The 72,089-nt window shown below is 39.8% G+C and overlaps 1 long non-coding RNA gene across 1 annotated transcript; it reads right to left on the bottom strand.

Moving 5' to 3' along the window:
* Positions 1-29,092: 29,092 nt before the first annotated feature.
* LOC117017612 (uncharacterized) lies at positions 29,093-56,456 on the bottom strand. The gene is made up of 4 exons (XR_004422101.1): positions 56,405-56,456; positions 50,763-50,903; positions 42,079-42,364; positions 29,093-29,369 (listed from the first exon to the last, which is right to left on the bottom strand). It is a non-coding gene; the product is annotated as an uncharacterized LOC117017612 (long non-coding RNA).
* Positions 56,457-72,089: the final 15,633 nt, after the last annotated feature.

Raw genomic sequence — 72,089 nt, 5'->3', positions numbered from 1 at the left:
TGAAGGACATGATACAAAATGATTTAACTGGTTACATGTGTGGTGAGATTCTGGGGAAGAGGGAATAACGAAGAGGCAACTGAGAAGGGGTGAAATAGAACTTTTAGTTTTTGCTCTCTATAAGTGTGTGTTATTTTAAAAATTTTAAGTGAGCTTGTATAACATTTAAAAAATAGTTTCATTGAGTGTAATTTACTTAGAGTAAAATGCATATACATGTATCATAAGTGTATATTTTGGTGAATTTTGTGACTACTGCACACCAATGTAACCAATGCCCCAACTTCACCACCAGCCACCCAAAGGCAATCATTGTTCTAATTGGATGCCAGAACAAAGTCCAACACTATCAAAAGGAATATAACACAATACAGGACTCAATTTCAGTGTAACATCAAATAAAAAGTTGTCAGGCATGTAAAAATATAGAAATACTTGACCCATAACCAGATAAAGGTCAATAAAAAGATGCAGAATCACGAATAACAGCAAGGGGGAAATATGAACATGAAGAGGAATAGAAAAAGGGGGGGGTCTTTAAAAAAATATTGAAATGGGACTTCTAGAAGTGAAAATTATATTACATGAAACAATTATATATATATACAGGCTAGATTAACAGCTGATTCAATGCTGTAGAAGAACAGATCAGTGATCTCAAAGACACAATTATAGAAAATATCCAAAATAAACCATAGAGAAAAAAAGACTGACAAAACTAAAAATAATATATAGGGCCTGTGGAACAATATCAAAGCAGTCTACATGTATAATTAGAGTTCCAAAAAATGAGAGAAATAATAGCTAATAATACATGAAGAAATAATAGCTAAAAGTGTATCCAAATTTAACGAAGATTCTAAACAGAAGTCAGTAAAATCTCAATAGAACCCTAACAGAAAAAATATAAAGAAAAGCACATCATAATCAAATTGCTAAAAACCAGAGATGAAAAGAAATCTTAAAAGCAACCAGAGATAAAAGGTATATTCCATACAGACCTATAAAATAAGCACGACATAAGACTTTCTATGGCAAAATATGAAAACCAAAAGAAAATGGAGCAGCACCTTAAAATGCTGAAAGAAATTATTATGAAAGAATTGTATTTCCAGGAGAATGCTCCTTCAAAACTAAAGAAAAATGGAGAGAAAATTAGAAATGGAAAAAATCCTTTACACAAATAAAAGCAGAAGAGATCTATCAGCTTCACACCTGCACTGCAAGAAATATTAAAGAAAACTTTTCACACTCTAATTAAAAATCAGAGATTGTCAGGTTGGATTTCAAAAAGCAATACATACATATATTTTTCCTTCAAGAACCCCTCTTTATATATAAAAATAGATAAAAGTAAAAACTACGAGGATGGGAAAAAATACCAGGCAAAAACTAATTAAAATAAATCTGGAGTGGCTATAATTAATATCAGACAAAGTTCACTTCAGAGCAAGGAATATTATCTAGCACAAAGAAGAACATAATGATTTCTTAACAAAAATGGGGCCAATTCATTTTGAGGGCTTAACAATTGTATATTTATATACCTAATGATACCTAACAACTTCAAAATAAATGAAACAAAAACTGATAGAACCAAAAGGAGAAATAGACAAATCCACAGTGATAGAAATTTTAAAATCCTTTTGTCAGTAATTGTTATACAAATAAACAGAAAATAAGTAAAGACATAGAACACTTTAACAAAACAATCAGCCAACTTGACCTAATTGAGAGTTATACAAGTATACTGGCAAGATACAAATTCTTTTCAAATGCACACAAAACATTCACACAAAAAAAGACCATATTCTGGGTCATAAAATAAGTTTCAGTAAATTTAAGGGAATTTAAATCATATAAAGTATGTTCTCTGATTATAACAGAATTAAAATATAAACCAATACCAGAAAAATTTCTGGAAAATCGCCAAACATTTAGAAAAGAAATAACACATGATTCCAAACAATCACAGGAGAAATTACAATATAGTTTGAACCAAAACCAAAATAAAAATATAACATCACAATGTGTAGGATGCAGCCAAAGCCGTACTTATAGTGAAATTTATAACTTTAAATGCTTGTATTTGAAAAAGAAATGTCTCAAATCAACGATTTAAGTTCCCACCTTAAGAAACTACAAAAGAAAGGGTAAATGAAGCACAAAGCCTACATGAAAATTATAGTATTTCAATAAGTCTGATAAAAATTATCTTATTCTTTGTCTATTTTGGTCTGTTCATCTTAAATCGTTCTTTGCTGTTGCTTTTCTTTTCTTCATAGCTATCATTTTTGTTACAAATAAAAGCCTACTGAGGAAAGCATATAATTATAAACAAGAGCATGCATAATTTTTTCCTGAATTTTATGGTACAAATTGTGGCAGTGAAGAACCATATATTAAGCCCTTACCATCTGCCAGTCCTTGTAAGTATGTTGTTTCGTTTAACACCAAGGCTACAGTGGATCCTTAGGGGATTTTGATGGCATAATTTATGATCACCAGACTGCCGTTTAAGCATTCATCTCCTGCAGAATTATTGGATTTAGTTTATTTTCTCTGTAATGTGTGAATATTTGTTTTCATCACACAAGAAACCATTATGGAAAAGCTTCTCATAACTCTTGGGTTGTATGAGATCAACTTGTTTTAATGAGTTATGAGATCAAGCAGAATCAGCTTAGAAAATAGCAAACATGTCTAGAGCAGGAGTGGAATTTATGTCAGTCTATTACTTCCCACAAAACTCAAACTCAGCTACTACACTATATCACAACAAGTGAAAAGAGGGGAGATGAAAGGTGTGAAAATCAAAGACAAAAGACTCTTGCCCCCGCTGTTGTCAGGAGTCAACACTTCTTCCTGTCTGTCCTAATGTGTCTCCTCACCTCATGCTTATTTATGTTTATCCATGGTAAACTTTCTGACTTTGGAACTCCAGTTTCTCCTTCTTTGGTTCTGTTTGGGGCATTGCTGACTAGTTTCAATAGTAACCTCCAACTAGAAATCAGGTTGGGTGCTCAACCCAATATTAATAAATGTCACATTAATACAGAGGAACTGTTTGTTTACTGATGAGCTGATCAGAAGATGTCACTAAAGCCAGGGCTCTTTTTCTGAATTAAAGCTAGGTTTAAGAATTAACGTTTCAAAGGTCTATTGTGAATTATGGGTTTGTAATTTCATCTTGAAGGCTATTCGAGAGGGTCATGCTTCCCTGCTTGTGGTTTATGACTTCAACCCAGGCCCTCGATGGAATTATAACCCCATAGTCAGAGAGACTGCTATTTATCATCTGTTTATTTTACAACTGAGCATCTAGTATATTTTGGTTTTATGCTTATGGAGAACACAAGAAGGGAGGAGGAAGCGGATGAAGAAGAGGAGATAAAATAGTTGAATCAAAGCAACAGCCAGGTCAACCCAACTCTAAAAACTTGAGACTAAAACTGAAAGTCAGACAAGAGTCCAGACTATTATCTCCATGTTAACAAACCCCTAGAAGTATCTTCTTTTCTTTACTGTGGAAATAAAATGTCTAAATGATAGTTTTGTCTTTTCACAGCTGAGCATGGCTGCAACAGAACTCAGAGTGTAGCACTGAGGGGAGGCCATAATTCTATTCCTCCCTTGCTTTTGTCCACTCTGCGCCAATAACAAGCTTTCTGGCAGGAGACTTTGAACAGCTGGGTCAGAAATCAGGCAGGGTCATTGCACACTCAGCCCTTGGGTTTCACCCACTGGTCTCTGCAGTGTGCTGGGCAGGATGCTTCTTGATCTCTCTATGCTGTCACCAGGCGCTGCAGCACAGTTGGCATGGAGCCTTTGCAAACATTCTAATTTGATGCATAATTAATATAACAGTGATTCAAGGCATAGAGGCTTCTGGGACTAATTAATGACCTGAATCTCCATGGTAGCCTACATTCCATTCTTATCAGTGCTGGGAAGAACTGCACTCTTAAAAATAATCGGTCTCCCATTTATTACTGTGACACAGCCAAAAGGCAAAGATCATCTTTCCATCCAGTGTGCAAAAATTCCATCAGTGTGCAATCACTTCCCACAGGGACTGAACTTCCCTGGAAGAATCTCACTGAATTAGTCCCTCATGAACTTTTAGGTTTCCATATGGGCACGGGGAGATCTTATTGCAGGTGAAGAAATAAAGATAGTCAGCAAGGGCTCACTGACTATCCACAGAATGGACAGCATTGTTCTGGGGTTTGGAGCTGGTTTGAAGGAAAATGAAAGCCTCAGCTCTCTTTCCAAAGACCTTGCAATACAATAATGAAACACATAACGATGAAAATGAATGGCTTGTGTACTCTTGTCCCTAATGTGGTCCCCCTGTGTGTCTGAGGATGCATGCCTCCAGTATCCTAGTCACACACAGAGGACCTGCTCAAAGTCAGAGTAAGTTCACCCCAAGAACAGAGGTGGCAGTGCTATTCTGATCTGTCTTCCCCTCCAACTCCTCTTGCTGTTCAACCCCCATCAAAAAACACTTTGCTTCCAGCTTGCTCAGGACTAGCATGATCTAGACTAGAGTCAGCAAACTGTAGATATGGATCACGAGCCCAATCGAGTCATTTAATCCACGGCTGCCTGCATGCCACAATGACAGAGTTGAATAGTTGTGACAAGAACCACGTGATCCACGACTCCTAAAATATCTACAATTCGGCCCTTCACAGAAGAGGTTTACTGACCTCTGGTCTAGATGATCAAAAACCACCCAGCAGGTTGGTGACGTAGGATTCCATCTGAGTTTTCTAGACTTTCTTTTGGAGGAGTGGGCTACAGACCACCCTGTGAGCAACCCCTTTAACAAAATGCATGATATCTATCCTCCGCTCCTGATCACACAGTGACTAAGTGCCTATTGATCACCGTCCCAGGCAGGCTCCTTCATACTTCTCACACTTTTATTAATTTAATAAACACTTAGGTGGTACTTACTGTATGCCTGGCACTACTCTAAGTAGTATACTTAAATAAACTCATTTCATCCTTATAATCAGCCCATTGGGTACATATTACCTTATTTCACAGATGAGGAAACTAAGGTGAAGAGAGGTTAAGTTGCCCAGGGTTACATAGCTAGTAAATAACAGAGCAAGGATTTGAACCCAGACAGCCTTGCTCTTCTGTCTGTGCCTTTAACTACATCAATAAAACTTTTCTACACGGTATCCCTGGGGAATATAGGGGGAGTACCCTGATTAGCTAGTTACCTGCACTAGGGGAATTCTCTTAGAGTTTTAAATTTAAAATACATGTGAATGTTGCACTACTATATTTATCCTATGTCTTCCAGTACCCACTAGCACAATACCTGTACCCCTAGGATATGGGCACTCACATTTCCAGAGGCATAGGCGTAGTTGTTTTTGCATTAGGCAAACCTTTACTACACCTGATTTTGCCATTGTAACACTCATTTATTTGATCAAGTCTAATGGTCTTAAAAAACATTTTTATTTTTTATCAAAATATACTTTTTCAGAGAGAATTGGGTGCAGAATATATAACAAAAGTCATCAGCCAAGGAAGCCTCTGAGTCTCTTCATTGGAATACTCAGGGTCCTTAAAAAACGTTGTAGTCATCCACCCTTCTAAAGCAACGCAGACCAAGCCTGCTCCCTTTCCTACCTGACAGTCCTTCAAATGTGCTAAGATCATGATCACATTTCCTCTTACATCTCTTATCCAGAAAAAAGCTGGTTTCTATGATCATTCCTCATGGGAAGAGCTTTCACTTTCTCCTGTCCACCCTAATTAAAATAGATGCCCAGAGCTAGACAGAACATTTCAGGATTAGGACTGTCCACAGAGACTTTAGTGGGAAACATTCACTTCTCAGGTCTGGATATTCTATGAAAGGGTTTGTGGAGGACTGTATTTCCAAAGATGGACGCAACAATAACTCTTATCCCATTTATTCTTCTGGAAACTTGCCACCCTCCCATTAAATGGTGGAGTCTAATTTTTCTTTGCTTGAATCTGGATAGGCTTGTGCCTCATCTGTAACCAACAGAATGTCAAGGAAGTGACATTGCATGTCTTCAGAGTCCTAGACAATGATGCAGTTTTCACCTTGTGAGGAGGAACGCTGCACTAAAGCGCTTAGCCACCTTGCAAATGATCTGACTGCCCTGAGGCCTCCATGCTATGAGGAAGCACAAACTAGTCCACACAGAAAAACCACACAGAGAGGCCTTGAGCCTATATGCAGAGAGAGAGATGCCTGGCCAGCCTTCAGCTTCTCTAATCACTCCCCTTCCACTGCTCCAGTTTCGGCTACCATCTGATTACAACCATATCAAATGTTCCAAGACAGAATCACCCAGCCACCCCCTTCCCAAATTCCTGACCCACAGAAACCATGAAATAATAAAATTATTGTTGTTTTTAGCCATTCAATTTTGGGATGATTAGTTGTGCAGCAGTAGATATCCACAGCAGCGTCTTAGCATTGATCCTTATTCTGAAGGGCGCAAGGTCTGAAGTCATCTGCTCAGAGAACTCTGGTACTATTGATCTCTTTTTTGTTTGGAGAATTAGACTCCCATTTCACCTACAAAGAGACTTCACAAGTGGTCATAGAAAGACACTTGAGCCCAACACTTGAGACAAAATAAATTCAGTCGTTTATACTTTAAAAATATTTTTTAGAGGGGCCGGCCCGGTGGCTCAGGCGGTTAGAGCTCCATGCTCCTAACTCCGAAGGCTGCCAGTTGGATTCCCACATGGGCCAGTGGGCTCTCAACCACAAGGCTGCCAGTTCAACTCCTTGAGTCTCTCAAGGGATGGTGGGCAGTGCCCCCTGCAACTAAAATTGAACACAGCACCTTGAGCTGAGCTGCCGCTGAGCTACCGGATGGCTCATTTGGTTGGAGCACATCCTCTCAACCACAAAGGTTGCCAGTTCGATTCCTCGACTCCCGCAAGGGATGGTGGGCTGTGGTCCCTGCAACTAGCAACGGCAACTGGACCTGGAGCTGAGCTGCGCCCTCCACAACTAAGACTGAAAGGACAAGTTGAAGCTGAATGGCACCCTCCACAACTAAGATTGAAAGGACAACAACTTGACTGGAGAAAAGTCCTGGAAGTACACACTGTTCCCCAATAAAGTCCTGTTCCGCTTCCCCAATAAAATAAAATAAAAATAAATAAATAAATAATTTTAAAAATATATTTTTTAGTATTTTTCAAATGTACTTTTGCACTAGTACATTTTTCTTAAAGATATGTATTACTATGGATTAAACTGTTTTACTTCAAATCCATATATTAAAGTCCTAACCCCCAATGCAACTATCTGGAGATAGCGTCTTTAAGAGGTAATTAAGGTTAAATAAGATTGTAATCCAATAGGACTCTGGCCTTATGAGAAGAGGAAGATCTCTCTCTGTCTCTCTGTCTCTCTGTCTCTCTGTCTCTCTGTCTCTCTGTCTCTGTCTCTCTCTCTCTCTCTCTCTCTCTCTCCCATGTGAGGACACAGTGAGCAGGTGGCCCTCTGCAAGCCAGGAGGAAAGCTTCTGCCAGAATCCTACCATGCTGTGCCCCTGATTTAGACTTCTAGCCCCCAGAATTGTGAGAAATAAATGTCTGCTGTTTAAGCCACTTAGTCTAAGACACTTTGTTATTGTAGTCTGAGCATATATAAGTTGTGATCAAACAATACAGTGAATGGTGAAATAAAAAAAAATATTACAGTAAAAGACACATTGCCATTAATCCCCCTCAGAACACTCCCCCTCACTTTGAACACACTTATCGCATCGCTCTTGCCACCTTCTGAAGCAGTTCTGGAAGTCCTCTTTTGTGAGTGTACATAATTGTACTGTCATGGGTCCCTCAATGTCCTGAATTAATTCAAAATGTTTCCCTTTCATGGTCATTTTGACTTTGGGGAAGAGCCAGAAGTCACATGGTACCAGATCCGGTGAATAAGGTGGATGAGGACACACCATAATGTTTTTATTTGACAGAAATTACCGTACCAGAAGCGATGTGTGACGTGGACTCTTTCTGTGATCACAAAATACTATGAATGGTCCTGCTGAGTGCCATCCAACAGAAAAGCAGGGATCTTCAGTAAGGGAAGTGGCACATGGAAACTTAGTAACAGTGTGTGGCAAGTTTCAACTTGTTTAGTGCCGTCAGTTGGGTGTAAGTTATGGTTGAGAAAAGGTGTGTATTAAAGTGTGCCATAAATCATCCTCCATCATGACAACGCTTTGTCACACATCGCTTCTAGTATACAGCAATTTCTGTGAAATAAAAACGTTATGGTATGTCCTCATCCACCTTATTCACCAGATATGGCACCATGCAACTTCTGGCTCTTCCCCAAAGTCAAAAATATTCAGGACATCAAGCCAGACACAAAAACACAACTAAAGACAGTCACAAAAGAGGACTGCCAGAACTGCTTCAGAAAGCAGCAAGAACAATGGGATAAGTGTTTTCAAAGTAAGGGGGAGTATTTTGAAGGGAATTAATGGCAATGTGTCTTTTACTGTAATATATTTTTTTATTGCAACATTCACTGTATTGTTTGATCACACTATATATATTATACATAATATGTATATATATTTAATATGCATAATATACATATACACACACTATGTATACATATATATGTATATGTATATTCACTGTATTGTTTGATCACACTATATATATAATATATGTATATTAATGTATATAATATGTATATATAATGTATATAATATGTATATTAAGCATATATACATATTATATATTATATATATAGTGTGATAAAACAATACAGTGAATATACATATACATATATGTATATATATATATATAGTGTGTGTGTGTGTATGTACATATACCAGGAGTGTCAAAACAATGTTCACATTTTTTTCATATAAATTTTATTGGGGAACAGTGTGTTTCTCCAGGACCCATCAGCTCCAAGTCACTGTTCTTCAATTTAGCTGTGGAGGGCACAGCTCAGCTCCAAGTCCAGTTGACGTTTTCAATCTTTAGTTGCAGCGGGTGCAGCCCACTATCCCATGTGGGAATTGAACCAGCAACCTTGAAAGCTAGCGCTCTAACCAACTGAGCCATCTGGCCACCGCTGTATACACATTTTAATAGATGTTATCTATGTATTATTTTTCGAAGTTGAATTGAATTATGGTAGCAACGTGTAGTATGATGTTGGCTCAAAAAATGGCATTAATCAAATGCATGCTAACATCACCATGTGAGAGACAGGACAGTCAAAAAAAATGTCAGAAGCATGGTTGTTGATGGAGGAGTGCAAGACCATTTTGAAGTGATATTTAAAATTCAAGAACATTGTGGAAGTACAACAACAATGGAGGTGTGAGTATGTAACAGAATCTCCAACATGCCTAACAATTGCACACATTTGTGATAAGTTTGAGACGCATAGTACTGTGTGAAGAAATTGAAACAACATGCACAGCGATACTTTGGTCAATGTTGCCCACACAGTAATTTGCTGTAATCAGAAGTGTCTGGATGCTGATGGTAACAACTTTGAGTACCTCTTGTAATTGCAGAAGTCAAACGTGACTTGTATTCATTTTTTTATCAGTATATATTGAATATTACAATTTTAATACAGTTTTTTTCTTTCTTAAAATGTATATACATTTTTGGCACCCTCTGCATGTGTGTGTGTATGTATATAATACATATATATATAAGCAATAAAGATAATTTGAACCTTAAATGAATTAATTTGCAAGCATGCCCACTTTAGTCTCCAAAAATCCTGAAAAACAAAAGATTATACCAACATCAGTCATATGCACTAGCCATGCCATTTAGGTTTTTCCTGCATATATTTAGATGTTTTGAGGAAAATAATTGCTTTATTGTAAAATCAAATGTAGTAAAACTAGCTATATCATAATTTAAACTGATTGTAAATATAATCCTAGAAGATTAGATGGGACCTTAAAGTTCATTCAGCTAAACCTACCAATCAGGGACTGTTTTATAGCATTTTGTAAAGCTGGTAATGTCCAGGCTGGTATGGTAATGTCCAGCCTGGATCTTCATGACTACACAAATTTTCAATATTCTATATATTATTGTCACTCAGTGTCAGTAAGGATGCAGTGAAATGGTCACTCTGATACACTTTTATAGATTTGTAAATTGATACAACCTTTTTAGAAGAGGATCTTAATTAAGTTTCTCAAGGGTATTAAAAAGGTTTATTCCCTTCAATCTACGCTCAAGTAATAACCTAACATGCAGAGAAAGCTTCCTATGCTATGATATTTATTGTGACAATATTTGTCATATGGAAACATTAGAAATACTATAAATGTGCAATAGTAGGAAAATAGTTAAGTAAATTATTATTCATGAATTATCCTACAAAGCATAACTATGTAGATGTGTAAAAAGAGATTATAAGAAAATATATGTGTTAATGAATGAACTGAATAATAACTACAATCTCCTGAATATTCCATTATCTACAGTATCATAGTTATATCTGGCAAAACAATGACCCAAATTTGCTTTGGAAAATATGATCACTGGAGACACATGTGGTTCTGAAGTCATGAAATCATGAAGTCTGAAATCATCTAACAATAACCCATTTCATTGTTACAGGGCTCTAATCATTAAAGAAATCTGCCTTCTTATAATTTCTATCCATTTTTACCACATCTGGCAAATGGGGTGACCAGGACAAAATCTTTATAAGCCATGACAAATGTGTAAGATATTATAACCTTATAATTCTCAAATAATAAAAGGCAGCCATCATGTCCTGATCACTGCCATAGTTATACGAAATTATTTTTTTTTTAATATTTTCTATTTTGGCACTTTAGGTGTGAGATTTCTATTTGCTCTTCTCCAAACCTGGTTTCTTCATCTAGAATGTGAATTTGTGGTTTAGAACTTGAAACACTGCCCATTCTTACTATGTGAGTATAAAATATCCTTCCTCATAATTGAAGGCAAATGATTATTTTCTCCCTTTTCTTTCAGGGTGTTTTTCTGGATTTTGTCTTCTGCTGTTGACTCATATTTTTCCTTGAGTTATGACAGGTGAAAGCCAAATGCATATATTGCCAAGTTAAAGTGTGGTCAGAATCAGTCAGGGTCAGGAGGTAGGGAAGGCTTGTTTTTGGGGAACACAACAATGTCATGGGACTATTATCAGAATGATTCACATATATTTAGTGTGGAAGCTGGAGTTGAAGGGAATCTGAAGGGATAGGATGCAAGGTTGTTTGCTTATCCTGGGGACTTTGGACTTGGTCAGTGTTGGATATCTGTGATGGTCTTTGACATGACTCAATGACATGTACACTTTGTGTATTGAAGCTCTCAGAACTTTATGGGGTATATACTTTCAAAGTTATATGTTAGAAAATTTCTGATTATTCATCCTGGTGAATGTAAAGTGGGACCAATGTAAAGGCATACATTTTGGTGAAATAATCTTTTGATTAAGTATAATGAAGGAGTACTGGTTAAATGACAGTTCACGTAAAAAAAAAGCTGAAAGTTTTAGTTGGCCAAGTTTTGAGGGAAATTCTATGGTAAATGTAACTCTTCTATATCTTGATAGGAGCTGGATTACACAGGTGTACAAAATTTGTCAGCAAATGTATGAGGTCTGACAAATAAGTTGGCAAACTCATCCTATTAATAGAAAAAGTGCTATATACCTCATTGTTGAATATCACTATGGTCACTTTCAAAGTACTCCCCTTGGGAAGCTGTGCACCGATGCCAGCGCCTAGTCCACCCTTCAAAGCAATTTTGGAACTCTTTCTGGAGTTCCATCAGAGTTTCTGGAGGCCATCAGAGTTGTTGTCATGTTACACTTGATGACCTGAAGGTCGTCAATATGTCTTTCTTTCAATATTTCCTTTATCTTTGGGTAAAGAAAGAAGTCATCGGGGTGCCAGATTAGGTGAGTAGGGAGGGTGTTCCAATGCAGTTATTTGTTTACTGGCTAAAAACTCCCTCACAGACAGTGCTGTGTGAGCTGGTGCATTGTTGTGATGCAAGAGCCATAAATTGTTGGCGAAAGTTCAGGTCATCTAACTTTTTCATGCAGCCTTTTCAGCACTTCCAAATAGTAAACTTGGTTAACTGTTTGTCTACTTGGTATAAATTCATAATGAATAATCGCTCTGATATCAAAAAGGGTTATTGTGTTTCCCCTAAAATAAGACCTAGCCAGACAATCAATTCTAATGCATCTTTTGGAGCAAAAATTAATATAACACCCAGTCTTATTTTACTATAATGTAAGACCAGGTCTTATGTAATATAATATAACATAAGACCAGGTCTTATATAATATAATATAAGACCTAGTCTTATATTAATTTTTGCTCCAAAAGACACATTAGAGCTGATTCTCTGGCTAGGTCTTATTTTCAGGGAAACACGGTAGCAATATTGTCGTAACAGTTTCACAAACTTAATTGTCCGACCTCATATAATTAAGACTGTGAATTCATTTTACATCAAAAGAAATACTGCAAGAAAATATTAAACTCCAGTCAACATGCATGCTAAAGTATTTAGAAGGAATTATACTTATATCTGAAATTTACAAAAAATAAGATGGATTGATGGTGGAAACAGGACTGGATACACATGTGATAAAACAAATATGCTAAAATGTTAGTGGTAGAATCTAGGTGATGGTTCTATGCAGTGGTGAGCCTGAGCTGGCTCACAAGAGTTAATTTTGCTCAAATATTCCTCAAGTCACATTGGTAGCTTGAAATTGGCCATAGTGGGAATATCTACACCACAAAAATCAGCAGACCACACAAATGAGAGCTTTTTAATTTTTCCCCTGGAGAGACAGCTTACCAACATACCACTGGGGATGTGGGTTCTTTATTGTAAACTTCTTTCAACTTTGTGGTGTGTTTTAAATTTTTTCATAATAAAATATTGGCAAAACAATATGACCCAGTGTGTTTTCACTGATGAAAAAAATAGATAGTTAGTTTTTAGATGTGTGCTTCCGAGTAGGATTTAGTAGGTAGGGGCAAAGTATTATTCCCATTGCAACATCTAGGGAAAATAAAGACATATCACAAAATCATATTTTAAAAAAATGGTGTGGAGAACCACAGAGGCAAAGAAGACTAGAAGAACAAAAATTCCAGAAGGGAAGAGTATGTGCAATGTGAGTTGAGGTTGTTGGAAATTTTCTTCCCCGGTGGCATTTGCTGAGGCCCTGAAGACTGGACGTACCATATGCAGAGGGGAAGAGAGATCAGGGGAGCTTGTCATAGCCCTACATCCTGGTATAACAGAGTAGAATATAGATGAGTCCCAGATGCATGTGCTGTGGCTTTCCCTACAGAACAGTTATTGCATGCAGGGTGGCACAGGACTCAAGGAAGACTGAAATCACTCATAGCTTCAATGTTCTTAGGAGATTGTCACACTAATGGGAGGAGCTTGCAACCATATCCAATTGGCTCCCCTTCAGATCTTTGGAAGATTTTGAATCTGTGTGATGTAGAGGCCAAAGAGCTAAACTTTCAGATTAGAGGTGACAGCAAAACATCATTTCAATCTAAACCCCAGAAGAACTTTTCCCAGAAAGGGGCTGGGCCAGGAAGGTGGAATCAAACCTCCCTCAGTCTCACATTTCATAGGAGACAGTCTTACTAGAGGAAGGCGCCTGAAACAAACATGCACCAGGTCTCACCCCTGATACATTTTAAACCAGAGAGAATTGAGTCTAACTGCAACCTATCATGGTCCAGTTTACTTTCTCATGGCATCGAAGCGGTCCATACCTTACACTATCTATCCAGCTGAGGAATGGGCAAAGCTTTTCTAGGAGAAAATAACATTAACTTCAGTCTCTATGGCTCTTTTATACATAACTCCTGGCAAACAACCATAAGTAATGAGTCATAAAAGGAGGTAGAAAATATGTGGCCAATACTAAAAAAAAAAAGAAAGAAGAAGAAAAGAAAAGAAAGAAAGGAAGGAAGGAAGGAAAGAAGGAAGGAAGGAAGGAAGGAAGGAAGGAAGGAAGGAAGGAAGGAAGGAAGGAAGGAAGGAAAGAAAGAAGGAAGGAAGGAAGAAAAAAGAAAGAAAGAAAGCAGATCCACAAAATATCCAGACGTTAGCATTAGTAGGAAAGGACCTTGAAAATAACTACTAAAAATATTTAAAAGAAAATTGAGAAAAAATGGACAAAAAAAAAAGATGGATGAAAAGATAAAGAATTTCAACAGAGAACTGAAATCTATTTTAAAAAGAAGCAAGTAGATGTTCTAGAACTGCAATATCTGAACTTAAGAACTCATTGGATATGTTTAACATCATGGAAGACATAGCAGAAGTCAAGCCTGAAGACATATGAATAGAAAGAAAAACAATGAAGAGCAGATAGAAGAAAGAGTGGACAGAGTATAGCAGACATGCACAATACAAAGAGTCTAACATATGTGCAATTGGTATCCCAGAAGGCAAGGAAGTAAAGAACGAGAAAGGAGAAATATTTAAAGTCAAAGTCCTTACAGATACCAATGGAAAATATATTACACTTGGATGTACATATCCTGGTGGTTACATTTACTGATTATGTGTGACATTGGGCAAATCCTGTGCCTCCTCTGATCTTCCTTTTTCCTCATCTGTAAAATTGAATCAATAATATTAATTCTTCAGGATTTTTATAGCATGATCTATAAATGATAAAACTGTATAAGGTAAGGTGAAATTGTTTTAAATTATTATCATTGTTCTCATCATTATTGTTTCTTTGCTTGGTAATTCTAGAGGCCCAGTATGTAATGTCTAGCTCTGGCACACACCGGGATAAAATTACAAATAGCTAAAATGAAATTGGATTGCCCTTAGGTTATATCTCCTCTTCATTTAAAAATAATTATATTTTTATTGCATGTACCCTCATATTTTTCCAATTGAATAAAGGCCTTATCTCCAAATTGTAGTCACGTTTGAGGTTAGGTCTTCAACGTATAGATTTTGAGGGGACACAATTCAGTCCATAACAAGCAAAGAAAAAAGGGTCAGATGTTAGTTAATAGCCTCATCACTAAAAATGTTGAATAACCTGCAGTGTCTATTCCAGAGATCACTGGAATAGTCACGTTATAGGCACTGCAAAGGATTTCCTTTCTGATACTCTCTCCTGGACTTGAAGTTCTTGGGTGGTGTGAAGACGTAAGAAATAGAACGGGAAATATGCTCCTAACTTGACTTAGGGAGGGTTGAATTCATTTAAATTCTTTAATCATTTAGTTTCCAATCACATTACAACTAAGTGAAAGCCCAGAATCATATCAGGAAGGGTGGACCCATAAGACTCACCAAAATGACATGTAATTATGAGTATATATATATGCATGTATGTGTATTTTTAAAAGTTCTAATGGAACTCAAGCCTAGGAAATATGAATTCAGATGGAAGATTTGTTACCATGTGAACCAAAACTTCCAGATTGCTGATCCTGAGCCAGCCAATAAAATTCTAAACCACAGTCTCCAAATCAGTTCATGCTCTTCTGTGATTTTTGTTGTGTTCTAACAAAGAGATAAAGAAAAGGAGATCAAGCAGGTGAGAACATAAGAATAGGGAAAAGAAAAAGATGGAAAAAGAAATGAAAGCAGCAATCTATTAGTCTGCTACGGCTGCCAGATCCAAAATATCACAGACTGCGTGGCTTAAAGAACAGAAATTTATTTTCTCACAGTTCTGGAAGCTGGAAGTCCAGGATCAAGGTGCCAGAGGGTTGGTTTCTTCTGAGGCCTCTGTCTTTGGCTTGTAGATGGCTGCCTTCTTGCTGTGTCTTCACATGTATGTGTGTACAGGGTGTCTCTTCCTCTTCTAATAAGGACGCCAGTCCTATTGGATTAGGGGTCCACCTTCATGACATCATTTAACCTTAATTACCTCTCTAAAGACCCTATCTCCAAATACAGTCACATTGAGGTTAGGGCTGCAACATAAAGATTTTGAGGGGACACAATTCAGTCCGTAACAAGCAGAGGGAAAAAAGGGTCACATGTTAGTTAATAGCCTCATAATTAAAAATTTTTTGCCATATCCACACCAGTACCATATTAGTGGCCACAGCAGATCAGAAAGTTACAGACCTTTGTTTTCTTTCTTTCTTTCTTTCCTTCTTTCTTTCTTTCTTTCTTTCTTTCTTTCTTTCTTTCTTTCTTTCTTTCTTTCTTTCTTTCTTTCTTTCTTTCTTTCTTTCTTTCTTTCTTTCTTTCTTTCTTTCTTTCTTTCTTTCTTTCTTTCTTTCTTTCTTCTTTCTTTCTTTCTTTCTTTCTTTCTTTCTTTCTTTCTTTCTTTCTTTCTTTCTTTCTTTCTTTCTTTCTTTCTTTCTTTCTTCTTTCTTTCTTTCTTTCTTTCTTTCTTTCTTTCTTTCTTTCTTTCTTTCTTTCTTTCTTTCTTTCTTTCTTTCTTTCTTTCTTTCTTTCTTTCTTTCTTTCTTTCTTTCTTTCTTTCTTTCTTTCTTTCTTTCTTTCTTTCTAGTTTTTGTTTGTTTGTTTGGTGGTGGTGGGAAAGGGGAAGTGGTGCCAGTCTCTGCTTGCTTTATCAGCTTAGATATATGGGCTTGGAGTCCTGAGTCTTTCTTATCATCACCTTCCTGATGAGCTGCCCTCTGTACTGTTCTCCCCAAATATTCCATCTATTGAGAAATGGGGGCTTCTAGCCATTCCAGGTATGTCTCCAAAAGTAAGCTACCCAAATCTGGAGGAGTCAATTGCAGGGGAGGAGTCACAGGGCACCTGCCTTGGAACATCAAGTTCCCAAAGGAGTGGAATGTTGTATGTCTCTGGCCTGATTCTCTATCAAGAGAAGCCTCACCCTTGGGCAGAGTTGGGCAGAGAAGCAGTCTGGTAACTGATGACTTGGATGCTCCTCTTTATTCATTCTTTCAAAAGTATTTCTTGAGTGCCAAAAATATGCCATACAATGTGCTGAATACTGGGGGCACGGTGTTGAGTAAAACAGAACAGTCTCTGCTGCCACAGAGCTTGCAGGGTGATGGTGGAGCCGAGGTGTTTTGTAAGTAAAAACTGTCCTGGAATCCATCATAACAATTGCGAAGGGAGGCACAAAAGGGAGTTACAGGTGAGAGGGTCATGCTGTGAAAATGGCACTCAACCTTATGCTTAACAGATGATCTGGGTGAAATGAAGCTGAGAAAATAATGTCTGCGAAGGTCCGAGATAGGTAATACCCGTCGTGTCCCAAGGAACTGAAAGGAAACCCGGTGACAGGGACATAGAGAGTGAGTGCAAGAGCAGTTTGAGATGAGGCTGGAGAGGTAGGCAAGACCCCCAAAAGGCAGGGCTTTTGCTAAAAACCTTGTTAAAATCCGCTAGTGCGGGAATGCCTTTGGTCAGTTTGTAAGCTACTCAGGACCATCAGCCTTGTTGCTTTACACAAACACCAGCTTGTTTTTAAACAAAACTGAAAATTTGAAATTGATAATTCACCTCCTTCACCAAATTTGGCTCTGAATTGCCTTTGGATTTCTGTAACATTCAAAGCTAGCCTCAAAGGACTAAGGCTTGCCACAATTGAGGATACATATAAAAATATATTTATGTGCCTGAGGCTCAGAAAGCAATTTCCAAAGAGAATTTCTAAAGCTGTTTTGAGCATTATATAGCCTCTTGAGATGATGGATTTTTTCCAAACACATAACAGAACTCTATACATCCTAATGAAAGTTCACAGCAGTAATGTCACTCTGCATCCTCTCCCGGCATGCCTAGCACTTCTGGGGTCTGAGGGCACAGAAAGCCGTGTAAGGCCTGAGCTTTTGCTCTCATTAAGCTCACAGTCTCACTGAAAAATCCTGCCAAAGGGAAGAGCTTGGCAGTTCCTCCATTCTATTATGAATATTTTTCCACAACTGCATTCACAGTCTTACCTGGAGCGGTGAGTATAACATAGTAATAAAGTGTTTAGGAGCAAAACAGACCAGGGTTTGAGTCCTATCTCTGCCCCTTGCCAGCGGTGTGACCTTGGGCAAATTGCTTAACCTCTCCGAGTCTCGGTGTTTTTTTCTGTGACGATAATAATACCTACTTTATAAGGCAGCTGTGAACATTAAGCGAACTGTGTGTGAGAAGCACTTAGGACTTTATCCAGACAAAGGCCAAGCTATCATTACTATCCTGACAGAGCAAATTGAGGCAAAGCAAAATCCACCAGGTGAGACACAGACACTAGTGACGAGGTTAGGCCACACATGCACCCTGTCCCCAACCAGAACCAGAAGAAGAGTATGGCTCCTGCATCTTCCAAACAACCCTCTACTTCCTTCCACTTTGCTCTTGGCTCTGCCAAATGTGGGATGACTCCTGTTCCCCAGCCATCTACCACTTTCACAGACACTGCTTTTCTAGGCCATTTTACAAGCAATTATGCAGGCACAGGCTGTCCAAGGTCAGTCAACTGCTGATATAGAATTATACTCTCACTCTTTTCGTGACAGGCCGCAGACTTTTACTGCTTCACCTCAACCCGGCTGTCCCCTCAGACCTTTTCACACTCTAGGGTGTCAGGATTTAAGGCCAGCTCCTGGGGCTTCAAGAGCCACCTTTGTTTTCCTTCCATCCCACCTGGCAACTTCGCAAGGTCTGAATGGGTCATGTTTCAGGAAACCCCTGAGGAGGTAAACTCCAGGTTCCCATTGATACATTAAAAGGGGGTAAAAGAAAGTGCCAAGTTGGTTGGGTCACTGCAGCCGAGTCAGGAGTGGAAAGGAGCTGTGCTGTACTGTACAAGTGTTTCCATTCAGAATGAGTCACTGGCTCAGAAGTTGGCAACCCTGGACCCTGGAACAACTTGGCAAATGGAAAACTAAAGGGATTGTTCATGATGTAGGTTTGTATCACCAGTGCCATGTTTTAAATACCACCTCCCTCCACACACCTCCTTTGCGGACAGTGAACAGACGCACACATTGTCCCAACCCCCAGCTTGACCAGGAATCTGACCATGGCGCAGAATGGGGTTTCCCTGCGACACCAGCCTTCTGAGTTACCTGGACCTTGGGGAAGGGGTATGAGTGAGGGTAGGAAATTATTCAGAAGAGATGACACAAAGGACATTTTCAAAGAGGTAACATTGTGACTTTCACGCAAATATAAAATGAATACATATCACAAAGTTGATCCAAATCATCAATTAATGAAGGAAACAGACATTAAAACTGCTCAAATGACAATTCAAAAAGTTTGATTTTTATAGGCAATTTAATAATGAAAATTTAGGATAAGATCACTAGATTAAAAATCCAAATTGGTTAACGCCTCACAGGGTCATAAACCATAACCTTTGTGGTTACCCACACCTACCCCCACAGGACAGAAATTATTTGCATTTCTACCAAACAAAACTCGATCAGCTAACACTTGCTCTGACACGAACTGTAAAATAGCCAAGTCAATGGAGAGCCAATCAAAGGAGCTCGCCAAGCACTGCTCTGAACAAAGCCCAGGTATCTCTCTGCCCATTGCCAATTTGAGAGTAATGTTTCTCCAGCCTGGGTCAAGTTCTCCCCCTTGTCATTTTTCCCAGGCCCAGATTTCTGGTCTCTCCAGACAGTCTGAGACTCTCTTTAGCCCTGTTCTCGTCTAGAAACCTTCAGTCCAAACTGAGTTAATAGCTAATTCAGCACCGCCTATGGCTTCATTTCTTCATATATGGCATGTCCATGAGGCAGGAACTGGGAGACACTGCAACCTCAGCTGTGGGTCACAATGGTGTCATAATGATAAGTGACAGAAGGGCTTCAACATCTCCACGCCTGAGTTGCTCCACTTCCTGGGACTGTTGAAGCCCCATCCACCAAGACCTGAGAGGTCATATTTTAGTCTGGGTTATGGGCAGGGAGGAGAAACAGCTTGGGAAAAAAAAAAAAAAAAGCCAGAACTAGATAAAAATGGCCATAGAAAACCACAGTGAAACTCATCAAAGAGAACACTTAAGATACGTGCATCCATTTATGCTAATGATTCTATGATAATTTAATGTCAAATTAAAAAATGAATTTACAAAAGGAAACAACCACACTGATCATTCCTCCCATTTTCTCACTCAGTAACTGTTTGCCAAGCATCTATTTGTGACCTATACTGTACACAGTGGTGCATGCAATCGATACGGCACCTGCCTTTCTGAAGCTTACAGAGAAGTGACCCTAGAAAATATTAGTCTTCCCTCCCATGTTTCCTGCTTCCACAGGGGTTTTGTGTAAGAAGCCCTTGAGTCCCAAATCCTTTCAGCTGTTCCCCCAAATACATCCTGTCCATAACCAACTCTCTCCACCTCCACTCCTGCTTCTGTGCCGCAAGCTCTCCTCATCTCTTGCTGTGCAACTGCAATAGCCTCCTAAATGGTGTTTCTGCTTTTGTTCTCGTCTCACCACATCCATACTGTTCAATACAACCAGAGGATCTTTTAAAATGTACAGAAGATCAAGTCTCTCCATAGCTTAAAACCCCATCTACCACCTGCAAGGCCCTCTATGATCCAGTCCCCGCCTACTTCTCCTCTCTCACCTTCTCTCTGTTCCTGGAACAGCACGGAATTTGCTTCTGTCTCAGGGCCTTTGTATACACTGTTCCCTGCTCCTCCTCTTCTCTCAATAGACTCCTTTTATCATTCAAACCTTGCTTCAAATGTAACCCTTTCAGAGAAAGGGTTCTTCACTCCTCAGTCTCAGGAACCCCCCACTCCCAGTCATTCGTCATTCTCTATCACTTGCACTTGTCGCTGTAATTACCTTGTTCTTTATCAATTGATTTCCTGTCTCTGTACACTTGATTGCAAGCTCCTTGAGAGAGGGGCTGTGTCTGCCTCGTTTACTGTTGAATCCTAGCACCTAAAGTAATGTTTGGCCCACAGGGAGCACTGACTGCCTGACATACTAGTATGATCTCCTATGAATATTTGTAGAATGAGAAAATAGAGGAAATTATTATCTTTTTCTAATAAAAAATCCAAGCATCAGGATTTTCTCTCAAGGCAAAAACTGGATAGGTTAAAACACAGGAACAGAATTTACTAAGTTTAGAATTAGATAGTAAGCTCTGTGAAAGCAGCTCCCATCTCTCCTGTTAACGATACCAGGGCCTAGAATAGAGCTGGTGACAAAACTGGCATTCTCTATTTACAGAAAACACCCCACCACATGCAAGTCAGGGAGCTGCTCAGGCAGAGTGGGACTAAGCAAGCTGTCCTCTCTGAGCTGACAGGAAAGACTGGGGAGGACGACGAATTTCACAGTCCCTCCCTGGCACACATCCCTGCTTGAAAGGAGTTTTAGGAAAAGGGAAGTCATCTCTGCCCAGTCAATGGCTGAATTTGTGGAGAATATTTTGTTCCTAGTTGAGTGCTGTCCTCCTCAGTCCCTCTCTCCATGAAGCTCCTTGAATGTAGATTCAGGAGTTTATCGTGGTAGGTTTTTGTTTTGTTTTGTTTTGTTTTTGTCTGTTTCTGATCTGTAATTCCTTATTTATAAAAATGGGGGCTCTGGAATAGATCTCAAAATTCCCTCTGGAGCCAACATGTGATGGTTTTAAGTGAAAATGTGTTCCACCTGGAACCAAGGGGTGTCAGGTCAAATCTTCAACAAAAACAATTCCAGATTAACTAGAAGGACATGTAGAGTTGGTTATGAAGCTCCCTCACAGCAGGTGTCCCAGGTAATGAGGCCCTCACTCACCTGACCTGAACGTAGCCCCAAACAGCATGAGATGATTACGAAGCCCATATCCTGTCCTCTCCAGGGCTTGGCATTTAAGTTTCTGGAACTTCTTTACTCTAAGCAGAGATACTATTAAGGAATGTTTTAAATTGAGGAATGAGAAACATTCTCTGCATGAGTTTGTAAAGTTTTTAAAGTGTGAGACGGGTGGTTCTTAAGTTCAGAATTACCTGGGGGTGCTTGTGAAAAGTGAGTCTCCGCGTCATGTCCAGCCCTCTGACTCAGTGAATCTGTATGTACAGAGCTTCCAGGTGATTCCTGTGCAGATTTGTGGTGGAAAACTACCCACACCCAATGCGACTTTGTGCGAAGGAGCCTGCGATCTTCAGCGACTTTGGTTTAGATGGGTTCAGGGCCCTTTCCTCACCAGCTTCCCGTGTGTAGTGCAGGGGATCCTGCCGACTTCGCCAAGTGTCGTGCGGGGCGTCTGGCGGGGTCTCCGGTCCCGCCCCCCACACAAGAACGCAGGACATGGTGAGGCCAAAAAGGAACACCCACGGAGCCATAGGTAGGGGAGTCACACCACTATACTCTCACTGGCGGCCGGGTTGGAGACACAGGAACCAGGAGCAACACAATTCTCAACCCTCACTGCGCCGCTTGCAGACTCAGCCACCATCTTCTTGCTAGCTCCCCCTTTCTTCTCTTTTAGCCTCTTCTTCTAGCCTAGCCACGGCAGTTATATTCATGGCTAATGGCTCACTGGTTACAGCTGACGGCCAACTAGCCACAGCTGCTGGCCATTTGATCAGTCGATGGCCATTTACTACCTGAGCCAGCACCTTTCTATGTGAGGCCGAGAGCCTGGAAACTGCTTCTTGGGGCTCTGTCCCCACACCGTGGCTGTGTGAGGTGCAGGGGATCCCACAGTCTCTTTGCAGCTCAGCCTCAGGCCAACAGCCTCAATAATCCTGTGAGTCATCTAAAGGGCCACTTAGAGAGGACAAGACCACTCATGCCCAGACACACAGGGTGAGTACACACCACTCTGGGATGAGCGAGTTCTTTGTCTTCTGATCAATGAACACATGAATAGATTATCTTAAAACTATCAAAATTCTAGAAATGTGATTTTTGGCTGTCTTTGCTCTCCTGTTAAGTGTGTCAAGAGAACTTGAATAGCAAGCTTGATTCTTCTGTACAAATGGTATTTTCTTCCAGTCTTCTGAAAATGCTCTGATGCTGTCGTCCCACGTCCTGGAGGGGATGGCAGGAATGTCAAAGCTCTGTCACCAAATCTCTTATCCACAATCACACACTAACCTACAAAATTCATGGAGCATTTGTCTCCAAAGTTGGAGAATTTGACAAATAGAGAGTCATTAGAATCACATTTCCCAATGGCAGCCACCCCACTCTTCCTTAGTGTCCAGACAACCAACAACCACAGTGTGGGGATAGAGTCCCAGAGAGCAGTTTCCATGCTCTCGGCCTCAGGTGGAAAGATGCTGGCTTGGGTAGTAGATGGCCATCAGCTGTTATCGGTTAGCCATTGGCCACTAATATAACTGCCGTGGCTACGCTAGCAGCAAATGGGGGCTAGCAAGGAAATGGTGGCTGAGCCAGCAAGCGCAGACTGCAATTAGCACGGCGGAGTGCGGGTTGCAGATTGCAGAGAAGTGGATGGCAGGTTGCGGATAGTGTGACTCCTGCTTCCTGTTTTTCCAACCCAGCCGCCAGCGAGAGTATAGTGGTATGACTTCCCTACCTATGGCTCCGTGGGTGTTCCTTTTTGGCCTAGCCATATCCTGCATTCTTATCTGGGAGTGGGAGAAGAGACCCCGTAGGCCACCCTGCGTGACAAATGGAGCAGCGAGCAGGATACAGTGCCGGCTAAAGCTCTCCGAAGGATGGTGGAGCAGTTTGTGCGTATGAACACTCAGTCCAGGAAGACCAGGAGGAGCAGCTGCCTGAGAGCTGGAACCCCGTGGAGGGGTCGGAAGACGTGGACGGTTCTCTGACCAGCAGAGGCCAGAGAAAGCGAAGGTCATTGCAGCCCTGTGGGCTGGGAAGTGCTTGCTGAGGCAGCCCGGATGCGGGACTTGTAGTCCCAGGAGGAAACACTTGCTGAGTCCTCTGTGGGAGCTGAGGGTGAGGTCAAGGTCGTCCCTCACCCCCAGGACAGCCTTGGGGAATGACTATGGACTATGGGGAATTGCCTTCTATCCCTAATTTAATGGACCGCTTGACTGTTTGCTTGGAAACATACCACCATGTAGTGGAACTGGCAGATGTTTGCTTTTGTGTCTTGACCGGCCGCCATCAAGAATATGTCAGCACCTTGACTGTGAGCCGCTGTTGTTCCAGCACGGTACCCTGAGAGGCCCAGAGAGAGAGAGAGTGGCAGTGCCCTGAGAGGCCCTGGCTGTGTCCAGGGAGAATGGTGGTACCCTAAGAAGCCCAGGAAGTCTGGCTGTGCCCAGAAGTACTGGTGATGCCCTGAGAAACCCTGGCTGTGCCCAGAGAGCCTGGCTGTGTCCAGAATATTGCATTCACCTCCAGGCTCCTCGCACAGGGACCCTCGGGGAAGATGCTTGTCAGGTAGATTGTGAAGCGAGACCCTGTAGGGGTGGAGTGTGGGGACAGAGCCAGGAGTGCAGTTTCTAGGCTCTCGGCATCATGGAGAAAGGTTCTCACTCAGGTAGTAAATGGCCATCAACTGTGATTGGATGGCCATCAGCTGTGGCTAGTTGGCCGTCAGCTGTAACCAGTGAGCCATTGGCCACTAATATAACTGCCATGGCTTCGCTAGCAGCAAATGGGGGCTAGCAAGAAGATGGTGGCTGAGCTAGGAAGCACGGACTGCAGTTAGCACGGCGGAGTGTGGGTTGCGGATTGCAGAGAAGTGGATGGCAGGTTGCGGATAGTGTGGCTCCTGCTTCCCGTTTTTCCAACCCAGCCGCCAGCGAGAGTATAGTGGTATGACTTCCCTACCTATGGCTCCGTGGGTTTTCCCTTTTGGCCTAGCCATATCCTGCGTTCTTATGTGGGGAGCGGGAGCAGAGACCCCGCAGGCCGCCGCGCGTGACATCTAGTACTGCCATTATCTTAAGGAGCAAAGTTCTTGGGCGCTAGGTCCAGCAGCTCTAAAGACTCAAAGAAGCAAGAGTCAACAAAGGAGTAATTATGTTCATTACACCCAGACATCAGCACCGGAGCAAGAGAAGAACCTACCCAAACTACAAGGCCAAGGTCATGAGCATCTTAGACTCTGAGAAGAGAGCAAGGAAGACACATAACTAAGATGATGTAGTGGTCAGTTATGGATGAGGGAGACATTTTAGACCAGCCATTTCTGGCCCCCGAGATATTACTGAGGGCGATAAAGGCAATTGCTCTATTGGTTGGCACAGAGGAGGCTACCAGATTTCTTTCATTTAGGCAGTAGAAGCGTTATTAGCAAGGTAATCCTTGACTTGCTGGGTTCCAGAAGCCCTTACTAGAAATTAGTGAGCCAAAATAACGAGAACTCCAGAGTCAGAAGGGAACTTACAGGTGTGGGGACCCAAGCACATGTACCTACAGGGAAGAGGTCACACAAATGAGAAGACTGGGCTGATGAACTAGAGGTGTAGACCCCATGCAGCACCAGCACTGCTCAGCCCTGCCACTACCCAACTGTTACTACACAGAAATCAGTGCCAGGTTTGTCAGAGCTAATGATTTTTCAACATAAACCCCAAATTCCGATTTTTTTGGTGAAATTTCCCAATTTTAAGATGTTAGCAACTAAATTAATGTTATTTAAAATACTGCATGGGCCAAACATCTGGATCTGGGGGAAGGGCAGATTCAGCCTGTGGGCCTCCAGCTCATAACTTCTGACATATATCAATTATTCTGACGTATATCAATAATGGTAATAGGTAACATAAATTGGGTGCTTCACACACATTATTACAATTAGTGCTCACAGTTGAGGAAATTAAGTTTATAGAGAACAGGTAGCTTCTCCAAGGTTGCATAGCTATATAAGTGGGCACCAGGATTCAAATCCAAGTCTGTCTGATGTAAACTGCTGAACTCTTGGCCATTAAATGATACTGCAGCTCCAGAAACAAACTATAGTTGCCCTTAAACTCATTCATTTCAAGGAGTGGCACACTGAAATTGATAGCTGGTGTTGGAATCGCTTAGCATTTATGGGGGGACAAGACCAGGAAAGATAGCAGACCATGACAGGAAAGCTGCATTGAGAAGGTTCTTCCATTCTCCATGCTGCAAAAATCCTTTCTGGCTCCATGGGATGAGTGTTCCTGCCTTTGCTACTCAAAGAGAAGGCAATAAATCTATAACATGAGCATCACCTAGGAGCTTGTTAGAAAGACAGCCACACCCACACTCACGGAATGGGTCTCCTAATGAGCTACTCAGCTGATCCTTAAGCACATTGAATCTGAGAAGCCTAGGACTTCCCCTCTCTGACTTGTTCTCCGGCCTGAGGTGGCCCTCCAGTTCCTACCATACTCTCCATGTGACTGTCAACTCCCTAAAGTCAGAGACTTTATCTTTCTTTTTTCTTTTTTCTTTTCTTTTTCTTTTTTTTTTTTTTTTTTTTTTTTTTTTGCCTCTTTCTGGGCTCCATCAACCCAGCTGCAGATAAGGGGGCAAGGGATTGTCTCCAAGCACACAACAGAAGAAGGATCCTTCCCTAAAACCATAACCATGTAAATTAGCTCAGGCTTCCAGACTGGGGGCCCACCCTTGAGAATGTGAGAAAAATCAGTACACCACTGCAAACCCCCCAGATCTTGCCCAGGTCCTATAGGGATGTAAGTAGTACCTGCATCAAAAAAGTGTGTATATTCTATAGGCAGAAAAAGATGGTGTAGCTTCATTGATTCTAAAAACTGTCTGTGAGCCCATAAGAGAAAACTAAGATTCCTGGCTGGGTGGGGGCCTCTGTGCTCCCCAACAGCCATTCTTGGCAGAAACCCTCACAAAATGCCGTGGGCATAGACATGAACCAAGAACAGGGATGCTAGTGTTCATCTGCCTGCTCTGATAGCAACTGGAATGTCACACAGCAGGACACCTGGATCTCTAATCTCTTGTACTTAGAGCTCATTGCAGACCCTCTTTGCTCCATGGCACATGAGTCTTTTCCAGAAAATGGGGCACACTCCTGTCCTGACTCTTCTGCCAATGCTACTAAATTTTGACCATCCCTATGTGCTGGGATACCTCAGGAGGAGAAGCATCATGGGAGTGCAGAGGGTGGCGGGCCAGCTGACTCACATGACTGCTCATACCAGCATACCTTTCCCTGTTTGCTCAAGATGCAAGGCCTCCCCAGTGATCATGCCTTGCAGGAAAATTCTCACTGTCCCTAAGGCAACCCAAATTCTTTAAGCACATATGTCACCTCCAACTCCTTCCACAGCCCTCACCTGCCTCAGAGACCATAACTACTCAAGGAAAAATAAAGTAAAAGTTCCCAACACTCTCCTCCTCCTCCCCACGGACCTGCTTTGTGCACACGTGCAGCTGGAAAGCCGCTCCTGGCTCTAAACCACCGAGGCTTTCCATTCCAGTTAAACTGTGATGTTGCCATGGAAACCACCAGTGAGGTGTTTCTCTGGCTGTGTCCCAGGCTGAGGACCCGAGGCCCCGGTTGCAGACACCCTCATCGGCTGGCATCCCAGGAGCCCTGTGCCACCCCTCACCAACCCAGGGCAGCCCAGTACCTCTGGGGCTGTCATAGGCTGGGTGTGCGTATATGCATCCGCGCACGCATTTGTTTTCTCTTCAGCCCAATCCCCTCCCGACACACAAAAGGCACATTCTTGAAAAAAAAAAAGAAAAAAGAAAAAAATGTATTTTTTTTCTGCATTCCAGTTGGTTGAGCTAAGCGAAGGAATGAATGGTTTGGGAAAAATCTCACACAGGAATAAATTTACAAGGGACAGCTGAGCGGATAAATTCAGTCCCCAAAGAGGGGCATTACGAGGCCTTTTGGCAGGAGACTTGCCCCTTGTGCAAAGCTGTCTAAAAAGAAAAACAGAGCAGGAGAGCAGAGCTTCAAACGTACCCCCAATAAACCTTTCAGAAATCCTTTTAACTCCCTCTAGCTGTTAGCATTTAAAGACAGAAGGAGGCCCACTGACAAAGCAAATCAGTCCTTTCCAGGTAGGCTGCCTGTATTCCTGAACTTTTCTAGAATGTGCTCTCACTCCTCACTTGATTGGATGGTTCAGGTCACCCAAGTTTCTGGCTTGGTCTGTTGTCCACATACTCAATCACAAAAATGGAGTTCGACTTAGTCAGAATCTGGCAAACAGCTAGTGTTATCTCCTTAGGGGCCTCCTCAGCTGAAGAATGGACCAAACAGGATGGGGACACATGGGATGGGGCTGGGAGCTGGGATGAGGACAGCACTGCAGAGAGAAGATGGCGATTGTGACCTCAGGGAGGATGGCTGCCATCAATGCCAGAGGACTCTGGGTCCAAACATATAGTGTTTGCTCCTTTGAGTCCCCATGGTTGTTTTCTACAAAGACTGAGATTAGGGCAGAATCATCTTGGGGTGTAGGACCCTTGCCTCTCCCTTGCTTCTTTACTGCTTCCTTGACTCTCCATAATTAGTGGCTGGTTGCTATTATAGAATCAGGAAAGTCTCTTTGGTTACTTCGAGGTCTGAAAACTGTTAATCCATATCCTCTCCCTTTTCTTTGGAAACAAAATCCTAGAACTTTTACAGCTGGCAATGACCTTCTGATTTGTCATCACAGTTTTTCCCAGGCTCTCTCACCCCCAGGAGAGCCTGAGACTCAGCCCAGCCGACGTGGCTCCTCTGGGAAAGCTGAGCTGTTGACCGTCACCAATCATGTCCACACTGCATGCCATGAGCCTGGGCGGCCTGCACGCAAGTTACATCGCTCCTTCTCCATGGATGTTCTTACTTCTGATGTTACCATTAGTCGATAAGAATTAAGCATTTATGGTCCTGTCCTGCATTATGCACTTGGCGACATAGAAAGATATACACACAATGAGCTATCCCTGCCCTGCCAATGAGTTCAAGCTTCTGTTGATTAGACAATAATTACCAGTTACTGAGTGCTTAATACGTTCCAGGGCCTGCCTAAGCTTTTTTACTAAGTATTTCATTGTGATGAGTACTTTATTTGCATTTAATATAATAGTTAAATACTTGGTGGAGTCTGACTAACTAGAAAATTCTGGGTCCATCCCTTATCAGCTGTGTCTCGCCAGGCATTACTCTCTGAGAGCCTCAATTTCCTCATTTGTAAAACAGGTAATAATGTCTATTTTGCAAGAATGTTGTGAGAATTCAATGAAACAGTGTTTATAAAGCTCTTAACTCAGTGACGAGCACCTAGCGCTCAAAACGGCACGGATGAAACTGGGATCAAATGGCGTAATTGAGTTTCCGGGTTGGTGAAGACGTGGAGGTGCCAGGAGACCGGTGGATCCAAAGAGCATGGAAGCTCCCCACCCCTCCTCACATACCTTACACCTCTTCCATCTGGCTCTTCCTAAGTTGCAGCAACACCTTCTTTCCCTCGATAGAGGAAATCAGCTGTCCTCCATGTGGAAACCCTGCAAAACAAGTAGCAACAATTCACGTTCATTGCTTAATCCTTACATGTTAAACATGAAGCAGAATATATGTCCTACTGCAAGAGAAAAAAAGGCACTGGGAGAGCTGTACCTCTTTACAGGAAGAATGCTTGTCCAGTATTTTGCTTTTTCATATGTCCTTTGAGTGATACGTAAATTGGAACTCTAGATAAAATCTGTAATCCATGTTAAGTCTGATTTAACAATTCAACATTTTGTTTTATTTTAATAAGGAAATAAGAAATAAGAACATTTGCTTTTTAATATATGGGTATCTGTGTAAAAATACCCTTATATACATGCACATATATATTTGCAAAATAAATTGGAAGAAGAGTCTTGACACTAATGGAAATGGTTCCCTAGAGAAAATAGGTTGAAGTTTTGATGAGAGTGAAATATATGCTTTTCAATATTTTGCATTTCAATTCAGTAAATATTTTACATATAGAAATAATACAATTAAAGCAAATAGGAAATGAAAACAAGCCATAAAATTGTGCATAAAAATACAAAATAACCCAACTGCAGAGCACATTAAAATGATAAAATAAATATTACATGTTACTCAGTAGTTTTTATGTACGTGTAATATTGAAAAACAATTTGAACTGTTTTATAGAAATTATAAGAAAAGGCATATGTATTGATGTTTAAGAAATATGATTCTTACTATAAGAGAGATAATTATAGAATGAAAGAGGCCAAGGAAAACTAATATTAAATATAAAATAGGAAAAGATGGCATTATTGTTATTATAATGTGACCACCACAGCCTGCCAATGGCACTGAGCTTGGACTGTCCTGTCTGAAGACAGCATCTCTCTCTCTTTCTCTCTCTCTCTCTCTCTCTCTCTCTCTCTCTCTCTCTGTCTCCGCAGCCTTCCTGGCCAGTAACCCTCAGAAACAGCTGCTGTTCTCACCCCAGCTAGAAAAGAGCTTGGGAAAAGGCAAGAGAACGTGTGACTCCCAGGCTGCTTAGAACTGTAGACTCCTCCAACAGGGACCATTCAGTTATGTTTCTAAAATATTTTCTTCCAGGTAGCATTTGTATGGCCCAGGTCTGTCCTCTTCTTTCTTCTACTTGGCTCCTTTCTGAAGCAAGAAATTATAGTGGAATCAGGAAAACGCATATGAGCCCCAAGTTTGCCTCTTTGAGAGTTTCCACCTTTGAGCTTGTATCCTTGAACAAATCATCTGTACTCCCTGAGCCTCAGTTTACTGATCTGTAACACTGGCATACAATAATGCCCGTAATGCTAGACGATAAAATTTAGAGATAATATATAAGAAATACTTACTTATATATCCAATAAATGTTGGTATTATCCTTGTTTTTTTTAGTCAACATGAAAATTCTTCATGAATTATAAAACTCTGCATACCGTAAATGTCAAGTATTATTAGTTATCCTGCAGTTTTATCAGAAATCATACATGACACTTCTGGTACTGTGCAAAGGAAACATAGAAAGCCTGGCCCTGCCTCAGTCCAGCAGCAGGTACAGATCCATAGCCTGCACAAGAAAGCCACACAGCAGATGTTTTCGAGTTGACCATATCCCTTACATTTTAGGGGCATGGGCTGGTGTATGTTCCTCACTAGGATGGAGATAGGAGTAGCCTTTGGCACATTTCTTCCCTGCAATGATTAGCAGTTAATAAAGTCCTTTTGGAGAAGCACAAACATTGGCTGTTAGGCAGTTGGTGGAAGAGAAGGCAGAAGTGCAGGCTAGAACTGCTTTTGGTGTTCTACGACTGCACTACAGGCAACGAATATGTTTTTAATAAGCAGTTTTTAACGAGTGGACAGTAACTGCTTTATTAAGCCTCAATTAAATGCATGTTTGAGAGAATTAGGCAATAATCGAAGAGGGAATTTGCTGATATTTTCTTATGATAAGCTATTAGTTTAAAAATGTCAGGGCTCCATTCTGTCCAGTAGATCCTAGCTTTCAGAGGAACTTAAAATCTGAGCAAGAGATTAATCTATTTAAAGAGAAAATGATGACCTTTTTGAAGGGTGTGGGTAATGTTCACAAGAATGATGATGACTAGCTAGAAATCATATTTCCAGTTGGGTCAAAAGAAAAGGGCGTCCTTGGGGAGGTTCCGCATCCAAAACAAACATCATAATCATTAAGACTTATTGTAAACTTCCAACTGTTTTTGCCAGGAAAGACACTATGCAATTTATAGACATCACCTTGTTTAATTTTGGTGACACTTCTCTGAAGTAGTTATTATCAGTGTCACAGAAGAGAAGACTGATGCTCAGAGAGATTCAGAAATGTGCTCAACATTGCACAGCTAGCATCAGATAGAATTAACATTCCAATCAGGTCTGGCTGCCTGGTTCCAGAGCCAACTCCCAAGGCTGTTCTTATGACAACATCACTCTATAGTGCCCATTCTTGTTTTCAGGGTATGGCAGAGACAGCTAATTGTCCTCTGATACCTGTGCTCACCTCCTTCCTCAGTAACAGAACTCCATAAAAGTTAGATGACTATGTGGCCACTCAGAATAAGAACACATTTCCCAGTCTCTCTGCAACTGCATGTAGCCATGTGGCTAAGTATTGGCCAGTGAGATATAAATTGAAGCAATGTGCTCAACTTCTGGGAAATGCCCTTGAAGAGAAGGCATGTGCCCATCCCCTCCCCCTTTCTCTTTCTCTTTCCAGCTACCTAGAATGCAGAAGTGATGCCCAAAGTTGGAGGCACCATCTTGGACCACAATATGGAAACTGCATATTGAAGATGGCAGAGCAAATGTCTGTCTGGTCACTTATAATTGCAGAATCACAATAATAATCCTGGTCTGCCTCCTTAGCATTTAATGTGTGGGAGAAATCAACCTTAATTTTGCTTAAACAACTATTAATTTTGGATTTTCTGTGGTTCAACTGGATAGAATCCTATCTTTTGCATAGGGATCCCTCCATTTTTTTGCCCCCATATCTCCATACTTGAAGTAATTGTCCTCTGAATTCTTTTCTTTTCCTCCTACACATTTCACCCAAACGGATTCAAATTACACATGTATCAAATTAATGGCAGATCACCAAAGAAGCAGAAAGACAGCCTGGGACCTCTGAAGAAGGAAAGTATGAGTATGAGCCAAGGACCATGCTCTTAGAGGCCATATTCTTGGGCCTAGCCAAGAGAGAGGGAGTGGTTCAAACCCAGTTCTTCCTGCTCAGTTAGCCTCCCTGCCCATTTATGAGGCAAAGCATAAGTCTTGCCAACAAAATCTTCTTTCCAAGAAAATAAATTTAAGTCATCCTTCTTCTCTGGTTCTTCTCCTGCCATCCTTCCCAGAAAGATGTGTATAATGTGGCTGTCATGAAACATCTGCCTCTAGTCCCACCCAAAAGTACCAGGTTCCAGGCAGGACCAAGCCAGACTGTTATGGACTTTCCCCTCTATGTGTCATTCTTGCTTATTTTCCAGAACAAGTCCAACTGAGCATGGCTACAAAGAGAAAGGATTCTTACCCCATCCATGGAAGTGTTTTAAAGAATAATAGAATGGATGAGACCTAAAAGTTCCCTGAATCTTTGAGTGTCACAGCTAGAGGAAGCAACCTAGCCAAGGTCAAACAGTTTGTTATTAGAGAATTGGTACTACTAACAACAATAAGAACAACAACAGCAACATTTAGTCAGTTCTTTCTATGTGTCAAATGCTGAGTTGAGCACTTAACATAGATTATATCATTTAATCTCCACAAAACCCAATGAAATAGGTACCTAACCTGGAGGCTCAGAGAAGCTTTGTAACTTGCCTGATTTTACAAGATAATAGGCTGTTGAGTTGGAATTCAAACCAAGTTTATTGGTTGCTTCAGCCTGAACTCTGCTTTTTTTTACAGCAACAAGCTACCAATTCATTACTTGTCAAAGCAAGACAATGTCACAATCTCCCTCTTCACAACTCAACCAATCTGTACACCCTGTAGTCTCATAGATTTGTTGTCATCAAGCTTATTCACACACAATGCTGTCCTTGGAGACACCCAAAGGCCTTGACACACAGTCTCCGCTGTGTGAATCTAATATCTACATCTGAAGGGAAGTTGGGTTTCACTTATATCCTTAGGCACCAACTTGAGCAACCACTTTCAATGTTCAGGCAAAAGCCCGATACCAGGATTTTCCCATCCCTTCACCCCCTTACAGGTTTATTCATTCCTTCAAGAAGTATTTAGTGAGTCAAATAAAACATGTGCTCAGCATTAAGGATACAGAGTTGAACAAAAGAGATATGGTCAGTGCCTGACTTTAAAAGATATTTCCGTGGGAGAGATAGATGATAAACAAATAATTTCACAAATATTTGGTGGCAATTGTGATAAGTGCTACAAAGAAAAGTCCATATCACCACACAAGTATGTAAAAGAGACACACCTGGCAAAGAAGGGGGATGTGAGAAGGCTCTGAGAGGGATAGAAACTTGGTAAATTCAAGGAACTGAAAGAAAACCAGAGTACTGAAGACACGACTAAGAGTCAGATCATTCAAGACCTAACAGGCCATGTTAATAATATTGGACTTGATCCTGGGAATAATGATGAGCCACTAAAGAGTTTTACATAGGCAAATGACAGAGTCTGATCACTTGAGCTGCTGAGTACAGAAGACATCGGAATGAAGATGGAGTGGCGTCTCACAGGCTGTCACAGTCGTCCAGACGAAGGATGGTGAGTATGAACAAAGGAAGGGGCAGAGGAGAGAGAGAGAAGTGGATGGAATTGGGGTAGTAGATATTAGAATCAACAGGAGCTGCATATGTGAGTGTAAAACTCAGAAGAACAGTCTTATCTAGAAAAATAAGTTTGGGAAATGGTATTTAAAGCCATGTAAGTAGGTGAGATCTCCCAGAAGGGAAGCAAAGTGAGATGAAAAGGTGATCTAGGATCAAAACCTGAGGAATTCTAAACTTAAAGGTTGGGCAGAAAGAAAAGCTCCATCGAAGGTAGTAGAGAAGAAACTGCCAGAGAAGTAGGAAGACAACCACGAGTGTGTGGTATCACAGAAGGCAACAGAGTGTTCCAAGAAGGAGGGAATGGGGAGGGGTGTGAAAACCCATAGTGAACAAGAAGGATGAAGAATGAGTGATGTGGAACTTCCGGGTTGGTGAATACATAGAAATGCTGAGAGCCGGGTACTACAGGAGAGGGTCCGGAAGATCTTCCCCCTACACTTGCCCTCTGCATCTCTTTCATTTCATTTAGTTGTTTCCTGAGTTGTATCCTTTAAAGTGAACTGGTAATCCAGGCAATGATGTAGAGACTTCTATTTGAAGCAGAAATTCAAAGGACAATACGTGAACATCATCTAGAAATATGTCCGTTACTGAACCCTTTAAGTTTGTAAGACAGTAGCCCTCCGGAAATGTTATTCAGAAGGTGATTGAGGAGGATAAATCAGATGTGAAAGAAGACATTTTTGCTAAAAAGGTGGTTGAGCACATCATCCAGCTTACTCTTGTCCCAGAGCCAAAGAGCTAAAAGGCTTGATTTTGAATCAGATGAGGAAAACGATAATGATCCTTGTATGAATATTAGTTCTTTAAGAAGAAACAGAAGATAATATATTTAATGGCACTTAGAAGTTTTCATGATTCAAGAAAAATCAAAATGCTGCAAGCTAAGAGTTTACAATTAAAGCTTTATTAAGTATTGCTGTCAACTGAAGAATTTGAAACTTATTTAACTAAGAAATTACTGCATAAGAATTTATATTTTTAAGTATTATTTCCTGAACATGACTCCATTACTTGAGAAACTTCTCAGCTCAAGGACATATATAATTGCATTAGTTCTCTTTATTTTTTAGTCTGGTTAACATTACCTGGGAATGTGCTATAAAATTTAGAATGTTATTTTCCTAATATATATTAGTGTATATCTTACTGAATGAGAGCTTTGCTTAAGTATCATTCTTGAGTAAGAATTAAAATAAATCTGCCATTGTATATTCCTGCTTCGTGATCAAAGACTATGCCAGTATTTTAATGTGGTTACATTTAGCCAAAGTTGAGGGGGAAAACTTGTAAACACTAACCTCTTTAAAATTTTAATAATTTCTAGGCATTCTGGATTTCCTGAAGGTAAAACAATCTTTGTGAAATTGTGCCTAAACTCTCTATTTGTTATTAAGTATGTGTTCTCTTTCTAATCCAATGCTTGTGATGGTATCAGCCACTGGGACTCTGAATAATTAAATATACCTTATACTTTGAATCAATAAAAATTCATATTAAAATATAGAACAGCCCCCCAAAAATGAATGATGCCAATTTGATAGAGCACATATTATTGATTCTAGCAAAAGCTGTTTCAATAAAGAGGTGAGGCTGGAAGCCAAATTGAGTGAAATGCAGAGTGAATTGTAAGTAAGAATGTAGAGATGACCATTTCCACAGAACTTTTTTCATTTCAGATTTATCCTGGATTAGCTCAGGCTCACAATTTATTCAAGGTCACCCTAATCTCACCTCATTTTCATAGGAGGAAAATGTTAGATTTGAATCCCAAAAACCCTGGCTGTAGTCCAGCCCCAAGACTCAGATAATGACTGAAGAAGTAAAAGCACTCAGTCTAAGCTTATGTGAGTTAGGTTAATATTTTTTTAAACCTTGTAATATTAAGTTATTTTATAAATATTGTATGTAGGCTTGGGGAATGATCATTTTCTAACAAGCTAGGAGTTGACCACAGGGTCAAAACAAAAGCCATTACAGATGTGAAAGAAGTCAAGGTGTGACTAGTGGGAGCAAGGATGGTCAAAAGACAGAAAGTGATCGAGTAGGAGTAAAACAGTCAAGGCTTGAGACTGAGAAACAGGAGAGTTCATGATACTAGACCAGATATAGCACCCAAGGTGAGCTGGCTGTGGAATCCAGGGATGTGAAAAACTCACACAAATGTTAGGTGGTTAGAATGAGATAATTTACTTCTGGCTCCAGGGTCTGGGCTTTTAACCATGTGCATACAGCCTCAATGATTCTCACACCCACACTGTGAAGTATCACTGGTCTCATTTCACATAAGGGGACTTGCCTTTGGTCACACAGCCAGTGACTGGCAGACCCAGGACTCAGCCCCAGTCAACCTGAATCTATTCTTCAGTATGTGAGCCCAGCCAACCTCACTCTCTTCCTGGTAATGAATTATCACTCACGGGTGGGACTTTATCTCTGCAGAACTTGTATTCTAGTTTCTTATCATACCAACTTCCATGGTTGGAAGCTTGGGGGACAAAGCAACTCTCATGGGGTCACTGCATTACACTCTGGGCCCTAATCCTGCTTCTTGCCCAGCAATCTGCCAGAAAATTCTTCAGCATAGCTGTTCTACTGAAAAATCCCTCACTACCTGCAAATCACCGCTCTATGGAAACTGAGCACCTGAAGCAACTCTCTATTAGCAAACCAGGACTACCAGTTGCCACAGATGTAAATTAATTCCTCAACACACACCCCCTTCCCCACTTTGTGTGACTGACAGAGCATATTGTCCACTGAGTGTTGAACTTTCCCACCTGGTACAGTTTGTGCAATGGAGAAAGACCAGGAAATGGAGTTAGGTTTCCATCACAGATGGTTGCACAAAATCTCTGACCCGAGCAACGTTTGTCCTCATTCTGATCCAGACATACAGGATGGCTGATTGCCTCTGATGTGCAAACAGTTCCTCCGACTCAGTGCAGACCAATGGAACAGGAAGTCGGCCCAAACTGCATGTACATGCACATCTGAACGTGTACACTGCTGTGCATATGTATGTGAGTCTTCGTGTGAATCTTCTGAGAGAAGGCTTAGCGATGTTCCAACCCTAATTGCTTGCTCCTCTTATCTGACATCCTGGAGCTTAAGAGAGTGCTAAAGCAGGATGCAAATAAGATCATTCCCCTGAGGGTCAAGCATATGAAGTGTGATGTTCGAGGACCAATTCAGTTTATTTGTATATTTTTGCAGCTGAAGCTCTTCCATTCCCACATGCCTCAAGGATGAGTTTCTTGAGCTCCTGTGGGGCCTACTGGAGCTATTTTCCCAGTTGCTAGGCAATGTCAATCCTGCTTCACGCCTGATGAACTCATGCCTGTGCTGGGGTAGTATCTGTGGGTGATGTAGGATGAGTTTTATAAAAACCAGGGAAAGGGTTAAAGGTGAGAGTGCAAATAGCACACATGAGCAATGACGACGTGATGAAGAACGACTCTAATGGGAGACGTAGGCACATGAGGAGCAGCAAAAACAATAGGTGCCATTTTGAGCATCTACTCTATGCATCTATTAGGCGAGGCATTTTGGCACACGTGAATTCATTGAAACAGGTATGACACTAACTGAGGGGAGGTGGCCACATGAGAACAGATCCCTGTCGTTCACTGAGGTATTTGCCTCACCTTGTGCCTGTACATGGTATGAACTGAGAAATTATCAGAGCTGTACTAGCATCTAATTCAACTCTCTCACCTACTATGCAAGACAATCATATGGACACAGTTCCCTAGATAAACACCCTCTGTCTATCCCTCATTCGTGTCTGACTCACATTATATGTATTTACTTTTTAAATATATACAGGCATACTTCCTTTTATTGCCTTCCACTTTATTGTGCCTCGCAGATATTGCATTTTTAAATTGATTAGTTTAAACAAATAATGTATGAGGGTAGTAAATATTTTTTTAAATAATTTGTTTTATTTTTCAATTGCCGTTGATATACAATATTATACTCATATTAGTTTCAGGTGTGCAAATAGTGATTAGATATGTATATAACTTACAAAGTGATCACCCTGATAAATCTACTTGTAGTTTCCATATGACACCACACATAGTTATCATAATATTACTGACTGTATCGCTTATGCTATACTTTACAGCCCATGACTATTTTGTAACTACCAAATTGCACTGTTTAACCCCTTCCTCCTTTTCACCTAACCCCCCAAATCCCCTCCCATCTGGCAACCCTCAAAGTATTCTCTGTATCTATGAGTTTGTTTCTGTTTTGTTTGTTTATTTCATTCTTTAGATTCTACATATAAGTATAATCATATGGCATTTGACTTTGTCTGACTTACTCTACTCACCCTACTACCCTCTAGGTCCATCATGCTGTTGCAGGTGGCAAGATTTCATTCTTTTTTATGGCTGAGTAATATTCCACTGTATATATGTACCACCTCCTCTTTATCCATTCATCCATTCAGGGACAATCAGGTTGGCTTCATATCGTGGTTATGGTAAATAATGCTGCAATGAACATATGGCTACACATGTCCTTTCAAAGCAGTGTTTTGGGTTTCTTCAGATAAATACCCAGAAGTAGAATTACTGAGTCCTTCTTTGTCTCTTGTTATAGCCTTTGTTTTAAAGTTTATTTTATCTGGTGTAAGTTTTGCTACCCTGGGTTGTTTTTTGTTTGTTTGTTTGTTTCCATTGTCATGAAATATCTGTCATGAAATATTCTTTTCCATTCCTTTACTTTCAGTCTGTGCGTGTCTTTTGATCTGAAGTGAGTCTCTTATAGGCAGCATATGTAAGAGTCTTGTTTTCTTATCCCTTCAAGCACACTATGCCTTTTGTTTGGAGCATTTAATCCATTTACCTTTGCAGTAATCGTTGATAGGTGTGTAGTTATTGCCATTTTATTATTCAAATTTTTATCTTTTTCTTCCTCTTCTTCTTAAAAAAAATCCCATTAATATTTCTTGTACTACTGGCGTCATGGTGATGAACAACTTTAGCTTTTCCTTGTCTGGTAAGCTCTTTATCTGTCCTTTGATTCAATATGGTAGCTTTGCTGGGTATTCTTGGTTTTACAACCAAGATCCTTTCTTTTCTTTTCATCACTTTGAATGTTTTCTGCCAATCCCTTCTGGCCTACAAAGTTTCTGTTGAGAAATCAGCTGACAGTCTTCTGGGAGCTCCCTTCTAGGTAACTACTGTATTTTGCCATGTATAGGGCATTTTTAGCCCAAATTTTCTGGGAAGAAAATCTTTCATTTTAATTTTTTAATTCAAATTTTTATTTGTTTATATTTAGATACTTTTTTTTTTTAATTACAAAGGAATTTTAGCATTTTTTTTTTACATATTATGGTACAAGAAGTTTTATGTAACAAATAATTACAAAATACAAGAACAGATACATGGTACAAGAAATTTTGTGTGCCGATAACACAGTTATGATATTTGCACATCATAGAAGGCCAAGAACTCTTCGTCATTGCAAGTTCGTCGTAAGTTCAACGAAACTGATTATCGTATTCCAGGGTATTATTTTGCATATGGATATCATAATTGATTTCTAGAGTTGTATTCTTTATTTCGGACTGGTTCTTTTTTATGCTTTCTATCTCCATTTCTATGTTTCCTATCTCTTTGTTGAAGTTTTCACTGAGATCATTGAGCATCCTTGTAACCAGTGTTTTGAACTCTGCATCTGGTGGATTGTTTGTCTCCATTTTATTTAGTTCTTTTCCTGGAGCTTTGTTCTGTTCTTTCATTTGCGACATCTTTCTTTGTCTCCCCATTTTGGCTGGCTCCCTGTGTTTGCTTCTATGTATTAGATAGAGCTACTATATCTCCCGGCTTTAGTGGCCCGGTGTAGTAGGTGTCCTGTGCAGCCTAGTGGCACAGTCTCCCTGGTCACGTGAGCTAGGTACCACAGGTGTGCCCCTTATGTGGGTTGTGTATACCCTCCTGTTGTAGTTGAGCCTTGGTTGGTGCTTGCATGTCAGTGGGGCATGGAAGAGTTATTGTGGAGAGGCTGACCCTAAGAAGCAAGATTTGGTTTAGCGGGGCTCTAGTACCTGTCATTCTGCCTTTTGTGTGTGTCATCCATGGAGGCAGTTGGGTGGTGCTCCCACTTGGTCTGAAGCTGGAAATTGGGCATACCAGCTCCACGGCCTGTTGGGAGGGGTCGCACTGAAGACCACGTTCAGCTGCAGCCTAGGGTCACCTGGCATGAGCCACAAAGCAGTCTTCAGATGGACGCCACCACACCACCACCAGTGCTGGTGTTGGAGGTGCCTGGGAGAGGCTAAGCTGCAAACCTAGGCCAACTGCCACTAGTGCCAGGCTTGAGACTGCTTAGGAAGAGATATGGGGCATGCTGAGACCAGATGCTGTTTGTTTGGAGTTTGTGAACCCTTGAGAGATTTTAGGAAAGTCTGCAGCAGAGCCAAAACAGGCCATTTGGATGGAACAGCCACTGGAAGTAGCTTGCGTATGCCTGCAAGTTGGGTGGGGCAGGGGTCTCAGGGAATCACCAGAGCAGAGCGAATGGTTTCAGCCAAATTATTGAAGACAGATATGGCAGCTGCTTGCGTCTGCATCCTGGGAATGGAAAGGGCTCGACAAAGGAAAATTGACTTCTGCCAAAACTTCTGTCTGGGAGAAAGCTTCCCCTCCAGCCCTTTCCGTGAAGCCAGATAGCTCAGTTCCACCCCATATGTCCCTGGCAACTTTGGAGCCTCTACCCCAATGCTGGAGCTCAGACTGAGTCTGTCAGCAAGTAAGTCCATGCACGGGCCCTTTAAGAGGAGCACCTGGGACTCCAGCCACCCTTCATCTCACCCAGACACAAGCTCTGTTAGTTTTCACAGCCAGAAGTTATGGGGACTTCCTTTTCCAGCCCTGGGACCCTAGTTGGGAAGTCCTGTGTGGGGTTGGGACCCCTCACTCTTCAGGGGTCCTCCAAAGCCCCGATAGCCCTTCTGATTTTTAACCACCACACATGGGTGTGGGACCAGCTTGTTCCATGTCTCCACCCCTCCTACCAGTCTCAAGGTGGCTTCTTCTGTATGTCCTTAGTTGTAGGACTTCTATTCAACTAGACTTCAGAAGGTCCTCAGTGATCATTTTTCTATAGTTTATCTGTAATTTTGATGTGGTCATGAAAGGTGGTAAGCACAGCTTTTACCTACTCTGTCATCTTAATTGGAAATTCCCTGACTCACGTGTTAAAGGGAAAGCTGCAAACAGAGGAGGTGGGAGTGTTCCTACCCAACCCTCCCCACTGCAGAGGACCAAGACAACCACTGGGGACCAAGAGTAGGAGATAGGATCACCCCTGACTGAAAACATCTGTCAGGACCCCTCATTCCCACCACTCGCCTAGCCCTGGCCCTGATACCTTGGGCCTGGGTGACTTCAGGAGAATCTTAGCCATTTCCCTGCTTCCTTTTTCCTGCTGTTTCTTTCCTAGACCTGGTAAAATAGCAGCAATGGTCCCTCTTCCTGGCATGTGGCTTCTGCCCAACAGCCTGCTCTTGTCTCTCCGAGTGACCACCACACAGCTCTCTTCCTCCTGGAGACTCACCCCACCACCCATGTTTATCCAGCCTCATCTCTTACAGAGCCCCAATGTAGCTTGCTGCTTCTGCCAGCATGCTCCTGCCGTGTCTCTTTGCACACTCCATACTAGACCCTACTTCCCCCCCCCGTTTTATTGAGATATAACTGACATACAGCCCTGTATATGTTTAGGTTGTGTAGCATGATGATTTCACTTACATATATCATGCAATGATTACCACAGTAAGTTTAGATAACATGTATTATCTCATATAGATACAAAAAAAAAATAGAATTTTTTTTCTTGTGATAAGAACTCAGGACTTACTCTCTTAATAACTTTCGTGTATATCATGCAGCAGTCTTACCTGTAGTCATCATGTTGTACATTACGTCGTGAGTACTGATTTCTCTTGGAAGCTTGTGCCTTTTGACCTCCTTCATCCAATCCCCGCTCCCCTCAACCCTCACCTATGGTAACCACAAATCTGATCTCTTTTTCTTTGAGTTTATTGTTGTTGTTTTATATTCCACATATATGTGAGATTATACAGTATTTGTCTTTGACTTATTTCACTTAGCATAATAACCTCAAGTTCTATCCACATTGTCACAGGAGGCATGTCCTCATTTTTCGTGGCTGAGTAATTTCGTCTGCCAGAGAGAGAGAGAGAGAGACAGAGAGAGAGAGAGAGAGAGAGACAGAGACAGAGACAGAGACAGAGACAGAGAGATTACAACTTTTTTATCCACTCATCCATCAACGGATACAAGTTGTTTTCATGTCTTTGCTATTGTAAATAATGCAGCTAGGAACACGGGAGTGCAAACTCTTCAACATAGAGTTTTAGTTTCCTGCAGATATGTTCTTAAAACTGGAATTGCTGGATCATATGGCAGTTCTATTTTTAATTTTTTGAGGAACTTTCATATTCTTTTCCATAGTGGCTGTACCAATTTACAATCCCACCAACTGTATAAGTTCACTATTCTCCACATCAGCATCTCTTGTCTTTTTGTGATGGCCACTCTAAGGCAAGAGGTGATATCTCATTGTGGTTTTGATTTGCATTTCCTTAATAATTAGTGATTTTGAGCATCTTTTCATGTACCCATTGGCCATTTATATATCTTCTTTGGAAAGATATCTATTCAGATCCTTTGCCCATTTTTATATTGGGTTATTTGTTTTTCACTATTGAGTTCTATGAGTTCCCTGTATATTTTGGATACTAACCTTTTATCAGATATATGATTTGCAAACATTTTTTTTTCCCACAGTGAAACCCAACTTTGAGCTTTTCACAAGTGTCCTCCATTCTATGCCAATCTGAAGTCATTACTTCTATGAAGACTCTGCTCCTCCAAGAAGCCATCCTTCTCCATTCTCTCCCAGGCTGATCATTCTTTTTTTTTTTTTTTTTTTTCCCATCTGAATTCCCTGGGTATTTTTTAAATTTTAGTAAAACAAACATAATAAAATTTATCACTTTAACCATTTTAAGTGTACAGTTCAATGGCATTAAATACATTCACACTGTTAATCACCACCATCCGTCTCCAGAACCATTTAATCTTCCTAAAACTGCAACTCCATACACATTAAACAATAACTTATCATTCTTCTTGTCCCTAGCCCCTGACAACCATCATTACTGTCTTTATAAATTTGACTACTCTGGGTACCTCACATAGGTAGAATCGTAAAATTTTTGGGGGTGCCAAAAAAATGTATACAAGTGGACACTTCGGTCAACGTTGCTCAAGCAGCAGTTCCCCATAATCAGAAGTGTCTAGATGCTGATGGCAACCATTTTGATCATCTCCTGTAATTGCAGAAGTCAAACATGACTTGTATTCATCTTTTGTTATTGGTATATATTGAGTATTACAATTTTAATACCATTTTCCTTTCTTAAAATGTGTATACATTTTTTGGCACCCTCTGTATTTTTCCTTTTGTGTCTGACTTATGTCATTTAGCATAATATATTTAAGGTTCATTCATGTTTATCATGTTTCATAATTTAATTCCTCTTTAAAGCTGAATAATATTCCATTGTATTTTGTTTATTCATTTATCTGTCAATGGACATTTGTGTTGTTTCCACCTTTTAGCTATTATAAATAACGTTGCCATAAACATTAGTGTACAAATCTTTTCAATTCTTTTGGGTATATACCCAGGAGTACAATTGCTGAATTGCATGATAATTTAATGTTTAATTTTTTTGAGAAACTACAATACTGTTTTCCATAGTGGCTGAACCATTTTACATTCTCACCAGCAGTACACAAGGGTTCCCATTTCTCCACTACTTTGCTACACTTGTTATATTCTGGTTTCATTTTGTTTTTATACTAGCTGTCTAATGAATGTGAAGTGGTAGGTTGTTGTGGCTCTGATTTTAATTTTCCTAATGACTAGTAATGTTGAGCATCTTTTCATGTGCTTATTGGCTAAGTATATATCTTCTCTGGAGAAATGTCTAGTCAACTCTTTTGATCATTTGTTTTTTAAATGAATGATTTTTTTTTTAAAGATTTTATTGGGGAAGGGAAACAGGACTTTATTGGGGAACAGTGTGTATTTCCAGGACCTTTTTCCAAGTCAAGTTGTTGTCCTTTCAATCTTAGATGTGGAGGGTGCCATTCAGCTTCAAGTTGTTGTCCTTTCAGTCTTAGTTGTGGAGGGCACAGCTCAGCTCCAGGTCCAGTTGCCATTGTTAGTTGCAGGGGGCGCAGCCCACCATCCCTTGCGGGACTCGAAACCGGCAACCTTGTGGTTGAGAGGACACACTCCAACCAACTTGAGCCATCCGGGAGGCAGCTCAGCTCAAGGTGCCGTATTCAATTTTAGTTGCAGGGGATGCTGCCCACCATCCCTTGCGGGACTCGAGGAATTGAACTGGCAACCTTGTGGTTGAGAGCCCACTGGCCCATGTGGGAATCGAACCAGCAGCCTTCGGAGTTAGGAGCATGGAGCTCTAACAGCTTGAGCCACCGGGCTGGCCCTGACCATTTTTCAATTGGGTTGTTTTGTTGTTGTCAAGTTATAGGGATCCTTTACATATTCTAAACATTAATACCTTATTAGATATATGATTTGCAAATATTTTCTCCCATTCCACTGCTTGAATTTTCACTCTGTTGATAGTGTCCTTTGATGCACAAAAAGTTTTAATTTTTTATAAAGTTAAATGTATCTATTTTTTTTCCTTTATTGCCTATGCTGTTTTGGTATAATAACCAAAAAATCATTGCCAAATGTCATGAAGTTTTTACACTATATTTTCTTCTAAGAGTTTATAGTTTTACTCTTTCATTTAGATTTTTTTTAAAATCCATTTTTAGTTGATTTGTGTATACACCATAAGGTAAGTGTCCAATTTCATTCTATTGGAGGTGGATATCCAGTTTTTCCAGCACCATTTGTTGAAAAGACTATCCTTTCCTCTTTGAATGATCTTGGGACTCCTGTTTAAAATCATTTGACCATACATGCAAGGGTTTATTTTGGGGCTCTCTATTTTATTCTATATGTCTGTCTTTATGCCCATACTGTTTCAATTATTTTAATTATTGTAGCTATGTAGTAAGTTTTGAAATCAGGCAGGGTGAGACCTTCGATTTTGTTCTTTTTCAAGATATTTTTGGCGACTTGTGATCCCTTGAGATTGCATATAAATGTTCGAATGTATTTTTGTATTTCTGTAGGAACATCTTGCTATTTTGATAGGAATTGCATTGAATCTGGGAAGTTTTATAAATATTTTCCTAAGGTTACTTATTGTATACATGTATGAATGTCTTCTTTAGTCAACTAAATGATAGATTTCTTTTTTTTTAAGATTTTATTAAAATATAGCTAACATACAATATTATACTAGTTTCAGGTATACATCATAGGTATTTAACAGTACCCACCTGGCACTATACATATTTGTTACCATATCACTGATTATATTTCCTATACTAAAGAAGTGATCACCATGGTAAGTCCAGCAACCATCTGACACTGTACCATTTATTTGCAATATGTCAAGTGTCAAGCAATAAGTGTGTTTTATACGCATTATCTCAATGCTTGGGCTGGGGGTGATCAGGGCCAAGGGTCATTGTAGAAAGAAAATAGTTTTGGTGTGCAATTTTCAAGTGAATGGGAGATCTTAGGGAAACAAGCCCAGGTGCAGAGAACCCAGTGCATTTTAACATACAGTGTTAACACACATGTTAGTTATATACAAAATCTAAGTACTTACACATCAGGTGAGTGTGATCAGATTGCATTTGCTTTGAGTTTGGGTTCTCTATGTAATAGGACCATAGTACTGGCCTCTAAAGAACCAACAGTGAAGTCCTTCTAAACAGAACTCGGAAGAACTGAAAACACACAGACATGCCAAGGAAAGGGACTTAGTCCTAGCAAACTCGCCCACCGAAGTGCCAGGCTTGATTCCAAGAGTCAGGGCAAGAAAACCTTCCCATACCATGCCTTACATCCTGAGCTAAGCCTTTCAGGCCCAGTGGAAATTTCTGGCCACCAGTGGGGAGTGCTGACAAGTTATTTATGGAGCCTATATAGTCTGTGGTGACTGTGGGGTTGCCCACAAGAATTGCATGGTGCCAGATGTTGCTGTTGTACTGAGTGACATGTCAGATGTGTCCGACAGTAAGACTGTGCTGATTTGATGCCACAGCAACTGACAACTGAGATTAAACAGCAGTTTCCCTTGAAATTAATTGGAATCCTATAGACGAAATGATTGATTAGTTTAGTACATTTTTACTTTTCCATGAGGTTTTGGTTCTGGTGTGACGTAGGTGTTAAGATCCTAATGGAACAAGGATGATCAGCCTGGGAAGTGAACTGTGGCAACCTATGAAGACTGATCTTCTTGAGAACACTCTTGATGTTTTCTCTCATATCTCCATTCAGTGAGCCACCTGTTCCTCTCTCAGAGCTCCCCATTCCTCGCTAGCATTTCCTGATTAACACAATCTGCCAGATCTCCATTGTGTATCCTCCCTTCACCACAAGAACACTATGTATTCTATCAATTTGACCTAAAATCCATGTGATTCAGGTCACCTGGCCCACAAACAAGCTCTCATCTGATCATAGATCATGCCTCTGAGTCCAACCAGCCAAGGGGCTGAATGTCTGTAGAGCTCCAGAGTAGATAAAAAGGATGAGTTCACTCAATTTAATTTCACTACCACAAAGTAACTTGTAGTAAATGGACTAGTAATATGGGTCTCTAGTGTCATTTTCAATAACTGAAGCAAATATTTACATACTTCAGGTCTTATTTGAACTGCTTATTTGTCTCTGAGATATGTGTCATAATCTTTCAATAGATTCTTCCTGCCAAGAGTACGAAGTACAAACTCCTTACTTCAGTAGTCAAGGGCCTCCAAAGTACTCCTAGCTCTTACTCTCCAGTCCAGCCAGGCTGGCTTCCTTCAAACATAACTACACATTTCTGCCTCTATATCTTTGCTTGTCACATTTCTCCCATTATAATTCCCCCTGTGCCTCACCACCAAGTTTCTGTCAACTGCCACATGCTGGGTCAAGTCCCATGTGATCTAAGAAGATGTTACTGATCACCCTGGATACTAGAGATCTGTCTCCATCTTCTCTATCTTCTCTAGAAGTTTTTTCCTTTCCCACTGTTATAGGTTGAATTGTTCCCCCTTCCCTGCCAAATTCATATATTGAGGTTCCAACCCCCAGTACCTCAGAACATGACCTTATTTGGAAATAGGGTCATTGCAGGTGTAACTAATTAAGATGAGATCATACTAGAGTAGGGTCAGCCCCTAACCCAATATGACTGGTGTCCTTGTAAAAAGGGACACACACAGACACACACATATACACACACAGAGAACATTATTTGAACATGAAGATCAAGGTGATGTGTCTATAAGCCAAGAAACACCAAATATTGCTAGAAAACCACCAGAAGTTGGAGAGAGGAATAAAACATATTCTTTCCCATAGTCCTCAGAAGGAATCAACCCTGCCAACACCTTGACCTTGGACTTCAAGTCTCCAGAACTGTGAGAGAATAAATTTCTGTTGTTTAATCCCCTCAGTTTGTGGTTTGTTACAGCAGCCCTAGAAAATAATACAATCACTTATTTCTTATTTGTTACGTTTAGATTCAACAATCATTGTGGTCTTAATATACACCTAGCATTGACTTAGGTGCTTTACATGATGTTTTTCTCATTTAATACTTAATAGATGTATAAGGTAATGATAGTATTCCCACTTCAAAAATAAGGAAAATGTGGTTCAGGTAGTTAGCTAAAATCACAAGACTAGTAAAAGATTTGAAACCAAGCATGCCTATACTAGGATTACTATCTCATGCTGTCTCTCCCAAATGCTATTCTATAGGACTAGCTTTTTATGTGTGTATCTTCTCTTCAGTTAGACTCAAGTTTCTTGGAGCCAGAGATATTATCTAGAAATTCTGTTAGCCTATAAAGTATCTAGAATCGTACTTTTTCTATAGTAAGCACTTGATAACTATTTCTGTGATTAATGTGTATTACATGTTTTCTTCATCAGTGTCTATTTTTATGTCTATCGCAGCTTTAAGCATTCCTAGTAGAGCATCAGCATAGGTGACTATAGAATTGAGCTGAATTCCTGGAGTCTATCTCTTCCATAATGGTCCCTCTATGTTGCCTTACCAGCTTGATGTCCTATGGCATACACTGCCTATGCTTTTGTGTCCTTTTCTAGTACTTACTCCCTGGGTTTTAAAGAATTTAGAAATCCAAGGAGACTGCTTACCAAAGGTTGCGATGACCAGCAGTACGCACGGACTCTAGGCTTCCTGCTCTTGGGAATGCCTTAAAGTGGCTTGGAGGAGCTATGATATCCCAACTGCTTCCTCAGGCTGCTTCTTTCTAGGTACATCTACCTTTCTAAAAACACCATCTTTCAGAATCAGCTGTCCTTGTCAGCACTCTAAGGGATGGGCAATTTCTGGAGATAATAACAAACATGGTGCCTTACACATGCAGTGTGGCCTTGCTTGTATCTTTCCTCAGAAATGGAGGGCTAAAGTCAGAGGTGGACTTTCAGCCAGCTATGATCCCTTCACCTCAGTTCCGAAGCTAAGAAAATAGCTAGGAATGAATATTGCTCTTGAAAGTGATCTCTGTCAGGTAAGTTAAGATACAGAAAGAAAAGATTCCCATGACATGGACTACCACTGAAAAAGTCTAATAGTGGTCAAAGAGTCAGGACAGGTATCATTCTTCTTCTACACATCCACACTATGGTCAAAAAGCACAAAAGTTCCTTCAAGTCAACTCCCTCATTCAGGCTGATGTTTCCACCCTAGTGTGGCAGAAAGCACTTGGTATTTAGAACTATAAGGTACACACATAGTCTCTGGAGCCAGTTAGCCTGACTCCACCACTTACCAGCTGTGTGACCTTGGCCAAGTTACTCAGTTCTTTATGCCTGCTTCTCATCTTGTTATATAGAAAAAATCTACATGAACAAATCAAAGTTTCTGTCTCTGTGTCCATGTAATTGCCTGTTAACGCATCACATGGAACTGAATAATCCAGTGGTCACCAAATGTTTGGTAAGAGGCTTTCTGGGGTATAAGAAATTAATTTGAAATAAGGGAAGAGGTTCCCGGGGGATAGGCAATTCTCCTCCAGAGTGGTTGAACTAGAGATCCAAAAAGAATAGAAAACATGAAACAGAGCATCCAACAGCTGTGAGATAATAGCAAATGTCCTAACATATGTGTAATTAGACTTCCAGGTGCAAAGGGGAGAGAACAGAGTAGAAGAAATATTTGAAGGGCTAATGGCTAAGAATTTTCTAAAATTAATGAATAATAACAAACCACAGATCCAAGAAGTTCAAAGAATTACAGGCAGGATTAAAACACACATACATACACACATTCACAAACAGACATATCATAGTTAACCTGTTTTAAGCCAAAGGTAAAGAGAAAATCTTGAAGTTAGCCAGAGAAAAAAAGAAACATTATATAAAAAGGAATAAAAAGTTATCACAGACCTCTAGCCAGAAACTATGCAGACTATAAGACAATAGAGTGACATCTTTAACGTGCTAAAAGAAAACTGTCAATCCAAAATTCTATACTCAGTGAAAAGATCTTTCAAAAATGAATTTTAAAAATATCTTATTGAACAAAAAAGCAGAGGGAACTAATTTCCAGGAGTCCTACACTAAAAGGAATGCGATAGGAAGTTCCTCAAGTAAGAGGAACACAACTAATCAATGGAAATTTGGCTCTATACAAACAAATGAAGAGCGTTGGAAATAGTAAAAATGAAGATTAATATAAGAATTTTTCCTTACCTTTAACCTTTTTAAAATTAGATGCTAAGAAGTTAGGCTCTGTGAGTATGAAATCTACCTCTAATTACTAGCTGTATTTGTGGGAAATTTATATAAATTTTCTGTTCTCCAGTGTTTTTATCCATAAAATAAGGATAATATCTTGATTGTTGGGAGAATTAACTAAAACAATACATGGAACATACTAAGGATACATTAACTTTTTATTACTTTTATTCTACTCCCAAATCCTTAATCATTCAAGGGTCATATTCTGGGCCAAGAGCAAAGAGAATGAATTAACCCTGGCTCCTTAAAACTTTCCAGGCCATTTCTTATTGAGTCTAAATAACCGCGCCCACACACACACTTTTTCATCCACTATAAAAAGTTATTCTTCCATACTTTCCCTCATGTAATGATAAGAGCACATCTACAATTAAATTCCTTGCCGTGTCAAGAGTCTCTTTCTATGGAAAATGGGTGATTTTAGAATCTGTGAAGTATTATTGTCATCCAATTCATTCATTAAATCACCTACCATGTATCGGGCCCTGGGCAAAGAACAGCATATATAGCAAGAAATAAGATATACTAGGTCCCTTCCCTCATGGGACTTAAGGTGTAGTAGAGAAAGAGGGCATTAAACATGCAATTGCACAAATAAATATATAACTAAATGGGCGTGGGGGGCATTACCTACTGAAATTCTTCCCAGGGAAAGAACTTGTTGTATTTTCTAGGTAACTTCTTGTATTTTCTTCTTGTTTGGGTAGAAGCAAAGATTATTTTGCCTGGAAATCAGCTGGCACCAAAGCTTCAGGGAAAGGAGAGAACCACCTGCATAATAGAAGAGAACATAGAGTTCCTGTGGGCAATTAAGTAGGAAATATTTCGAGAACACAGATGGAAGAAAGGAGGAAGGAGAAAGGAGACTGGAAAGAGACAGAAGGCCATGTGATTTACAATTCCACTCACCTTCAAATCCTCCAAATCCTGAGTAAATTCTATTAACATTCACAGTGTAAGTGAATTTCTTATGGAAACCTGTGAAAAAGCCAAGCTTTGTACATAGATGATCTGATACAAAACAGAGAGAGCACATGCCAAGGAACTGAGGCAACAGCAGATATCTGGATAGCACTTTTTATTTAGAAGGTTAATATGAGCTGTTGAGAAAAAAAAGTAAAGGGAAAATTGAACATATAACAGAGGTTTTAACTTAAAGTCTGTGGAGTCAGGGAAAGCCTCTCTGGGGAAGTGAATATCAGGCTAAGCACTAAAGGATTAGTGTGAGTTAATCAGAGTAAAGCGTAGGGAAGAGTGTTTCAGAGAGAGGGATCAGCACGCGAGAAGTTTCTGAGGCACATTTTGTGAAAGGATGCATTAAAAAGCTAAGCTCCAAACAGGTGGCCAGAAGTGCATGCATAAGTACCAGCTACCCAAATATATGATACTTTCAGCTAAGATAAAAATGCAGTAGTGCCCCTTTATACATAGTTTCATTTTCCACAGTTTCAGTCACCACAGTCAACCACTGACCAAAAATGTTAAATGAACAATGTTAGACATAAGCAATTCATAAGTTTTAAATTGTGTGCTGTTCTGAGAAACATCATGAAATCTCTCACCATCCTATCCGTCCCGCCCAGGATGTCAATAATCCCTTTGTCCAGCATATCCACGATGTATACACTGCCCACCCATTAGTCACTTAGTAGCCATCTTGGGTATCAGATCAACTGTCATGGTATCACAGTGCTTGTGTTCAAGTAACCTTTTTTCTATTTAATAATGACCCCAAAATGCAAGAGTAGCGATGCTGTCAATTCAGATATGCCAAAGAAAAGCTGTAAAGTGCTTCCTTTAGGTGAAAAGGTATGTATATGAAAACACATAACCTATATAAGGTTTGGCACTATCAACAATTTCAGGCATCCACTGGGGATCTTGGATTGTATCCCCTTCAGATTAGGGGAAACTATTGTGATTTCAAAACAAAGCCAGGAATTACTCAGAGACAGTGGATAAAAGTGTTTTCCCCTAATTTAAAGAAGATTATTTGAGACTTCATAGAGGAAAATGAAAACTTAAGGACTACATTGAAACCTGGACACTTTTTGAGAGTGATTGCCTTCACCCATGATTCTTTCCTAACCACTGTTATTCTTTTGGTGAGTGCTAAATCTCAGGAACTTAAAAACATAGGCATAGAAATAAACAGCTGAGAGAAACATTCCTCTGGACAAAACTGGGTTCCAGAGAGGAGAATTAATTTGCCCAAGATTACACAGCTATCTAGTAGGGGAGTTGAAATTGCAACAAGAACTCCTGACCACCATCCAGTGTTGTGCTTCAAGAAACCAAACTGAAAAACTGATGGTTGCTAGATGGGAAGGGGGGTTGGCAGATGAGGGAGAGGGTGAAAGGATTAGAAAGTACAAATTCGTAGTCACAAAATAGTCACGGGAACATGAAATACAGTATGGGGAATATAATCAATAATGTAGTAAAGATCACGTAGGGTGCTGGATGGGTACTGGACTTACCAGGGGGATCACTTCATAGATTGTGTAGATGCCTGACCACTGTGTTGTATACCGGAAGCTGATGTAGAATGATATTGAATGTCAACTATAATTATACGTATATATAATAGTCATGGGATGTAAAGTACAGCTTAGGGAATATAGTCAATGGTATTGTAACAGCTATATATGATGTCAGAGGGGTAGGACTTGTGGGAGAAGGTTATCACTTTATGAGGGTTGTAAATGTCTAATCATTCTGTTGTTTTATACACCTGAAACATAAAAAAATAAATAAAACTAAGTCTTCACATTTGAAAAAAAAATCTAGAATTTCTTCATAAATTTTAAAAAATTAAATAAATTTGAAAGAGAGAGACCACACTGCCTCTTTTGGAAATTGAAAATTCTTACTGCCTTGGACTTATTTCGAACACCAAAAGCTATTGGCAATTTTCCTTTACTCACAATTCTAGAATATGCAAATTTTCTATTTTCAGCCTATTCAACAAATACAAGCTTTTCAATACCAACATATTCAAAATGCAGTATCTACTGCTATAAATAATTTTTAAAAGGGGGGTTAAGTATCAGGAAAGGAAAAGGGAAGTAAAATAACTTCCAGTTAGATATGGCAATTTGAACACCATCATTAACCTATATTCTCTTCTAAAATGTTACTAAAATGAAGGTAACAATTATGAACTCATGAAGAGACAAAGAGAAGAAAAGACTGCAAATGACCAGACACATCAACAAATCTTTGGAAGACAGACGGTGGAGAGTTGAATGGGAACTGACTTACTAGAGGGATGACAGTTTTAAAAAGTAAGTGACCATGGAGTGGGAGACAACAAGAAGCAAGCCAATTTGGACCACAGAACCTCAAAAAGGCTCACAAATTGATGGTGCCAGGTAATTTGAAAATTGAGGAAAAAGCAAGAGGATTTGCTGAAAGTCTATAAGAGGATGAGTTAACTCCCTGGCCCCCATCCACCCCCAGCCTCTTCCCAACCCTGTAGATCCAGATGACTATTTCTTCCCAACACCATCAGGAAGGATTGAAATGAGAGGTGCTGGACTTGGGGATCCCATACATGGCAGAGGGCAGGGGTGACTGAGCTTAATGGAAACAGAGGGGTGAAGTGAAAGTCTTCAGACTGAATGGTGAGGCTCCTTGTTCTCATGCCCACTGAAACACTCAGAATCTTATAAGCCAGGCTTATGCTTTTTTTAGTCAGGAGAATGGGGAAATCCTCTCTGAGTAAAAAAAAAAAAAAAAAAAAGACCAACAATACTGAGAATTTGGGGTCCCTCCTCCTCCCCACCAAAGAAATTTTACAGTGAAATTCCCCAGTCATCAAGCTGAGTCCCCACACTGGAACTTCCAATGAGTTCATTTTTTTCTTCGTTTGTTTGTTTTTGTTTTTTTTTAGGATTTTATTGGGGAAGAGGAACAAGACTTTACAGGGGAACAGTGTGTATTTCCAGGACTTTTCCAAGTCAAGTTGTTGTCCTTTCAATCTTAGTTGTGGAGGGCCAGCTCAGCTCCAGGTCCAGATGCAGGAGCGCAGCCCACCACCCCTTGGATGGAACCGGCAACCTTGTGGTTGAGAGGATGCGCTCCAACCCACTGAGCCATCCAGGAGCTCAGCAGCAGCTCAGCTCAAGGTCCATGTCCAATCTTAGTTGCAGGGGTGCAGCCCACCATCCCTTGCGGGAGTCAAACTGGAAACCTTGTGATTGAGAGCCCACGCTCCAACAAATTGAGCATCTGGCCACCTAGGAGCTGAGCGGCAGCTCATTGACTTTATTCTAGTTGAGAAGGGCACATGAGCACACACACGGGAGAAACAATGGAGGGAGCAGGCAAAACTATTTTAACAAAACAAGCTATTAACATCCTCTGAGGAAAAGATAACACACCCAAGAACAAAATACTATTAGATGAAAATCACATTCAGAGAACCAGAAAGAGCTCTTGGGGATTGCAAGTGTTATTGAAAATTAAAAATACAAAAAAAGCAAATGGGAAGGATAGGAAGTTAAAATGAAGGAAATTTCCCAGAACCAAAAGTTAAACAACGGAAACTGATAGAAGAAAGGCAAGAAATTAGAAGACAAATCGAGATAGTCTTATATTCAAGTTCCAGTAAGAGGGGACATATAAAATCAAGGGACGAAGTAATTTAAAAAATCATACAAGAAATTTTCCAAACACAAATGTGACTTCCTAGACTGAAGAAGTTCACTGATCATGAAAAAAAAGAACCACATAAAGACATTTCACTGTGAATTTTCAGAATGGCAGCATGACAAGACAATCCTAAAAGCTGAGACAGGGAGAGGGAGAGGGAGAGGGAGAGGGAGAGGGAGAGGGAGAGGGAGAGGGAGAGGGAGAGGGAGAGGGAGAGGGAGAGGGAGGGAGGGAGAGAGAGAGAGACAGAGAGAGAGACAGAGAGAGAGACAGAGAGAGAGACAGAGAGAGACAGAGAGGTAGAGAGAGAGAGAGAGAGAGAGAGAGAGAGGGAGGGAGAGAGAGAGAGAGAGAGAGAGAGAGAGAGAGAGAGAGAGAGAGAGAATTAACAAAGAAAGAATCAAGAACCAGTATTGCATTGATCTTTCCAAGAGGAACAAGGGAAGCTAAAACACAGTAGAACAATGCCTTCAGAATTATGTGCAGAAATCTTTCCAACTTAGAATTCTAAAGCCAGTCAAACTCAGTTTATGTGAGAATAGTATAAAGACATTTTCAAAAATTTACCTCCCATGTACCTTTTCTTGAGAAGCTACTGCTCCTCCAAAAAAGAGTAGGGGAGGGAAACAATAAAGCAAGAAAGAGGAAATAGGGGAGCTAAATCAGAAGAGAACATAATGGCAGGGGGTGATGGTAGAAAGAAGACCCAGGGGCATCGAGGCAACAGGCCTGGGAGGGGCACCCAGGGCATATCAGAGCAAGAGGAAGACTGGCAGGCACTGAGAGGGGCCCAAAGAGAGAGACAATAATCTGCTTGATGCTTATGACTCTGTAGAAAGGAGTTTTACAGTTCTGTAAGAGTTTGGAGGCAAAACATTGATAGATTCATAGGAAATTTAATGAAGAAAAATAACTCCAGAAAAAAATTTATAAAACAAAGGAATGTAATTGTATTTTGGGACTCAGCTATTATTAATCGCATATAACCATAATCCTGTAAAAATTTAGTATTGGTTTAACCAAAATTGTGAAAACATTATGGAATGTGGGGAGGAAACGTGTGTGTATTGCAGGGGCAGATGGTGAAAGAACTAAAATTCTCATCTTGTATGGTAGGAGGCCAATACATGATTTCTTAAATGGAAAAAACAACAACAATAACAACAATTAATAATACACAAATTGCTTGGAAACACGAATGTTTATACCCAACGAAAAAGCCAAGAGTTGAAAATGACACTCTGTCAGGGTAGGGCTTAGGAATGAAGAGAAGTGGGACCTGGAACAGCCTTTTGTTAACAGCCCTGTAACACTATTTGACCCTTTTATTCAAACTTTGAGTTTCTAAAAATATTTTAATAGGGCAAGAACATAAGGGGAAATAAATGGCATAATAAGAGTAGCTCCTCATGCAATGAAGCCTTGGGGGTAAAAAGTGGAGGGATCTTAGAATCCATTATTCTGGGGAGCTTGGGGTGAAAATGGAGCAGAGATGGGTGTGATAGATGGCGGACAGGGTGGGTTTTGGCATCAAGCAAATTGTGAACTGAGTGAATTGACAATAAAGTCTAAGAAAGGGAGGAAATATAAGAAATACCTGCCCAGAAATGATGTACTATTCAATACAGGACTTCAAGCTTTTTCCAGCTGAAGTGTCTGAGTCTCTCTGCTTCACTGGGTCCTGGCCAGGGGAAAGCATGCATTGAGCAATCAGAAAGGCGGGACACTGGGGTGGCAGAGCAAACATAGACATAGGCCTCTGAACATGTCCATCATCTTCCACACAGTCAAATGAATTCACAACATCCCACTACATCCCCAGTGAGGGGGGATTCTCAAGCCTTGCAGCACAGAGACTACTGGGGATAAGTTAGGTCATTGCCCTTTAGCAGACTGTCCTTATTTTAGTGAATGTGAAATGTTTTGTAAAGGGCTTTCATAGGTAACTCTGACTGAAGTCTCCAAACAAATTTTCCCTTAAGATTACAATTTTTCCACTGCAAGTTCACTTACAAAGGGGTTTTCCACAGTGAGATCTTGGATACTCCTTCTTGCTTTGCTCTTATGTTCCAACAGCCTAGAGTTCCTTGTTTTCCTCTACGTTCACTTTCATCTGGCAAACTGGGCCTTGTTAGTCTTGACAAGGCTTGTCAGGCATCATTTCCTCCAGGAAGTCTTCCTGGACTTCTTCCTGACATTCTACTCCCCATCTAAGGCGGATAGTATGGTTTTCCTCTGTGTTCCCAGAGTGCACTGTGCACAGCTCCACCTTACACTTAGCCCCCTGAATAGAATTAGCCCTGGGACATCTGTCTCCTCTACTGTGTCATCGGTCTCCCGCATAGACCTGTACATTTCTGAGGTTACTTGATTATCCATACTTGATTATCTCTGGATCCCTACAACCACCAGCACCAAATGGACTAGCCCAGAGAGCAGCCATCACAGGTGGTGGTAAGTTAAGACCTGAAGAATGAGCACTGTTGTGAATACAGAACGAAGTCAAAATGGGGCCTCTTTGTGGAGGCAGGTGGCTTGGCAAGCAGAGGGAAGCCCGGCTGGATTCAAAGTCTCATTCACCTGCTGCTTGGTGGCTTTGTGCAGGATACATATAAGCTACATAACTTTATGCAATGTCTTTGCTTACCAGCTGTGTGGACTTGGTTACACACTCTCAATCTCAGCTTCCTTATCGGTAAATACTCTCGATCTCAGCCTTCACATCAGTGAAATGTGGAGAACAGTGAACCTCACCTGGTGAGGTTGTTTGGAAGATTATCAGAAGTATTTCATGAAAACACTGTGCTAAGTGCCTGGCACAGAGTAAGAGCTCCGTAATGGACAGAAGTTATGGTGACTGTTGTTTATAACAAGATCTCAGGGAGCCGTTGGGAGTTTCTAAGCCACATAATGGCATGTTTGTCATTGAGAAAGGTTGCTCTGGCAACAGCGTGGTGGATAAACTGCATGGGAACAAGAGTGGAGGCTTGAGAGAGAGGGCCCATGTCAAAGTAGAGCAGAGACAAGGGCTGGAGCAGCCCAAACATGCTTTCTGCACATCCTTTGGCATTCTGGCCCCTGATCTGCAAACCTGCCTCCATGCAGAGCCTCCCCAGAAATCACCAGGAACCTGTGAAGAAAGCCTTGTTCCCTGTTCCCAGGACTAGTGCCAAAGCAATTAAGCCTGTAACAATGCATTCAAACAGAAGGCTGGTGGGAGGAGAGGAAAAACACTGTAACCTTCCCCAGGGGACCCAGAAGGCCCTAACATGCATCCATAATCCCCCGGAAACTTCTGCAATTCAAATGTCCCAATGAGAAGGTTTAAATGAGAATGAAACCCCATACAATGCACACGTGCTCACAGACACATGTATATGTTTTTGAGATGGGTGCCAGACTAAGACGGCCTAGTGGCCCAGGCCAGCTGAGGAATGTTTTCCAGGCTCACAGCACCAGAGCTCCCATCTGCTGGAGGGCAAGCGGGAGTGGATGTGGAGCTGCAGAGGAGAGGCCCCGGGACTGATGGCCTCTCTCTAGATATGGAGCTCACAGGCTCATCCAGATTGGAAACACATGCACCATCAGGCAAGGCAGGAACCAGAAATCAACAACATATAAAAATAGTTTCTTCCACAGACACTTTTCCCTCCACAATCTCGCCCCCCTCCCCAGTCTCCCTTTACTTCTTTATTGACTCCTGGGGCTTGCTGGGGAGGGACAGGCTCTTGTGTCCCATAAATAATACAAGTAGAGGCTTTACATATGGTTTGTGTCTCTATTTCTGAGTCATTCTGAATGCACCTGAAGTTGTAACAGCCCAAAAAGAGATTTCCAAGGGCAAATAAAGCCTGCTTTAAGAAATGTATAAGCAGGGCTTCTCTTTCTTCTTATTTCAGTGTTTTGTTTTGTTTCATTTTTTCTATTAGTGCCATATGGTGGTGGCACCATCTCAACACCTGTAGGCAGAACTCGGAGGGAAATTCACTTCCAAAGGCATGTGCTGGAACACAAGTATCTTTTAGTGTCAAGGTGGTGTCAAGGGCTACAGGAACACCCTTGTTCCCCAAAATGTTGTATTGTGATGGCTTGCATCTGTGTGCACATGTGGATTTTTCTAGGAAAAAGGCCCACAAATTGTTGTCAAATTCTCAACAGAGTCCATTACCTAAAATGTTTAGAATTACTGACTTAATCTGTTAACCAACCCAGTGACCCCCATTCGCATCTGAAGTTTTAATCCGCTCTTTATTGTTTCATTCATGCAATAATCCAATTTAGGCTTGAACACCTCCAATGAGGAAAACCTGACAGAATAGCCTCATAATTGAGAACAGAAGCATTGGAGCTGGTGTTTCCAAGCAGGTGTTCAAAGCCTGATGCTGCCACGTTCTAACTGTGCGAATTTGGGCCAATAGTTTAGCCTAGCTCGTCCTCAGTTTCATCACCTATATATGTAGATTACAATGCCTCTTAGATATTTTTGAAATTAAATGAAATAATATGTGTAAAACTTTTAGCACACCGCATGGGGTTGTGGTAACTGTACAAGAAACAGTCACTGCAATTGCTATCATCATCGTTGTTATTATTATAGAGACAACTCATTATCATTCTGGGGAAAAAAGGTAATCCTTTTTGATTTTCTTCCTTACAAAATTATTTCTCCTTATGTTGAACCAAAATCTGCTTCTCAGCAGTTTCCAATCTTTGGTCTTCCGCGATACTTGGTCATGCAAACCAACATATACAGTTGAAATGAAGTCTCTCCCATTATTCAATAGTAGCATTTCAGGAAAATTGCATTCTAAAATAATGCATTACAGTAACAATCCTTCAAAAAGGAAGGGGAAATTAAAGCTAGAAAGCATTAGATTCAAGATAACAAAATAGATTTTTTTATTTGTTTCATGAAGACATTTTGACAATAAAGGTTCTTTATGGCTTTAAGTGAGTGGTTTTAAAATTTAAACAACACTGAGCAAATTCAGTGTCTGATTACACTTATCTTTTACCCCTCAAAATTTTGCTTGCTCTTCCTATTACTACAAGCACTGTCATTAACACAGTGTTTCTTACAGATTCTTCGAACCCCTTATCTTTCACTGTTTTGATAAACCAGGCCATTCAAGCCAAGTCAGCGTGTTACATGCAACAGCATATGTCCCCTTACCTCCTCTCGCAGAGCTGGTTCCTGATTCTCTAAGCTCCACAAAAGCAGGATAATGGCTGCTTTGTTTTCCTTTGAGTTTCCAGCACCTATCAGAGGTCTGGCTCCTGTTAGGAACTTAACAGATATTTGTTGAATGCATAAATGAAGTAATGAATTAATGAACTTATAAGCAACAGTCACTGGTGAAAAGTAAATCATGTTCCTTTATTAATACATTGTTATATCCAATTTGAGTTATAAAAATGTATGTTTTATAGCCTTTATAATTAAAATGAATTTGATGACAGGTTTTATATTTTCTCACTTCTGAAATCATTTCTTTTATTGGGTAAAAACTCACAGATCTTTAAATCATTCCTTATATTCTATACTTTTATATCCTTTTATCCATTCTCATTCTTCTCTTCTGGATATTGAAGACTGATTATTCCTAGACCCTAGAGATGTCAAGGTTCTTACCTTGGAACCTTGCCCAGCTATCCAATGTTTGCCCACTGCTTTCTTTGAGAAGAATTAGCAGATCCCAAATTGGAGGCTTCATTACAACCACTTGGGGACCTGAGGTTTAAAGAAGAAGATAATATTGAAGAGGCATTTTAGACCACTGAGCTCAGTTCTTCCTTATATTTAAAGAATATTTAAAGTTAGGTACATAGGGCTGCATAGTAGCAGAAGTGAAGCTTGTATATGTAACCAAATGATATGATTCAGAAAGAAATTTTTGATTCTCTAAGCATGTTGATTGTCTAAGTTAATAAGCCTGAAGCAATCTTGACTGTTGCCACTCTTAGGTACTTGAAAATAAAGGAAAGAGAAAGAAATGATTGAGACCAAAGTCGCAAAGCTGTTGGAAGGAAAAGGGCCAAGAACATAACTCAGGGGTGAGCCTGCGCAAAGGGAGGAATGCCTTCTGTCTGTGCCTGACACCAGTGTGCCACCACACTGTGATCAGTGTGCACGATTTCCTTGTATTGCAATTGATTACACACATTATAATTGTCAGCATCTGCCAGGCAGAATGCTGAGTGGAAAGGTTTGGAAAGGTGGCATTTGTACATCGAGAACTCTGTGCAAGTTCCTATAAATAGGAAGTGAGAGACTGAGCACAGTATGAGGCAAGCCAGTGCAAAAGAAGGGCCATGCATTTGCTGGAACATACTACAGCTTTTCAAGGCTAGGTGAGAGAATTCAGTTAGGGTAGTAAACATTCAGTCAGCAACCAGGTGCTAAAGGGAGACAATGAACAGCATGATAATAAGGGATTCCTTTATAGACACTGAAGCTTTGTTTGCCTGATACAGTCATTTCTCTATAGTTGTTTGCTGGCATTATACTTTTTTTTTGTTTCTTTTGAGTCTCTTATTTTAAAGTTGTGCCAAGAACACAAAAAGATTGCAAAAGCACTGCCTAGCCTTCACAGCTGGAAGAAAGGAAGTGAAGACAGGTAAGGGGTGCAGGTGAGTTTACAGGAAGTTGAGGACCATGTCTAAACTCTGATGGGGAGAGCTGGGTGATTCAGCACTAACTTTTGAATCTAACTTTTCCATTTAAATCCCATACATACAAAGATGAGTTTAATGATGAGGGCAAACAGGGACCTCTTAACAGTGTATGTAAGAATCTTCACCCTGGGGTCTCAACCCAAGTCCGTAAGAGAATTGCCCAGCTGAAACGTAGTTTCTTACCTTCTTTTTATTCCTAGTTTGCATACATTCTATACAAAACAGCTCATTTCTTAAGATATATTGTCTCCAACAAACATTTATCAAGTACTTTCTATTTTCTAGCATTTGACTTTTGGGGAGTTAATATAATAAATATAGAAATGAAAGTCACCCTTGAATTTTTAAATAAAACTTGTATGACATAATTGTGCCATTGAAATTATTTGTACAATGATCCTTGCAACAAATTTATTGGTTCTAGAAAAAGTTTATCTCTTCTTCCTTATTTGTCAATTCTTTTGAAAAAGTGCTAAGATGTGAGCTCAATTCCAACACTTTACTTCAGTCTAGAACCTAGTGTTTCCTAGCTCAAGGACCACTCTCTTTCCCCACACACATTACCTGCTTCCTTTATTATTTAGAAATAATATCAAAACCAATGTAGTTTTCATTCCCATTAAATTATGGTGCTCTTAAATTTCCCACTTACAGAATCAGCGGTTGTCATGGCTTCTGAGGAGACACAGGTATCTAGTAGAACACAGAAACTGTTACTCAGTAATGAGTATCAAAGATGACTTTCTTGGGTCTTCAGCTGAACAATAGACTTTGTTGAAGGAGAAAAGAAACTCTTAAATTCCAAAAGCTCCTTTTAAGGATCAGTAGCTAAACGTGGTCAGCTCAGATTATTGAGGTTTACAAAAAGTCTTGGTACAGAGAGCCAGAGGCATCAAAATTGTCTACCCACTTTGGGCTAATTCCCTTAGGAATCCAGTGCCTACATCTTGGTGGGGGCAGGCATATGGCAGAAGAACACAAGCCCTGGATGAACTAAGGGGAAAACTAAAAGCAAGTGGAGTTTGGTCCCCACTTCCCATTTGGAACTGTAGGGTGTGAATGCCTCAGTGAGTGCCCTAAGACAATGTGGGATGCTCACAACAGAGCTGAAAAGGCAGCATGTTTACAATGAATGGATTGATTGAGATATCCTCTATCCTCTCCTTTACCACAAGATTCTCCACACCTATGCCTGCTTGTATGAGAAATACTCAGAATTTCTAGTGAGCCCCCCGTCAAAGGCTTCTCTTACTCAGGTCCTCCTTTACTTCGAGTTTCCTAAATCATTCCTTACTTGTCCTTTCTCAACAGTTACCATCCTACTCCCTTTGACCACAGTCCTTTGGTTGTCAATATCCCTCATGTTCACAAAAACTTGATATGACTTTTTAGGTGGGGTATGACCAGAACCATGGACAATGGTGTACTATTTATCTTGCCCTGGACACTAACCCTGCTTTTAAAGCAACCTAACAATCCACCTCTATTTTATTCATTATTTCACAATGTGACCTTATTTTAAGTGCTATCAACCAAATTGCAAGTCTTTTTCAAACCAGCTCTTTACCACCTTGTACTTATAAAAAAAAAAAAAATTTTAACCTCAAGTCAGGACTTGACATTTTACCCAGTTGAATTTCATCTTATTGATTTTGGCCCGTAACTCCAGTCTTTTGAGATTATTTTGAAATGCCGCCCAGCTGTGGCCACCTCTAATTCAACATTTTTATCAACCAATTATATGAAGACATAAAAGATACACATATCAAGCTGTGGGTAACACAGGAAGTTCCATATCCCTGGAGGCTTCCCTTTGGAATGGCTCTAAAGCATTAATCAGCACATAAAAGAACAAAAGAACGCCTCCCTTACTGAAACACAACACGAAACTTGCCAAGCTTTTTAGAGAAAAGCTCCAGAAATGTGTCTGGCTGAGGATGCAGACTTCCCTAAATCTTCCATAGAGAACACAGGGAGTCAAGTCAGATAAACCTGTGTTGAGGTCCCAGCTATGGGAGAGTTATTCTGTTTTTCTAAGCCTCAGTTTTCCTATTTGAAAATGGAAGTCATAAAAGCAAACACCTAATAATTTACCTATGACTACCTAATAGCCATTGCCTATCTAAGACATTCTCAATCCCCACACCCAAAAAGCACTGATTTGCTCAATCTGGAGAGAGCCTTTCCCACACACAGGGTGGCAACTTCACCTATTACAGATTGAAGTCCAACAGTGCTTCCTTCTATCATATAGTGATCAAAATGTAAGAATTAGCCTACTCATGGTAGCTTTCTCAGGTATTCCTTGGCTAATATTCAATCATACAATGGTGTTCAATCATTATAAATTCATTGCTGGTCACTTTAAGTGCTCAGTAGATACTTATTCCTCCCCCCCCACGCCGCACCCTTACCCCCAACCCTTTTTAAGGACTCCTCTCTTACCAGGAACAGGAGCAAGCAGAGTTAGTACTGATTGGAGGTTGGGCTCTAGACAGACTGCCTGGGTTCAAATCATAGCCCTGCCACTTACTAGCTATGTAACGTTGCAGGGATTACTTCTTCTGTGTCTGAATTTCTTCATTAGAAATGGTGGCTAATAATAACCTTCATCTGACAGGCTGGTCAGGAGAGATATGGGTACACATGTATAAAGATCTTAGAATGATGACTGGCTTATTTACTTCTACTTAGTCTGTTCTCTTTACTTAAAATGTAAACCTTCTTCCTTTCCTCTAACTTGTGTTGGTTGCCCCTTTCTAGCCAGCCCCAGATGTTAGCACCAAAAAGTCTCCCTTACTTAACTTTTCTTACTTAATTCCATCCTGACTGCAATGATTACTCCTTTATGATCTTCACACACCATTTGAATTTCAGGGTCACTCCCATATTTTCCTTATTTACATACACCATTACATAAAAGAAATTATCAGTTTAAGTCGTTTTTCAGAAAGAAAAATAAGAGTCGCTACCAGAATAAATATATGCACTGTTTGTTCATGTCCAGTTTCCAAAACCTAAGTATACACATATATTTTAAAGTGACTATAGTTAATAATACTGTATTGTATATTTGAAAGTTGCTAAGAGAGTAAATCTTAACAGTTCTCATTACAAGAAAAAATTATAACCATGTGTACTTAAAGATGTTAACTGGACTTATTGCAGTGATCATGTTGCAACATACACATATTTCGAATCACTATGCTGAACAACTGAAAATAACTGTAATGTCATTTATCAATTATATCTCAATAAAAAATAAAGTGAATATTACTGTGTTAGACCTATATAAATAACAAGCAAGAATTGGAGAGGATAACAGAACTCTCTCACATATGGACCACAAAGTTTAGCTGGTCACCTTGCAAAGAGCTTGGATACCATTTATAATAAAGGAGAAATAGGAAAAAGAATATGGATGATTTAGTACAATCCATCATTTCTTGGAAAATAAAAATTAAAATGTGACTACACATAATATAACATTATAGCTGTCTTTTATGTAGTAGTAATTCGTTTTTTGAGATTTCTTTATTGTGGTAAAATAAATATAACATAACATTTACTATTTTAACCATTTTTAAATGTACGATTCAGTGGCATTAAGTACATCTACAATGCCATGCAACCATCATCACTATCCATTTCCAGAACTTTTCATCATTCTAAAGAGAAACTACTACTACTTTACTTTCTGTCTGCATAAATTTGCCTGTTCTAGATACTCATATAAAGGGAATCATGCATTATTTGTCTTTTTGTACCTAGCTTATTTCACTTAGCATGTTTTCAAAGTTCAATCATGTGTACCCTGGATCAGAATTACATTCCTTTTTAAGGCTGTAACTTTTCACTGTATGTGTGTATAACATTTTGTTTTGGGTTTTTGGGTTTTTTTTTTTTTTTAATTTTTATGAGAGTTTATTTTAGCCAAACTGATGACATATGCCAGGGAGCAACATCTCAAGTACTCCCTATAACATTTTGCTAATGTACTCATTGGTTAATAGACATTTGGGTTATTGCCACCTTTTGTCTGTTGTGAATAAAGCTTTAATGAAAATTGGTATACAAGTATTTGTTTGAGTCCCTGCTTTCAATAATTTGGGGTACCTAGAAATGGAATTGCTGGATCATATGGAAATTCTATGTTTAAATTTTTGAGAAACCACAAAAGAGTTTTCCACAGCAGCTGCAACATTCCCACTAGCAATATACAAGGGTTCAAATTTTTACATATCTTCTATGACACTTGCTATTTTCCTTTTCTTTTTTTTTATAATAGATATCCTAATGGATATGAAGTGGAATCTTATTGTTTTAATTTGCATTTTCTTTTTATTAAGTTTATTGGAATAACATTGGTTAATAACATTCTACAAATTTCAGGTGTACAACTTTATAACATGACATCTATATACTTTATTGTGTGCTCACCTCCTGAAGTATTATTTCCTCCCATCACCACATGTTTGATCCCCTTTACACTCTTCATCCTCCCCATAGCCCCGCTTTCCTTCTGGTAACCACCATACTGCTGTCTGTATCTATGAATTTGTTTTTTTGTTTGTTGCTTGTTTGTTTTGTTTGTTTGTTGCTTTTTATTTTATAACCCACATATATTTTCTTAATGGCTAGTGATATTGAACATCTTTTCTTTTGCTCATTGACCTTTTGTATATCTTCTTTGGAAAAATATCTATTCAAGTCCTTTGCCCATTTTTGAATTTGGTTTTTATTGTTGTTGAGTTTATGTATTCTAGATATTAATCTCTTATCAGATACACAATTTGCAAATCATTTTCTCCATTCTGTGAATTGCTTTTTCACTCTTTTAATAGTGTCCCTTGATACCCAAAAGTTATTAATTTTGATGAAATCCAATTTATCTATTTTTCTTTTGTTGTAAGTGCTTTTGCTGTCACATCTAAGAAGTCATCATTGAATCCAATGGCATGAAGCTTCCCCCTATATTGTATAGCTTTATAATATTAGTTCTTATGTTTAGGTCTTTATTCCATTTTGAGTTAATTTTGTATGTGGTATTTGTATGTTCATTCTTTTTCATGTAGAAATCCAGTTTTCCCAGCACCAGTTGTTGAAAAGACTGTCTTTGCCATTAAATATTCTTAGCACCCTTTTCAAAAATCCATTGACCATATATGTGAAGGTTTATTTATGGACTCTCTAGTCTATTCCATTAATCTATTTGCTCATCCTTATGCCAGTATCACTGTTTTGATCACTTTAACTAGGTATAAGTTTTGAAATCAGGAAATCTAATTTCTCAAATTTTTTTCTGCTTTTTCAAGATTATTTTGGCTACTCAGGGTTTCTTGAGAGTCCATGTGAATTTTAGGATGAGTTTTCTTACTAATGCAAAACACGTCATTGGGATATTGGTGGGTTGCTTTGGATAGTATTATCATCTGAACAATATTAAATCTTGCAATCCAATATCACAGATGTCTCTGCACTTATTTTTGTCTTCTTTAAGTTCTCTCCTCATTGTCTTGTAGCTCCATGTTTACAAGTCTTTTGCCTGCTTGATTAAATTTATTTCTAAGTATTTTATATGCTTTTGGTGTTATTATAAATATAACTGTTTTTTTAATTTTCTTTCCAAATTATTCATTGCTACTGTATAGAAGCAACTGATTTTTGTATGTTGATTTTGTATCTTGCTGTTTGTTGAATTTATTTTTTAGCTCCAACAGTTTTTTTGTGTGTCGAATCTTTAGGGTTTTCTATATACAGTATTACACTTGTATCATCTGCAAACAGATATACTTTTATTTTTTCTTTCCAATTTGAATTCTTTTTGTTTTCAAATTACTTTAGCTATAACTAACTGCTGTAGCTATAACTTCCAATACTATGTTGAATGGAAGTGATGAAAGCAAGCATTCACATTTTTATCCTTATCTTAAAAGAAAAGCTATCAGTCTTTCACTATTGAATATGTCAATAATGGGTTTTTCATATACGGCCTTTATCATCTTGAGGGTGTTTCCTTCTATTCTTAGCTTATTGCGTATTTTTTATCATGTAAAGGTATGGAATATTGTCAAATGATTTTTCTGCATCAATTGAAGTGATGATGTGGGGTTTTTCTTCATTCCATTAACGTGATGTTTTACACTGATTAATTTTCATATGTCAAAACAGCCTTGCGATTCCAGGAATAAAACTCACTTGCTCATATTGTATAATCTTTTTAGTATGCTGCTGAATTTGGTTTGGCAGTATTTTGTTCAGGATTTGTGCAGCAACATTCATACGAGATAATTGGTCTGTAGCTTTCTTTTACTGTACTTGTCTGGCTTTGGTATCAGGGTAATGTTGGCCTCATAAAATGAGTTAGGAAGTGTTTTTTCCTCTTCAGTTTTTTGGAAGAGTTTGGGAAAGATTGGTGGTCATTGTTTAAATGTTTGGTAGAATTCACCAATGAAGCCATTTGGTCCTGGGCTTTTCTTTGTTCAGAGGTTTTTGATTACTGCTTCATTCTTCTTAATAATAGTCTCTTTAGAAGTCATAGTTTGTATTTCTTCATGAATCAGTTTGTTAGATTGTATGTTTCTAAGAATTTGTCCATTTCATTTAGATTATCCAGTTCGTTGGTGTACAAATATTCATAGTATTCTCTTAGAATCTTTTTGATTTCTGTAAAATTGGTAGTAATATCTCCCACTTCCGTTTCTAATTTTAGTAATTTGAGTGTTCTTTCTTTTACTTAGTCAATCCAGCTAAAGACTTTTCAATTGTGTTTATGTTTTCAAAAAAACAACTCTGAGTTTCATTAAATTTCTCTAGTCTCTATTGCATACTTCCATCTAATCTTTATTAATTGCTTCCTTCTGCTTACTTCAGATTTAGTTTGCTCTTCTTTTTCTAGTTTTTAAGTTAAAAAGTTATATTATTGATTAGAGGCATTTCTTGTTTTTAATGAACACATTTATAGCTATAAGTTTTCCTCTTTGCACTGTTTTTTAAGTATTCTGAAAATTTTGGTATGCTGTGCTTTCCATTTCATTTATCTCAAGGTATTTTCTAATTTCCCTTATGATTTCTTCTTTGGCCCATTGGTGGTTTAAACGTGTGTTGTTTAATTTCCACATATTTGTGAATTTTCCAGTTTCCCTTCTGCTATTCATTTTTAGCTTCATTCTATTGTGATCAGAAAAGATACTTTGTATAATTTAATTTTTTTCAATTTATTAAGACTTGTTTTGTGACAACAATGTTCCATGTATACTTGAGAAAAATGTCTATTCTGCTACTATTGGGTGATGTATATATATATATATATATCTGTTAGGTCTAAGTGTTGTTCAAATCCTCTATTGCCTCATTAATCTTTAGTCTTGTTCTTCTAGCCATTATTGAAAGTGGGGTATTAAAGTTGCTAACTATTATTGTAGAACTGTCTGTTTCTCTCTTCAATTCTATCAATGTTTGCTTTGTGTATTTTGGGACTCTGATGTTTGGTTCATATTTGTTTATAATTGTTAGATTTTCTAGATAAATTGATGATTTTATTATAATACAATGTCCTTTTTTGTCTCCTGTAACCATTTTTGATTTAAAGTTTATTTAGTCTGATATTAGTATAGACACCTCATTTCTCTGTTGGTGACCCTTAACATGGAATATCTTTTTTTCATTCTTCCACTTTAAATCTATTTGCTCTTTACATCTAAAGTAAGTGTCTTATAGACAGCATATAGTTAGATCATTTAAAAAAAATCCATTCTGCTGATCCTTTTGATTGGGGAATTTAGTTCATTTACATCCAAAGTAATTACTGATAAGGAAAGACTTACTTCTGATATTTTGCTATTTGTTTTCCATTCCTCCTTTTCTCATCATTGCTTTCATTGTGTTTAGTTGCTTTTTCTGTAGTGACACATTTTAGATGTGCAGCAACAATGGCCTAACACTGAACTCTAAAATTCAACAGAATTAACCACTCATCCATGGCAGTCTTAGACCAGGTATGCCTCACCTGCAGGAGCAGGGCCTACCCTCTAAAATCTCTGCTACCAAAGCAGAGCATAATGAGAGTGCTTTGATGGATGCTAGGAGCATGGAAAGAAGAAGGGACTGAACTACACATGCCTGGCTCCTGACACCCAGTTTATCAATCAGAATAATCACTTCTCATTTAAATACAACTTGGTTTACAAATCTTCTGGGATTTTTGAACAAGTTCTTTTGAACATAGACAGTCTAGACAAGAACGATGCCTTCCCAGCTGAATGGACCATTGAGGAAAAATGGAAGGTTACCACCAAATTTCCCAAGGGAAGCGAGGTAGGAGCTGCCCTTATTGCCGTGATGCAGCAGGGAGGAAAATTGCAGCCTGGCACATATCACTGCTCCTCTCATTCCATTGCTGCCCTAGTAATAGTTTCTGACAAAAAAGAAATGCGTATGGAATGTGCACTCATTTAAATTGCTGCTCTTTCCTGGGAGGAGATAAAAGGCATTTCTATTGTGTGAGTTACTAAGTAATAAATGGATCATAGGTGGCATTGCATGACGGCTCAGGAGCTAAATTGCCAGAGGTTGTATGTATCTCAGCTGTATGTCATTGAACCAATTACTTAAGCTCTTTGGTGCCCCAATTTCTTCATTTATAATAAAGTCTATAATAATATGTCTACCTCATAGGGTTTTTTGAGGCTTAAATAAGTTAATATATCTAAATGACCTAGAACAGTATTTCCAAGTACTCCATAATTGTTAGCTATTGTTATTGCCTAGTTATCTTCACCAAAGAAAAGATGTAGAGACATAGACTATCCAGAAATTGGCTTGTTGTACATAAACATACTCTTTTAAACATATATTGCTCATTTTACAACACTAATTTCCTCCAATTTGCAGAGCCTGGGCACTGAACTGGGTCGTGCACCCCAATACATCAGGAAAAATTCACAAGAACACCATTGATATTTGACAGTGGAAGGAGAGGTTGATTTCAACAGCACTTTGTGTGTGCATGAGTCACACTAATTCCCATTTTTCTCTTTTCCAAACAGCTACCTCTACACCCACCAACCCAAGTCATGGCTCACCCTGCCCCACATGTGAGAGGAGGGTTGGTAGAGTAGAGGTTACAAAACCAAGGGCTTTTCTCCCTACCCATAAGTCCCATTACTTCAGAATGGACCTTGGGCCTGGAGATGGGATGAGACTGAGACAGGGAGTGATATTAACACTCTAAGGGCTTTGTGCTGGACTGTTGGCAGAAACTGTGTCATTGATCCCCTTGAAAGGAGGCAGAGAGGACATTGAGGCTGGGCAGGAGAGAGAAAACCAATCCCACATGAGGGATCAGGAAGCCAAATGGCAGACCAGAGCCAGAACCAAGGCAGGGCCCGGTGGCCACAGCTCGGAAGCCAGAGGCACACAATAGAGCTGAGTGGGTCACTGGAGAAATGTCAGTGGCAGGGCACAGGGGGATGGCAGAGAGTCACCAGCCTCTGTAGGTTTTCAGAAGAGGTCCCAGCTGAGAAACTAAGGGTAGCATCTGGATTAATCAATAGGCTGTCAGAGACATTCCAAGGTGAGGACTGGACTTGAGAGTTGGAAGGTAGGTTAGGACAGTGCTCTGGCTGCCTGGAGGACCCTAGATACTGTGGTACTGGATAGGAATCTGAGACAGTCCTGCCATACTAGGAGTTTGCCTCCTTTAGGAAAACTGTGAATAGATATATTTTAATTATATAGCAATAATTATAATTGCTATTACCATTTATTAAATGTCTACTCTGCTAAAAACTGTGCTATTCACATTTATCACCTGATTTAATGCTTGCAATAGCCTTCTCAGAGAGGCACTTGTATGTCACACATTCTAGGATATAAGCTCTATGTCTGGGGCCAGAGGACTTGGCCTGCATCATTTCCTATTATGTACCCAGGACCAAAACCAGCATGTGCCAGTCCAGAAATGGTGCTTAATCAATATTTCCTACATACTTATCTCGGTTTTCCAATGAGGACACTGAAACTTAGAAAGGTTAATTGACTTCCCCAAAGTTACACAGGCTATAAGTAAAAAGTCAGAATCGAAACCCAAGTCTGGCTGACTCCTTGGTCTGTTTGCTTTTCCATTTTTCTGTTCTGTGAATAACGGAAAGAATGCTGCTTGGCAGTCAGGATACCCAGCTTCTATTTCCAGTTCTACCTCTGATTGTCTGACATTGGGCAAGTAATTTCACTTATCCAGGATTTGATTTTCTCCACAGAAAATAAAGGGGTCAGAGTAGATAATGTGTAAGATTCCTTCCAGCTTTCTGGTTCTGTGACATCGATGGATCAAGGCTGCCCCATGGACTTGGTCTGAGTCACAGTGGAGTACTCCTTAGGAAGCGGAAATGGAAAAGTCAGCTTATGGGTGGCCTGACCAAAAGCTTGGAAAATGTAGGGCTAGAAGCTGCCACAGGGAATAGAAGGCCAGTGGGAGTCTAGCTCGCTCTCTCTCTCTCTCTCTCTCTCCTGTCAGGGATGTACTTCATCTCCTCATCCCCAGGGGGGGAGTGACGGCTGCTGCCCAACCCAAGGCAGGAAACATTTTGCAGCTCTGGAAGTTGAACAGCTCGCTGCTTTCAGAGC

This window comes from Rhinolophus ferrumequinum, chromosome 25 (genome assembly GCF_004115265.2).
Source record: "Rhinolophus ferrumequinum isolate MPI-CBG mRhiFer1 chromosome 25, mRhiFer1_v1.p, whole genome shotgun sequence".
NCBI lineage: Eukaryota > Metazoa > Chordata > Mammalia > Chiroptera > Rhinolophidae > Rhinolophus > Rhinolophus ferrumequinum.
This window is presented reverse-complemented; position numbering and strand designations above follow the sequence as displayed.